The 72,089-nt window shown below is 43.7% G+C and overlaps 1 long non-coding RNA gene across 1 annotated transcript; it reads right to left on the bottom strand.

The window, feature by feature from the left end:
* Positions 1-31,840: 31,840 nt before the first annotated feature.
* LOC147601318 (uncharacterized) lies at positions 31,841-68,072 on the bottom strand. Its single transcript, XR_015258254.1, has 5 exons — positions 67,393-68,072; positions 43,289-43,382; positions 38,532-38,627; positions 31,992-32,084; positions 31,841-31,892 (listed from the first exon to the last, which is right to left on the bottom strand). It is a non-coding gene; the product is annotated as an uncharacterized LOC147601318 (long non-coding RNA).
* Between the last annotated feature and the right edge of the window lie 4,017 nt (positions 68,073-72,089).

Below are 72,089 nucleotides of genomic sequence, written 5' to 3'. Positions count from 1 at the left end.
AATTTCATTAGTTTCTTGGCTCTCTTTGAGAGCTCCTGGTCCTTCTCCGTATCCACAACCCCACTGCATTGCAGAACCTCCTCTTTACTGGCAAGAGCAGCCCTAAACCAGAGATCAGTTTGGGAATGACTTAGGTTCCAATTGACTTCCAAAGATCCCATCCTTGACTTGCTCAAACGGGAGGCAAGTGTCATAAAAAAACAGGGCAAAGGCTTGCCAGGGCCTCAGTGGTGTACTGAGCTAGCATGGGCACAGCACACGCATTCCAGCAGCCACCCAGATGCAGGAGAGCGATACATTTAACGTCACACACCAGCCCAAAAGACTCATACCTGTTGTAAGTAACTGACATGAGTGAACAAGTTTTTGTGACCACAGCAAAGATCCTTAACTCCTTTATCACCACATGTCCACAGACATGAGGAGGAAAGCCACAGGGGGGGATGGCCCTTAGCCCAAGCAGTAACTTCTTGTCACTGCAGTTTCTAAACCTGTATTCAAGCGAATATGTGGCAATGGTATTAATGGGGCTCCTGGGCATACGTTGTTTCAGAATTAGATATTCATCATTGGGATGGCAACATTAAGTTCCCAGGCACGTGGTGGTTTGTTAAGGATGGTAAGTCGATGTCCTTCAGATTTGGAGATGTCCTCTTCCCACTGGAGAAGCAGTGGTGGCTGGCGTGCATGCAGACCCAAAAAGCCTTTCTGGGGTCTCCAAAGGGAAGGCAGAGGCACCTGGGGCTTCCCATGCCTAATATTCGGCAATTGGTGAACATGCTTACACATCAGATGCTAAATATTCATCGTCTCTTAGTTTTAATAATAATTTCCACTGAAGAAATCAAACATCTCATGGGGAAGAGCTGCACTGGAACATCAGATATGGAAAATTTGGTGTGAGGTTTTCTTAAAGATAAAATTATCTTCATTACTTCAATAACCACAGAAATATTTACAATGTGGTCACATCCATTCTTTTTCTTTTCAAATATTATTTTTAAGGGCTTCTTGGCATCGAAGAGCCTCTTCCTTTGAAAATCCTGACCCAGTGTCAGGAAGAGAACAGACCTAAGTCTCTTAATCTAATGGCTGTTAGCGGGGGTGACTACTTTAGCAATGCTCGGCTGAAAAAATGAACTTTGCAATAAGTGACCTTCAGAGAAGAAGACTATTCATGTTAATTAGTAGCTCTTTTCAAACAGGATTCATATATGCATTAGGCTATGTCATTTTGAACAATGCCATCATTGTAGTAAACATCAAGACAAGACTCAAGCACAGTTATGAAAATTTTAGAAGACTCCAGTTAGGTTTTTTTCCCCTTAAGATTATGAGTTACGATTACTGATGTGTTGCACAATAGGATCTCTCCTAATGGCTTTTAGCTTTTGCACTGCCAACTTTTGTATTTAAAATCCATACAATTATGGACAATTTATAAGCATTATGAGGCTCTCCATCCTCCTCACTCCGTTTTTTTGCACTGATTCTCACTGATTCAAAGCAGCTTTGAACTCGGCAAATCAAATGCATTTTGCTTAGAATATAGCATTCATTCTTACAGAGCCCACTTTATTCTTATTACTACTTATTACTTATTATGCATATTTAATTTAAGAATGCATATTCTCCATTAAAAAATTAGAATATTTTGAAGTACTAGAAAGTGATTATTTTGGTTAGTTCCCCTTGATTAACCACTCAAATGTGGATGCATTCTTTCTGAAGCACGTACATAACAAGAATTGAAAATGGCAAAAGGAGGCTACCAAAAGGAAAAAAAAATAACAAAATAAATTGATGCATGAAATAAGAGATGTGATTTTTATGCAGTTTATGTCAAAATACAACTTAAAAATAGTTACAGCATATAAAAAATTGTTATCTGGGAAGAAATAAACTTAGTATAACAAATCTGATTCAGAAATGTTATTAGAAGATAAAGTAGGCAAAAGGTAATGTGCAAGCAAATTGCATAATTCTGACTCCACATGAATTTTGAGCGATATTTATTAATTGATGATTTAAAAATCCATTTAAGGAGTATCTTCCTTGCTGCTGACCATTCAAACTCAAACACAAAGTTAATTTTAAAAGCTAACCTGTCAGACGCTGTGCACAGTTGCTTCACTATCCAAAAAACATACATTCCTAACTAATTAGAGAATTAACAATAAATGCATTGTGGAATAGCATTTTAGCAATCTGTTTAATGAAGAAAGTTGCTAAACAATTAGCTAACAAAAGGGAAATTAATAAATATTTATAAGACCAATGTATATGGTTTGTTTGGGGCCTTGCAAGATTCAGAAAAGGCAAACAATTCAGTTGAGAAAACAAAATGCAAGATTGGGCTCATCCTAAGTATCTGGCACATGCCAGTGTTCATTATTCATGATTGGAGGGGCTGCTGTACACCATATCTGCTCTCTGGCCTGAGCAGGGCAACTGAGCAGCTTTCAGAGATGGGATGACAGGCAAATCTGTCTCTCCACTGGTCACCACTGGCTTGGTCAGGCAGGTCCTTGATCAGCACTCTGGCTTCTGTGAGTCATCTTCACCAGGGGTAAAACCTCCTTTGCACACTGCGTAGGGAGTCCCGCCAGCTACTTTCATATCACAAATTCCCATAAGCCAAAAAGATTTCTCAGCCCTCTTTCCTGTGAGGACAGCCCTTTCTGGCTGCTGCCAACTCCTTTCCCCTTTCAGATTTTTGGTTTTGTAACACTCAGCACAGGGACTGCAATGGTTTAGATGTAGCTTTTATTAAAGCATGTGGGGCATGCAGATTTTTTTTTGTTTTAATCTTTTGCCATTTCAAAAAGAGACAGAAAGTAAAACCTGAGGCACTCTTGACTTGATTTTCCCTGCTTGGTTTTTGCGTGTGCATATGGCATTATTATATCTGTTCTTTAAAGAAATGAAAAAGAAGAATGGACCAGATGTGGGATTCATTTTATTCACATTCAGTCTGTGCAGAATTCAAAGAAATGGTTCCTTTATTTGCTCTCTTCTGGGAAAACATCTTGAGTTCATTTTGTTCCGCTCACAGACTTGTAGAAATAGGTCTGGAAAGGTACTTCAAGAGCTCATCTTGTCCATCTTATTGCCTCAAGGCTGACTCACGCCCAGTGCTCTCCAACAGCATGATAAATTCAAGTATAACAATAACCTTTTTTTTCACAGAAACACTGTGATAGAAAGTAAAAGGTTAAGAATTAAGCTAGCAACATGTCATGACTCTGCCACAGGATTTAACATTGTTCTCCTCCAGGAATCCACAGTTGCCGTCTGCTAGAGGCAGGACACTGGCCCTCTAGCTGCTGCTATGTCCTCAGGGCACAGCTGTGAGGGTAGCCACACTGGCTCCTGCAGATCTTCCCGGCTTCAAATAAGGCAGCTCAGGTAGCACAGCAACCCCACTGCATCCGCTCAATGACTTCCCTAAGGGCACTCAGGTTTTCTCCAAGACCTGCACAACTACAGCAGGGCTGAGAAGGCATGATGGTATCATGTATCCCTGAGGGCATGTGTTGAAAGTTGACCAGCTCAAGACAGTTTCAAAGGGCTGTTTTACAGTGCAGAAATTCAGGCCTATAGAAGCTAAGTTGGGCTCCCAGAAGAGGAGGTACGAGTCATTGGTGGCCATCTTGCACCACAGGCCTAAGGGCTGCTGGAGTACAACATAACATTTTACAAGGAGGGCAAGTGCGCCAGAGAAGGTACAATTGTTTCTGGTTGCAAATAAAATGAATATATCATAGGCAGGACACCTAAATAAGATGTTGCATAGTCTGTCCCTGGACATGAAGTTGCACTTTATACCTCTACATCAGTATTATTTACCAGCTCAGAGAACACATGGAGGATTAACCCTTAACCAGAAAGCTCATATCATCCTTTCCCAACCATTTCATAGATGCTGTTTCCAATCCTGCATCTTCTGTCTCATCTCCTTCCCCTCCTCCTGTCCCTCCTTTTCTGCACCCTCTTGCTTGTCCCTGCACACACTCTGCCTGACCCACGGCTTGGTCTCCACACCATGAGCTTGCAATGCTCATTGTCTTGGGAGGGGGAAGCATGGGGTGAGGAGAAACAACTGAACTGTGACCCAGCTGCTAAACCAATGTCTCCCAACCCATGAAGACCCACAGGACAATCCTGCAGTGCTGCTGCAGTTTGCTTCTTCTTGCCTCAACCCAGCAGGAGATGTGGGGATCGCACGTTCCAGGAGCAGGGATGCTGTCCTGGCTTGGGAAAGCAGTGATGAGAGATGGTCTGTGGCTCAAAGAAAGGGGAGGAAAATGTGCAGATGGCTTAATCCCTCTCACAGCACTGTCTCTCCCACCCTCAGCCTGTGTGTTTGCAGTGTTGCTGGTTACAGGAAAGGCACTGCAAGGGGTTGCTGCCCAGCCATGCCTCCCCTTCCCCAGCTAGCCCTTCGGTGCTGGACACTTACAAACCTTACCCTCCTACCACTGTTCTCCTCAGGGACATTTATGCTATGTCTATGTCCCAAATAAAATGGGACTTTGTTTTGGGCTCAGGCACTGGCAAACAATCCTTGGCAGCATTTAGCTGTTAGTACCCTCCCTGGCATGGCTGTGCTCTGAGCCAGCTAGTGTAGGTCCCAAAATAACCTGCTGGGCAGCAGCCAGGCAAGGAACGAGGAAGAAATGCTGACTCCGTAATAAAGAATGTGGGACTTCTATTCAGTCTAATCCAATACTGGCACAGCCCAGCACAAGGCAGCCTGGAAACAGCAAGGGAAGCAGGGAGAAGGAGCAGAGCAAGGGGCACCTAGAGCCCAGAGGGCCAAGGAGGAAGGGGTGGAGCCATGGCGGGAGTGATAACAGCCTTGACTGCATGAAGGAGGTTGGTTCTTCATGGCAATTAGGAGCCTAAAAAGAGAGAACAATAAAAGTGTAGAAGATAGCAAAAGGAAGATTGTGGTCCAACAACACCGAATAATGACACCCAGGTTCCCTGCAGTGATGCATCAGACCTACTCACTCTCACTTAAGCATAGCTTTGCTTTTCTGCAGTAGAGGTTAGATGAGTTTAGCGCATGTAATAATTTCTACAATAAAACCCCACACTGGGTGACTGCTGTTTTGCCCTCTTCACTCTCCAAAGTCTCAGACTGAGCTGTAATAGTTGCTGACCATCATTTTGGATGTCCCTTCTCTCGTCCCTGTACGAAGCAGTTGGCAAGAGACCCAAAAGCCTTGATCTGCTGGCCTGGCCGGGGAGTGGCAGTGTCTCACAGTTAGGACATGCCGCTAGCTCACTTTCAGGCATTGCTCAGGCAGAGAGCAGGGAAAGAGCTTCATTCCCAGGCACGGTTCCCAGTAGGCAGCTTGGACACAACCACCCCATGTATAGAAGATTCAGGTCTGACCCAAGTCACAATACTCCACTTTAGTGTGAGAAGATGGGCCCTCGTCTAGCTTATTTCCAAATTTGACACAGCCTTATATACTAACTAACTATGGACCTATGTTTCTGGATCTGAACACTCCAGGCTGAATTTCAAAGGGACTCCTCTGTCCTTCTTCAGAGAGAACCAAAGATAGGCACGAGCGAAGCTGTTTGAGGATGGTGAGGACAGAGGAGGCTACAGATGTATTTATCCAGTAGGTAGAAGGCTCTTATACATTTTATTCAGCCTTTTGGATTTGAATCTACGTGTCTGTCACTCAAGAGAATGTCCTAGCACAGTTGAAATCTTGAACGTGTGTTTTCTCATAGACTTCTTATGGCCAGAATTTCACTTATAGGGAAATACATTGGTCTGTGAGCAGTAGTGTCAGAGAGATCCTCTGAAACTGGAAACAGGCAGGTAGCACTTGATGGGATAACAAGGTGGTACAAAAATAACTCCTGTTTGTCGCTCTCGGTGTACATAAAGAGTGGGGACTCACTCCTATTATCTCTATGCAAGTGATGGGATTATTGTGTATCGCTGGACCAGACCTAGATCTTGGAAATTCAGATAATGTCTTAAATTGGAGTCTACCTCTTTTTACTTCAGAAAAACTAAATCAGCGTCTAATTCAAACATGTGCACATCTGTGTAAAGCCCTTCGTTCTCACGCTTCACATCTCATGTTAGGTGCGCTGTCCACTGTGGGAAAAGAAGGCATATTTTCCGTGAGTTGCTTTTTTTTTGCAGTATTTCAAAGTCTAGTCATCCTGCACAGTGTCAAAGAGGCTATAATTTTTGATATTCCATTGGATACAATACATTTTATAGTTACCATTTTTAAACAAAACACATTTACCTTCTATTTCTAGCAGTCAGCAAGATTATAAAAATATATTTTAAGAACCTTTGGCACCATTTAGAAAACTGATTGCATTTATGATGAACTGAAGCATCACATTAGGTATGAAACAAAGTAAAAGCAGAGGGTCCATACTCAGAGCACAAACTGTTGCCTTTCAATAACATGAGTGAGGATACAAGAAATTTCTCAAATAGATTTTTCCGCTTCGTAAAAGATCTGAGTGAGCTATTTGCTATTAAAATGCCTCTTCAGAAGAACTAATGTTGTCTAGTATTTATAAAATACATTTAGCTTCTGCAGTTTACATGAAACAAAACTATGTTACCAACTGCTGGCTGTTTAGCATGTAAATTAGCTGGTTTACTAGAATTGAATTTATATGCGAAACTTTATACAAAATCCTCTTGTTTCTCTAACCCACTAATAAGATCAGGAGAACAACACAAAAATAGATTAAGTCTGTCTTTCAGATATAGACTCAATCTTGTCAGCATAGGGTACAATAATATTCCTTATAACAGAGTGAAAAGTCGTGAAAAACCGAGAGACCTTTTTATGGAGCCTACCAGGACTCTTCGTATATTCTCAGGGTATAATTTACCTTCAAACTTTTAAGTAATTATGTGTGAATTTGTGTTTTTATTGCATCAATCATTTACATGAAAAGGTGAGCCCTTGCCTAACATAAATTCCTGTGGAAGCTATATATCATTTCTATTACAAGTGTGCTTGTGCACTGTACTTTGCTCATCCTTAGTAATAGAGGTATCTGTGAGCTAAAGATTTCTTTAATGTTTTTATATTCCATAAAAGAATGTACAGGGGTCAAAGCAGGATTGATTTGAAGGAGGTAGATTTTAAAATCCCTTTAAAAATCAGGACAAAGGATACCACACTATTAAAATAAAATGCTTAAAAATGAAAAGTATTATGCATGCCACACAGTAGAAGATCAGATTTTTATTAATGCAAGTTTTAAATGCTGATTAATCCTCTTGAGAATCAGTTTCCCAAAGCTTTGGCCTGCATTCAAGTCTTTTTCAAAGGGGCACATCACTTCCATTATTCTGAATATTAATTGAACAACATTATAACTAAGGATACAAAGCAAGATTTAAAACATGATTACAGCTGTCATTGCTTACATCTAAATAAGTCGTTGGAAATTGAAGCTCAGGGAAAAAAAAAAAAAAAAACCAACCAAAAAAAACAAACCCTGCTGTAAACCTCCCTTGTCAGGATGGTGAAGCTGCTGCCTCCCGTGGCCCCCCCACGCTCAGCCAGGATGGATTGCCTGTGCGCTGTGCGCTGACGGCTCGGCTGGAGCCTTGCGCTTAATGCATTTGCACAAACTCCCCCCACCACCTTGCAAACTGTGGATATGTTTTGTCTTGCAAAATAATAAACGCCCTAGAAAAACACTGTCATTTTTAGATGTTAACAGGAAGAGGGATGATCATTGGTCAAAAGACTGAGCTGCCCGTACACTTGCTTACTTCCAGAAAGTGTTTATTTATTTTATTTGTTTGGCATAAACCATTTTCTGATCCAGATTCAGCACATGCCTCTATACAAGCACTCATGTGCTTAACACTGAGCATGTGCTTAAGTGCATGCCTGAACTGGGCCAAAAGGTACCTCCTTTGAAATTTTTGTCCATAGCTGCTGTTCTTGGAATGATGCCTTTTTTTGGTGAAAACTGATGTGGGGTTACAGTAACCATCTAATTCTGATTAGACAAATGGTATTATGGAAGAAGTATTAAAAATTTATAGTCCTATTTACTAAGTTTATTCATTGCCCGTAAAAAGCTGAATCTTACATAACATAAAAAGCATCCAGTCCTAATGATGAAAAAGATATAAAAAGATAATGGTGCAATCATAACATGTCTCTGAGAGTTTGTACATCTCAGTTGCAGTTTGGCACATCGCATAATTTTGTTGTGCCAAACTGGCACCAAACCACAATATGTTAGTGAAAAGGGCCCACAGTTTAGGAGGAAAATCTAGAAGTGTTAACTATACACTGTCTAATTATACAACCTTACTGTCCCAGAATGTGATTTCTGAAACCATTTCTGACATATGGGAAGAGGGTAGAACAGCTGGTCATTAAGGTTTTCTCAAGACTATTTAGTAACACACTTGAATGTAATTAAAGTGCTACATTAAATACTGCACTTGTGTACAATGTATTTTTAATCTTTATGGTGTGCTGTAAAAGTAAATAAATGCAAAGCATTAACATTTCTCCCCTTCATCTCCTAAATTGTTAAGATGTAATGACATCCCTGTCTACGCTGCGTGTACTGCCTGAAGAATACTCGGGTGCTTCGTGCACATCCTGTGCTGCAGGTAGGAAGCAAACCAAGCTGAATTGTGCAAAATGGAGATAAGTTTACTTGGTTTCATTTGCCCAAGTTAAGCCATGCTGAATTACCTGGATGCATTTCAACAGACAATGTTGCAACAATCCTGGTTTATTTGAAGGTTTCCTTTGGAATCAGTCAAGGTGATGTAAAGCAACTTTGACCCATGCTGGATCTAACGCAAGAAGCAAAACTTTGTACACAAAACACGCAAACATCTTTGCAGCAAACTTTACTCTCGGGTTTCCCAATGGGACTCCTGCCTTGAAATACAGAGTCAGAATTCATTTCCATACAGAGGCAGATTACAGATGAGTTAAATTACAGAATTGCATTTGTACCCCATAATCCTCATTGCCATAGAAGTATCTGGAGCATCAAGACATTTGAACTCTGCAGGATCAGGGCCCCAGTTATTTATGGGGTCCCTTCCTCTATTGTCTGTGATTCTCTGTGACCTGTATTTCTATTTATACAGACAATAATCAGGGCATCTATATAAACCTAAGGCCACTGTAAAGGAACTGGAATCAGCCAAAAACTGTGGAAAAACTCATGTTCTGAAAAATTGCCTTGAGATTGGCGCCAGTACTCCATTCACGATAGCCTGGGGATTCTGTAGTCCCAATACTGCAGAGATGTTGACTGCGAAAAAGATGTATTTTTGATGCACTTTTTTTTGGTTTGATACACAAATGGGTAAGAAAAAAAATGTTTTAAAATATTTGTTTTGGCAGAAAGTGTTTCTCTGCATTAGACTTGTGATTTCCGATATTGGTATTTTGTTTTATATTCTTTAATAATATTTTTGCTTTGAAAAGAAAGGCCAGAAATTCTTGCAAAGTTGAAACTTTTCTTAACTTCTTCTAAATTCCAGAAAATACATGTTTTAATTGACTATTCATGGAATATGATCAAAAGCTGTTGTCAGTTCCTTCAGTTCCCTGAATCAACTCTTTTTATGCTTTCAGCACTTCCCCAAAAACCACTTTGTCCTGCACTATGGTGGTTTCCTTTGAGCATGAAGGATAGCTTTACAGAGCCTTTTTCAACACCAAATCAAAAAAAGAAGGACAGAGAAGAAGCTTATAAGAAGACAGGTTTAACAAAGCACTCAGACTGTAGCTTCCAAGGCAGTAAAATGGCAGTCATCAGGAGCACTACAATGAAGATCATAGAAGTGAAAACATGTGTGTACCACATTCACAAGAGCTATCTGGTGATAGTGATGAGTTCTACCTGTGACTGCACATGTGGTCAAATCAAGCTTTACATTCTTTTCAAAGGTAGGCATAAGTTTTTATTTTCTCTGAAATATAATGTTGGGGTTTTATTTGTGAACGGCTGCTATTCGCAAAGGAGCAAATGAGTATGACAAGATGTTTTACCTTTTGCTGGGCATTTTCTAAATCAGTCAGAATCCTTCTGTTCAAATAAATGAAGCTTTTCCTCTCTGCTAATGGTGCATCTGCAGCATTTTTTTTTTAAAGGGGCAGTGGCATGAGTAGTCAATCATCCAGTCTTCCTGACTCTCAGTTCATGGATGGATTTTGCATTGTGCTACATCTTGCAGCTGGTATGTGCTATCAAAACCAAGAAATGCCAGCCAATGTAGAGAAACCTATGAAGGCAGGAGACACAGCTCTCCTATGGTAAGGTAATTGATTTTCATAAGAGATGAGAACAACTATAGATCTCACCACATTCAGCATTAATTGCAAAACTCATCTCTCTGACTTAACTTTGCCTCATTAATTTCTTCACACACAGTTGCCAGATACAACCATATCTAAGCACAAACACAAGCAAACAAAAACATGCTAATCAAGCTACTTCTCCTGAAAGCTAAAAAAAGAAAGAAAAATGAAAGTCACTGGCATATTTAGGTATTTGGAAGACAGTCAGATGTTGTGCTGGTAGAGGCTACGTCAATACTGTGAGAAGCAAATATAACTCCTTCATAAAAAACTTCTGCAAAACGTACTGTCATCTCACTTTTTCAGAAGAGTAAATTTCTTCAAGATTAACTCCAACATGTTCACTTTTAGTTTTCTATGCTTAGAAACCAATATTAAGAAACAAGGTGGGCATGACTTCTTTCAAACCATACCAGTCTTAGATCCTTTCAAAAGCACCCAAAGAGAGGCAGCTGCCATTGACCTGGACAGGGCATGAATATTGACAGAAAGAGTTCATTTTCCTTCTTCTCAAATAATTTTAATCCCAAATAAAGATGCAGGGCATGCACTGATTATGTGAGGAAGATGTGGGGAAAAATTTTGTTCCTGGATACTTGTGCGTCACTGAGCGGAAAAGAAACTGGATGTCTCTGCAAGAGGAGATTATGTCCTGGGTGATTCACTTGAGTCAATCCCCTTCTGAACCACAGGAAGGAGTTGTGTGGAGCCACATGAGAAGATGTAAATTGATGGCGAGCAGAGTGTGCATAACTTGCTCATTTAAGCAAATGATATTATGCTTTTTCCTTTTTCTGCTTGTTTTCCCAACAGTACTGTTGATTTAACCCCGCATAGTCATATCATGAGCACTGAAACATCCAAACAATATCCATAATCATTACAGAGCAGTTTGCGTGCATCACAGAGGTCTCTTCACTAATTTGTCTGAAAAATGTCTGCATCTGCTGTGCACAGACTAGAGCGCTCGGCAGTCAGACCTCCAACTCTATTCCACTCAGCTGAACCCAAAATTAGATCTTAGAAAATAACCATCTCTAAGACAATCAACCTCAATTCAGGCATTTCTAGTGAATGGGCATTAATTGTCCTCGCACAAAACACGAGCAATGCACCAGTACAACGTTTAGTTGTCTGACCCTGACCAAAAGAACTGTATGGACAGCAAAGACAGGGGACTAGGGATGAGGCCATGGCTCCCACTCCTGGCCCTATTGGCTCTGCCTGCCTTTCTCCTCCTCCTGTCCCAGACTGGCAGCACCATCAGCCACTTTGTGAAGGTCTTCTTTGGGTTTTTTTTTTAGCCCTAAAATTAGCCATGGCAGTGATTATTATCAGATTCTCGCTCTAGGTTTGTTGGCTCATTTCTTGAGCTGAACTACCTGTTGAATGACAGACACTAAGCTGAATAATCCTTCACTCATCTGAATTAACTTGCATACTTTTTATTTTGTCTAAGAGAAGGAACTTCACATCAAATACTTTATCTTCGACTGTTGTGTATTCTCCTGTCACTGAAGAAACAACAGTTTTTGTTTCTTTGATTTAATCTATCACACTCTATTTCCCTTTCTAGTCACAATTTCTAATTATTTCAGCCTACTGACTCAGTTAGATATTAAATTGGGTCAAGACCAATATGCATAATCTATTGATTTAAATAATATGCACTCATGAAATCTGCATTTTCCAGGTGAGACTTTCTTCCCTTAGAAAATACGCAGCGCTCCCGTTACCACGATTTGCAGCCAGATATAGGCAACTCAGTCTCTACGAATCTATTCACCAGGGTTTACTTGGGCAGCAGTCTGGCACAGCCTGGCTTTGGCTGTCCATCATACTGTAATAAGTGTGGTAAAATAAACTGAATACCCAGAATTTACCTATAGCTCTCTACATTTACTGTCTAAAGGTAGAAAGAAATGTGTACCTGGGATTATGAAAACTAAACCAAATAGGTGAATTTTACCCAGCTGAAAAATGTCTTTTACACCAATGGCTGCATATGAAAACCATGCACCTAGATTGGGAAGGATTTTTGTATTTCAGCAGTGAGACTGCTTTTTAATTATTTTTCTAAATTTGTTTTCGCAGTAGTGCAATTTTGAAGGAAGAACAATCAGAATGTTGTAAAGTAGGTAAAACAAAGTTTCATGAGGATTAAAAGGAAAGAAAACCTTCAGCAATTTTCACCTCTAATGATGAGAGCACTACAGGACACAACATTTCAGGCACAGGACACTAACACCTCTGGTTCTGACCCTGCTAATCTTGCCTGCCGCTTGCTGTCTGTCAGAGGTGCTCAATTGCTTAAAGCCCCATTCAAAAAAGTGCTCGAAGAGAATTTTTGAAAACTTTCAAAATTAAAAGAAATTTATTTTGATGCACAAGTTATGAGAAACTGCATCCCCATAAATATTTTTTTCTCCTTTCAGAACCCTAGAAGGTTTAAAAATTGAAATCCGTTTAACTTCAATTATCAGTTAAATAATTTTTGAGGAAGACTTTTTTTTTAACAAAAAGAAGATCTTTTGTGGGAAATGTGGATTTTTAACGGAGAATTTTCCAAATTTATTGAAAAAATGAACAAAGCTTCTGAGACATTAAAGTTCATTTTCTTTTTTTTTTTTCCTTTGGATGAAAGTAATTTCCTGACCACTCCCAACTCCTGTCGTAGGAAAATAATGCAAAATTGTAAACATTGTGCAGGTGACAGTGCACAGCCAGCACATGCGTCTACGTAAGACCATACATGGTCAGTTTGGTAAAGTGCCGCCCGGTACTATTTACAACCGATCAGTCATAAGATAAGATAACATGCTTACACTGGACAAAGTCTTGAGGTTACATGTTGCTGCCGTGCTTTCCACAGTTTGTCATTAACCAGCTATTGCAAGATGTTTTTTAAGTACCTTCATCCTGTCTCCAGCTCAGCACTGTCTCTCTCCCTTAATAACCAGGCTAAATCAGCAGCAATAATTAGGGAATCAGACACAACTTAGTGTCAGCGCAGGCAGCCAAATAACTTCTTTATCTCTTCCTATTCTATAGGGTCGCCCCCCTTCTTAGGACACTCAGTCTTTTCCTTACAGGAAGGCATCATATGATAACTCGTAATGATAAGATTTTTGGATCGTGTGATTCTTCTATTTTGCAATTGGTGTTAGGAAACACTACATACAAAATGTACTTTCTCTCTCCTCTTTCTAGCAAATTGTCACTCCTCCAGCACATACTGGCCTCCAGCACATACTTTTTTTCTTGAAAACCCAAGGGAATGAAACACTCATGTCAATTCTGTATGATGTAAGTAGCTAGCCCCCTAAGGATCTCTTGACAAGGCAAGCATTTGTTTTGGATTGTTTTCTGAATACTTCCTTAGCTAAAATTACTGCAATTCATGCTCAGGAATTCTCTAGAGACAAATGTATTGTCATGCTTGGATAGCGAAATACAGATATTGCACTTCACAAGAGATTTTTTAAAAAGAGTATTCAAGGTTCATCTCCACCAAATAATTTTAAAAGCTGATTTTTGCATCAGTGTGCTTCCTAGAAAGATGCAATTAGAAGCAATGAAGAACCCTGTGATGTGTGTGTATCCACAGAGTTAGATTCTCACTCAAAGTCTTAGGTTCTCATAACAACCCGCGCACTAGACTTGAAGTACGCATCTCTTAATATACTCTATTACCTCATTGTCATTTACTTGTTGGTAATGAATGCATGTGTTAATAGAACAGCATGCTGATGCATTTTTTCTGCCATTGTATGTAACATATTTTCTAATTCTTCTGCTCTATTCAGCATTTGACCCTAACGATAGGGGATTATGGTATTAACTCTCTACACAGCACACATTCTTTACAGACTTTCACTAAATACTGTAAGCCTGCTGCAGAGCGGAATAAAAGTGAAAGCATACCGTCTGGTCTTAAGCTGTGCACACAGAGGGTCGTGATCCAATTGGAAGGGAAGCAGAATTTTAAAAAGAAAGAGGTTTGACAAAATTTTAATCCTTGTCATTTTCATTTCTCTTACCCTGTGGATTTGGGTGATTTTATTTACACTGTCAGCTTGAGCCTAGGGATTGAAAATCAGGCTTTTATGGAGATTATTAAAAGTACATACAGTACACTAAAGGCTGGACCACTGCTATATGCTACTAAAAATATGAATGTGGCTGTTCTATATTATACATTTAAGGAGGTAAGTGCCATCCTCCCTGTAAGGCTGGACTTAGCAGTTAGGCTCATTGTGATTATGCTGAAGAGCATGTTTTAACAAGGGTATTTATAAGTGGTTCCAGAGTGCCGAAGGTGTACTGAAGAATTGAGAGGTACCTTCAGGTACCTTCCAAAGGGACAAGGCAGCAGCATTTTAGGAGCAGCTGTGCAAGTTGTTCATATTGAAGGTGCACCTGAACATTGAAGAAGCTCCTTCTGGAAGAGCTTCTGCTCTCCCCACCCTACAGCCAGGGAAGGGCAACCTGAGACTGTCTGCGGGGGCTGGAGTGAAGACCCCTACTCCAACAGCAGCTTTCACGGCACAGCCAGAGGGAAGGAGCACATTAGACACCTGAGTTCACTTCCACCAGCCAAAAACTGTAGGCTTGGCAATGGGGTTGGTCCTGCACCCCCAAACTCAACAACACTTAGTAACCCTCCCACTGATTTCAGGAAGACCAGGCTCATAGCCTCTACTCCTGCAAACACTTCACACACACCCCTTCACTCCATAGTAATAAACAGTCATCTTAAAACTGCAGGACTGAGGTCATAGTCACTAATATTTCACATAGACCTTGCTAATAAGGTTATTAAAACAATCCTGCTTGGACTCTGGAAAACAGAGAGATAGTTTTTCCAGGTTTTTTTCCGCTCAGGGAATCAAAAATGTTATTTTTTCATCCAAGGAAACTGTTTGCTTGAAATCAAGATACGTGACTCTCACTGTCCTTACAGCTCTGTAACCTTGGCTATCTGAGGGGATAAAACGGGAAGAAGCGCTTGCCCAATTTGGCCATTGCACAATTGAAAATGGAGTTAAGCTGGCTCCACCTAGCCAGAGTGCCAGCAGCACAGGATTTTTGAGATGTGCTGCTTCCATACCTCCCTCAGCCAATTTTCAATGCACTTAGGGTGCCTCCTGGTAACAGGGCCAGAAAAAAACCCCATGGAGGGCGATGGGGATCTGTCCTTCAATATAAGTGGCAGGTGGATCAGGCCCACTTGGAAAATTTGGCTGGTGTTCTGAGTAGTTCTCAGTGTGCCAGGGTCCAGCTAAGACATCCAAATTGGCATCTCATAAAAATCAAATTGGCATCTCATAAAAATCCAGGCTAAAAATGACAGCCTTAGATTGGAAGTCTCTGACTTGGGCTTCATCCTGCAGAGGTGTTCAGTGCCCTCAGCTCCCACTGACTTCACCGTGAGCTGCACAAGCTCAGCACTTCTCAGGATTGCTCATGCTCTGCAGGATTGGACTTATTGTCCTTAATACTATCTCATTCTGGTTATTCCCTATTGCCCAAGGATAATCCCACGGCATTATTCCCATTATGCCACTTGCCATTCCCATTATAGTCTTTAACAATGTTTTAAACCTATCTTTCATTTTTAATTTCCTTAGCAAAATATCTGTATTTTAGTAGTATGCATTTATGTAGTCTTCAAAAAATGTGCTTTTATTATACATATGGCATTATCATGTAGCTTCACTACTTTATGAGTCTGGTAGATGAAAACAATTCTGGATACAAGGGGAATCCATATGTCTAAATATTTTTAGCATGAATGCTGTTACCTGTTCACAGTCATAAAAGTATAATTAAACAGCACGTATTGAAACAGTGTACCACAGGGATCATTGCAGCTTACTTGTCTGTTTCATGCAAGGGGGGAATTGTTTTTATTATCTTTAGGCTGGAGAGGAAGGAAGAAGCCATCCTAACCATTTTATGTCTTTAGCATGTGCAAGTTACAAAGCAGAGTACCGGGATCTTACAGACCGTTGTGGTTTCGATTCATCTTTCTCTTGATTAATTGCTAAGCTGCCGTGTAATAATAGCTTCAAGATAATTCATCAGCAAGACTTCTCCAGCAGCTCTGTGATGCTTTCTTGTGTCAGAGGCACCTGGTGCAGCAAGTGGCTCCACAAGTGAGAGCTGATCAGAAAAGCAAGAGCTGAAACCCCTCCTGCCTGCCCACCTCCTAAATTGCCATGTTGTCCCCTTCCCAAAGCACTGCCCCCATTCCTTAGGTGAGCAGGAGGTCTGAGTCCTCCCCTGAGCATTGCTTTAGGGCTTACAGTGATTTCCACCTGAGCCCAAACCAGCAGCAATGCCTGACCTACATCATCTTCAAAAGTGTTCCCCTGAAATACAGCTGCTCCCGTACATCCCTGGCCCAATTCAAGACAGTTATTTTCTGATTCATAGCAGACACATTTTGGAAAACCCAGATACCTGATCCACTGGGCTGCCCAGTCTAATGTGAGGCAGATTAGAAGTAGGGCTCCAGCCTGTTCTCCAGTCTGTTTTCTGGCTGCTGGCTCCAGAAGGATTGCTGTGTGCGCACTGTCCACAGGCTTCTACATTTGACTTGAGGCTATGGAGGAACCCGGGGCCTGAGGGGGCTTCTGTGTGACCAGGTTGGTTTTTCAATAATGTTTTAGTCATTGGACAGTTTGACACACCATGAAAGACAAATCATTTCAGATTGAATTATAATTGGCATTTGGAAGCACTTTTTTGGAAAAAAAAAAAAAAAAAAAGAATAAGGAATGTAGGAAATAAGGCAAGAAAAGGTCAACTGGGTGAGCCAGTGCAGACTTTCACAGATGATTAGACTGGAGGGTCCACAGGCATCCTGCCCGATGTGTCCCTGCACACCACTGGCCCCAGGATGCTCCCTAGCAGTCTGTAACAAACTTTACACTTCATCATAAAGCAGCTGCAAACTTAATGAGACCCAGGAAGCAAAAAGGCAAGATCCAGTGCATTGTCAATAACTCAAATCCTTGTAATAGAAGGAAACTGTTAGGTGAAATCTCCTGCAAATCCTAATAAATTAATACAGATGAAGGCAATCCTCTCTTCTGCACTAGCTCCTGACATTCTGCTCAACAGGGAAATTCCTTCCTTATCCCAAATCTGGTGATCACTTTAAACTTGAGCTTATGAGTGAGATACATGCAGATATTAGGGGCCCTAGCCTACCTCCTGCTCTGTCATGGTTCAGAGGTGAAAAAGAGATCAGTCTAGCAAGTCTAGCAATGCATAAATGAAAAGTAAAAATGACCCTTACTGACCTCCGCAGACTGCAAACAAAAGTCCTGAAGCATGTGATTAATAGAATAAAGCAATGGTGCAAATAAACAACCAAGTCTCTTTTCAAACTCAGCTGCTGACACCTAAACATGAGATACCAACTGATCCACATCACAAGCCTCATTTTCTGTCCCTAAGAATTCTGCGATACAATCGTTTTCATTAGCACACCCAGCTGTAGCCTAAAACAGTGAATTTCTCTGTTCCTATTACCAGAATATCACTTCTTGGATGGATGGATGGATGGATGGAAATCTCTCTCTACATTTCCAGTCTGAATGTATTAATAATCGGCTTTTATCCACTTGATCTCATGCCAGTATTATTCTTTAACTAATTCTTTTTGTCTTTGAAATTTACCTCCTAAATATCTTTACGAAAACTCATCATATCCCCTTTCCATCTTAGTTTTTCTAAATTAAGCAATTCAAGAGTGTTCAATGTTTCCTCATATAACAAAGCAAAGTTTTAGTACAGATTACCTTGAAAAAATTCAACTATTTAATGTCATCTTAAAATTAATTTTAGGTCCACAATGCAATATACATATTATTTTGAAGCAAAATAAGCAGTTTTCTAACTATTTTTAAATACATTGTCCTCTCATGGCCACAAAAGAAGGTAGATTGGAAGTAGTTTATGAATTGATGGAAGAAATTATTTTGCCCAGCTCCAAATAGAAACCACTAGAAACTGAGAGTTACCAAACAGATATTTAGCGATGGAATTAAAGAGAACAAGAAAACAAAACCTTGGCAAGTAAGCCAAAAATTTGAACCTGGATGCACTGGCAATTTTGAGTCCCAGAGTCCTGAATGAAGCATGTGGAAGATTATAGGAAAATTGGAGAAGGAAATTCTTTTAACTTTTGCAATTTGGAATATTTCTAAACCTCACATAAATGGCATCTATTTCCTTCTTCTCAGTCCTAATTAACTTGTTTTTAAGTTCATGTTCCTTGAGTGTTTTTTCATTATCATTTGGGAATTCAGAGTCCTCTGCTGATGTTTATACCTCAAATAGAGTTGATTCAGGTTCTAGGGGATGCAATGACTCACCTTTTCTCGTATTTTTAGTCCATCTTCTCTGACCTTTCCCTCCTCTTTCCATCTCTTCTTATTTTAGGGCCTGTATTCTCATAACTATACTTCTTTCTAAAGTCATCTGTATGAACAAGATCGCTTGCATATTATCCCAGCATTTTTTGCTTCTATTCAGGATCTTCTTACTAGAGCTGTCCTATTGCTCTTCCCCGTTCCCTGCTCCTCCCATCTGGTCACCACATGGCTTTTACATCTCCACGTGCTCCAATGTGAAGAATGGACTAAAACGAAATAATGACTCCATTACATGTCCTATCTCCTTCTCATAAATTTCAAAGCCAGATGAGACCATTATCACCTGCTCTGATCTCCAGCACAACACAGGACTTCCTGAGAGAGATTCCTCACTTCAGGATAGGAAACAGCAGCCCGGACTCATAGCTCTGGCCCAGTGTAATGATGGCCATCTCCCAAGAAATAAAAAAAGAGCAATCCTGTTTCATGTACTCTTGCATGAGACTTTTGATTACTTGCTGCAGAAAATAAATGAACATAAATTTTAGGATGAGAAAATTCCATACATAGTCCCATTGCTCTTAGAAGTTTATTTCATACCAACATCTTTTAAAAAATACCTTCTGGAGAAAATTATTATTATTGCCAAAATTGCATGCTTAAAACAGTACATCTTGTCTTTCACTCTAAGATTTGATAACAAGAGCATAATTATATCTCAACCCTGCAAAATCATAGTAACTGACATTTGTTGTCCTCTCAGGACAGCACAGCACTGGTTGCTCCCTTGGCAGGGAGAAGTGACTGCCCTGTTGACAATGACACATTCAGGGCCTTCTACTGTATTCAGTAGAAGCTTAAATGTAATTCATACTAAAAGAAATGGACTTTATCACTTCTCCCAGCAACTGCTCTTGGGAATTCCTCCACCAACCTCAAAGGGACAACACCAGAGATAGAAACTACCCCCTACTGAAAGTAGAAAACTGCACCCTGAGGCACCTGGCATAAGCTACTTCTCAGAACCACCTCATTCAAGTACCAGCTTGCTATGTCTCACCTTTACCTATGGTGTTTTGGTACAACTGTTGGGCCAGAAAACAATTTTTTCCCAAACCAGGTCTTTTTCTCTTGCCTGCTCTCAGGTCCCCAAGGAGCTGCTCTGCCCCTCTGTCTCTGGGCACAAGCGTCCCCGCGGCCATGTAAGGCAGCTGGGAGAAGGAGCAGCTGGACCCACCAGCAGCCATGCATGCGTACAAATCAAGCAAGTGTTTGGTCCGGAGGCCATTCGCAGCCCCATCCTCCCAGCAGCAGTTGGCTCACTCCTGGTGGAGACAGAACATATGCTCCGCTCCATACATCCTCTCTGTGATTTCATTACCCCAATTCACTTTGCCTATAGCTGCAAGTACAGGTACTCAAATAGGCATTCTTTACCTCTTTTTTTTTTGTCATATTGAGTCCACAAAAATGTTCAGAAAGGTTGAGCATCTGTACTGCTTTAAACCTCTGCCAGAGAGCATGTAGTGTACCAGCCAGAGAAGGGGAGAGCTCTGAGCTAGCCAATGGCTAAAATATTGCAGGGATTATCCCTGGAGAAATATAAAGTACTCTCCAGATGCTCTGCCGTGGAGAAATAGAAGAGCATGGAAAATACAGGAGACCCTTGTACCAAGGGGGCAGGGAACACAGAAATGGATGGCCCTGTGAGGTCTTAGACAACACCCACAAGTCCATCATCTGTGGGTGGCATTCTCCAGTACTTGAATGAGATGCCTAGATTATTAGTCTTGTCACACTAAAATGCACATTTCTGCTGAAAGCCAACTGACACGGATGGGACTAACTCTTGCCTTGCTTTGCCACACAGAAAATTATTGAACAAAGACCTCTGCTTCACTGCTCCAGACAGATAGACAGACAATCCTGTGAGATATAGGTGAAGAGCACCTATATATCTCCGGGCAGCACTAGCATTCTTCAGAAACTTGATTTCAGTATTAATTATTTCTGAACACCATGAGCGTGCAGGATGGCTCCCATCCGACAGGACAGGACTGGAGTTGCTGTAGCCACACTGCCATGGTGTCCATGCCAAAGAGCCATGCTCCTCCCAGAGCATTGACTGGATGGAGCCAGCATTAGAGGTCCACACTCCTACTTCCTCTGCATAGAAAGCCCTGCAGGAGCAAATCAAGGAGACTTTGCTGCCTTCCCTCTGTGGGGAGGGGGCATTCTGACTTGAAAACATTTGCTTGTTATCAGTGGCAATTTATCTTGCTTTCTCTCCCCAGACTGGGTTTGCAGGACAAGTGTCCTGACTCCAGCTCCAATCAGCCACAGTCTGTATCTCCCTTTACATGTTCATGTGCGTAACCTGCCATTCTTTTGCAGATCTCCATGCTCAGGCCCAATCTCTGTTCTGCAAGTTGGCATGACGGCAGCATACCAAGTAGGAGGTTTTGGCTTGTGTGTAGAATTTGGAGAGTGGTTTTGTAGTAAGTTGCTGTACTTTTTGGCTTGCAAGCCCTGGGAGCATATGGCCCATTGCTTGCAAAATGCTGATATTTTAAAATTGGGGGAGGAATAGAGCATGGCACATTTATTTTACTTCTTCAGTGCCACTATTTTTGCCAAAACCTTCCCCACCACACCATCCTGGATCATGCTGTTCTATCCATCTTTAAAGTGAACCCTCCACTAACTAAGAAGTGGATGATGTAAGATAGCCCCCTAACAAGCCTGAGAAAAATACCCTTCCTCTACCCAATCTCCAATATGAAATGCTGTCAATTAATAGCTAAAGTGAGTGAGCAGCCAATGCAGGACTACTTCTGCTCACTCCTCAACTCTTTGCAGCTGGCCTTGCTCATACTTTCAACAAATATCTCTTCTTTTCCAAGCAATCAAAACTTTATGGACTGTTATTTCCTTCCTCTTGACTCCCAAGAGCTAACACCAGCACACTTGAGATGCTGCAGACTTATCAATTCCACCTTGAACTAGTGGTTGACCTGAAGAGAGAGATGCCAGGAAATGAAATAAAATTCTTTGGTACAGACAGAAGAACAGTGCTAACCAAAGCACAGCTCTGCTACTACAGTAGCTGTCAAAATAACATCTGAATTTTTTTCTTGTGCCTTCCCAAGCCATTTAATAATATTGAAAAGCACAATATTTTGGTTTTGGAAAAAGTTAATAAACAAGTAGATAAAGGTGATCTGCAACATATTAATTAGATGTTCATTTTCAAAATGCTTTTGATAAGGTCCCTCATAAAAGACTATTAAGGGAAATAAATAATCACAGGGCTAGGGATGAAGTCTTTGTTAAGGATTAGAAATTAGTTAAGTGACAGAAAACAAATGGGTCATAATAAAGAGCTGCCTCTGAGAAAGGAAAGAGGTTAATGGTAGGGTACCATTATCATCTGTATTGGGACCAATTTTATTGACTATGCATGTGAATGACTCAAAGAAGACAATGTAGAGGGATTTGGGATACTTGGGTGATGTCACCATGTTTTGCTGGGCCTACCTTTCTAATCTTTACCCACACAAATAAAACCACCGTGTTTGCAGGGATTGACTTGGTTAATAATAATTATAAGACACTGTGAAGAACTCAGATGTATTGCTGGTAAATTTAGAAGCATGATGGCAAGTTAGCTGAGTTAAGGATTACTTGAGCACTGCATATTATCAAAGCTCTCTAAATCTTTCCATATACACACATAATCACTCACCTGTGGAGTCTTTTAGGAAGAGAAAATGAGAATTCACAGAAGGTAAATCATGATGGGCCCAGTTCTCACCTACCTTAACTACTGTGAACGGTTGTTTGACATGCAAAGATCTGTTTATTTCAGTGGATTATGTAAGGGTGCAGGAATGAAAGATTCATCACTTAATGTGTGTCACCTCATAGAGCAGAAGTTGAAAGCTAAAAAATAGGATGGCTGTACTGAAAAATAGAACATGCAAAACTAGACTGTGCTGTAATGACATGATATATTAAAAAATCCTTCCTCTATTTTTCTCTTTAACTTTGTTCCCTGAAACACAACTAAGAGATGTTTCATGTTGGAGATGTCCAGAAAAATAACTCAGTGTTCAGATATAACAATGACACATGATCTCTCATCTTTGTGGAATAATCTCTCTGTCATAGCGGCAGAAGCCTTATCCTTAGAGAAGATGTAGCAAGAACTTGACTGAGGAATTTAACATGATGGACAGGGAAACCCATTCACTGAACAGTTAGCATATGCCATATCCTGCAGGAATGCAGCCCTTCTATTATCTGATGGCTCTTGCTGCAGCAGAAACTCACCAAGTCAAAGATGTCTTGGATTATCCAGGGAGAAAAAAGAGAGAGATGCTTTGTCATTAAGCAGATGAGGATGGGTATATTCCCATAACCTGATTTGCAGATGGTCTACACCCAATACATTAAGGAATGAGCTCAAAGAGCTGGGAGTCATAATGGGTGAACTGAGTGCCTCCTTGCCTGTGTCACCAGCTCATGGGGTAGCCTTCGACAGGTCACTTCAGTGCTCGCAGCCTCCATGTCCTCCTAACACACTCACCAAGCTGTTATGAGGCCTAATTAATTGTTTTATAGTAGTGGCTCATTTACCAAACCTGGAGATTCCTGAATGAAGAGTACCAGAAAAGTTCAAACTACTATGTTATTTCCAAGTGTAAAATACTAATGACTTCAGCAGCTTTTTTTCTGCTCACTGGGCAGCCAGTGAGTGGCTGGAATTGACAGCTCCTGGCTGCCTTATTACCATCCACATATCCATGGAAATGGATGACAGATCTGCAGAAACAACAGAAAAGTTTTTAAAATATTACTTTTCTCCATAATAGCAAAAAAAAAAAAAAATCACACTAGAAGACATAAATTTCAAGAGAGGAATTCAAAGCACTTTCCATCATTTGCTTCCTTTCCATGCAACTGCTGCGAGCGAAGCAAAGAGCAAGGAGGAGACACTGCAGGTCCACTGTGACATGCAGCCAGGCCTGCGGAGGAGGAAATCAGCAGCTGCTCAGTAGCACAGCACTGCAGTATGAGACAGGAAGTGAAGATAAGGATGCCCAATTGAAACCATTGCCTCAATGGAATTATCTGGTGTGGAATTTGGCCCAGGCAGTGCACTTCGCACCCCTGCTCTTAGCAAAAGCCTTACTGCTGGTGGTTTTGCTGATCCATTTAGAAAAGTGAGTTTTAAACCAGCAGCACTTGGCTACATGACCAGAGCTACTCGCTTGTGCATCTACAACCGAGTAGCTCTGGTCATGTAGCCAAGTGCTGACTTTCAAACTTCAGGCCTGAAAATCATGCCGTAATTTGTTTTTGACTATGTAGACATAGTGTTTGTGGAGCAAATGGAACTAAGAACCTTAAAAACACAGAATCATTCAAATTATCCCTGGCATTAGGCTATACAAACTCTCCAACCTCCACTCCCTCTGTGCACTATTTTGGACCAACTGTGGCAATAAGAGAATAATTGAGTTTCCATGCTTTCTTATCCCTTCTGCAATGCTGTACTTCCTATAAGCCCTTGACAGTGCAGGACTGTGCAAAAGATATCATCTTGTGTGCATCTTGTAGTATAATTGAATCAAGGTTGTTTAGCACTAATAAGGTATCTCTGGAGTCCAGATGTTTGATTCATGCAGTGATATACAGGAGAAGGGCAGCCCACATTTGCACAACAGCAGACACTATCAGCCACTGCCTTGGCCAGCATACAGAGAGCCTACGGGTGTTGCAGGTGCAGCTGCTACTGACCCAGGAGCTACAAGGGATCAAACAACTTCCCTTCATTTTTGTATCTCATCCACCAACACCCCTTCCTCAGCCCTATCTCTCCGTGTACACCACCAGCCTCTTTCATGACTGCCTTTGTAGTTTTGCTTTACTAGTGTTACCTCATGTTCAGCTTCTATCACACTCCTGTTATTCTCCTCCTTGCTGAAAAATTGCTAACACTTCCTTTTCATTTATTTACCTCTCCATGTGATCACAGGCAATACAAAGGTCATTACACCTTCAGGCCACAGAGGGTTAAATTAATTTGCCCTGCACATGGACAATTCACTACTTTTTATTCATGCAATGCAAACTAGAGACTTAACTTACAGAGGAGATCCTAAGGCTGCATCTAAGCTAAAGGACCCAGAATATACCTTCAGGTCTTGGTACCCTCTGAGGCTACACCCAGGTCACTGCAGAAAAGGAAAGGGAGTTTAAATACTCAGCAGGACTGGAGAGCCAGAACTCTCTGAACAAGGAGGGACTGTGACCCTGCAGCCTGCCACGGCGTGGGCCCATCAGCTTAGACGTGACCCACAGGACTACCCCTGAGCAGGGGAAAGAAGAGGGATATCAGAGGAGTGGTCTAAGCATGCATTACAGTAACAATTAAAGGTAGGATATCCACAGCATCTGATTTTGGTGAGCAAACCCTCTGGATTTCCAAACTTGCCTCCCCTGTAGCCTTCGATACTGTTACTGTCAGCCTCTTAATGCTGGTGGATGGCACTGATACCTCAGTGGGGCTACTCAGGTGGAGAAAGATGTGTCTCGGACTGTATTTGCCAAATCAGAGCCTAGTTAGTGAAAAATAGGGAGTTCTTGTGTTGGAACTGGGAGTAAGAAGTTCTTACTCCTTATGTAACTGGGAGTAAGAAGTTCTCAATGGTCATCTTCAGCTTCCTAACACAATAGTTTAGTTATAATAGTCCTTGGCTCCTTTTCACATTTATCTTTGGATCTCAGAGACAATTGTCACAATACATTTTGCCTGCTGGACTACCAATGCAATGAAAGAAAAAACAAAACCAGATTGTTACAACAGTTCGAACTAACACTATATGTGTGACTGATCGCTACTGGAAAATCTAAAACTAAGATAAAAATCACTGGGCTTTTTTTAACACTTGAAATGAGCCATGTTGTAAAGGAAACCTGCAATAATGAGATAATACAAATTAAAAATAAATACTTCACATGTTTTCAAGCAAGCAAAGCAGCATGAAAGCACTGCTGAAACAGGTATTTAAGTCTTATTATTTGAAGGTTAGAATTTTCTTGTTCCTAATTTGTGGTTTATTTGGAGTAATACTAGACTTTTTGGTAATATATTAATTTTAAATGCAGTGTATTTAGATCCAGAATCCTTGAATATCACAAGAATACAAGACATCAATTGTTACATAAAATAAAATTCAGTGTTGATAGCTATTTTCCAAAACACTTACCAAGCAGCCACAAAAGAAGCAGATCAGTTTCTGATATATATCAAGAAAAACAAGACTCATACTTTGAGAAGGAATTTTTGAATGCTGATGTCCAATACTAGTTTATAACATCAAGTATAAGGGGATTAGTGATACAATTGTTTCTAAGGCTAAAAATCATCCTAGATATAATGGACAATGAGAGGAAAAGTGACTTAGTAACATTCGTGCTTGATGTGTCTTCCTTTTCCTCCTCCAACTGAAGCTTGGGACAGCTGTTTGTCTTTAAATGCTAGAATACAAGGATGCAAAAAGGTCACAGGAAAACATCTCCTGTGCAAACTAGAAATAGGGCTGTCCTTTCCCAGTTAAAAAATGTTTATGTGAATGTCAGTCTTATGAAGGAGACAGGACTAACTGAAGTGGAAACAGAAGTCTTCTCCTCAGGCATAGATTAGGTGGTAGCTTCTTGCCAAGGTGACACTAGCAGTGGCTGAGATGAAGCATCTGCCTATTCTGTACTGGTGTCCTTGCCCACTCTCAGACCCCTCTTCCCTGCCAGGGAACTGCATCTCACTGCATACTACAGAGATGTGCCCTTTGGGAACTATTTCCCATCAGCTACCACCAGCCTGAGCTGCATTTTAGTATATAGCACATTCACAGCATAGCAGGATTGCTGAGATGGGAAAGGACATCTTGAGATGACCTAGTCCAACTCCCTGCTCAAAGCACGGTCAGCTAGAGTAGGTTGACCAGGACCATGTCCATTTGAGTTTTGAATATGTCCACAGACAGACATTTCAAAACCCTGCTGGGCAACCTGTGCCAGTGTTTCACAGCCCTCACAGTAAACAATTTTTTTCTTATGTTTGAATTTCTTGTATTTCAATGTGTGACCATTGCTTCTTGTCCTGTTACTGGGCAGCACAGAGAAGCATCTGTCTAAATCTTCTTTATTCCCCTCCATCAGGTGTTTATACACATTGATATGAACTCCCTCAGCCTTCCCTGGACTGCACAGTCCCAGCTCTCAGCCTCTCCTCTCTGTGATAGATACTCCAGTCCCTTAATCATCTTCTTGGGTGTTCGTTGCACTTGTTCCAATATGTTTGTCTCCCTTGTACTGGAGAGCCCAGAACTGCAGCCTTTGTTACTTTTCACATGCCTCACCAAATTCAACTCTGTATGTGCTTTGATTTTCCTAACCTCAACCCTGCATTCTTGGACAGGGTCTCTATGTTTTTCATAGGTTACCTCTCCCTGCTTCCATCGCTTGTATGCTTCCTTTCTATGTTTTACCAGGAGCTCATCCTTCCAGACCTCGTACCACCATTGTTTGATTTTCTGCACATCAGGATAAACTGGTTTTGAACAGGTGGCCCATTAATGTTACCAGGTCTCCTGGACCTCTCTTGTCTCCAGAGCTGTATCTCACAGGATTTTTCACATCAGGTCCCTGAACACCAAGTTCTGCTTTCCTGAGGCCCAGAGTTTTAATGTCACTTTTTGCTGTTGGTCCCTTCCCTCAGGATCCTGAACTTTACCTTCTTACAGTCACTGCACCAAGTCTGTTCCAGTTCTTCCTTGTTTTTAAGTCTGAGGTTCAGTAGAGTGCTTTCCCTCATCAGCTCCTCAATCACCTGTGTCAGGAAGTTGTCATTAATGCACTTCAGAAACCTCCTGAATTGCTGGTACCCTGCTGTGTTGTCCCTCCAGCAGATATCAGGGTGGTCAAGTCTCCCATGAGGACTGGGAAACAATGCCAGACTTCTTGCAGCTATCTGAAGAAGACCTCATCGACTTTTTGATCATGCACTCTGTAGCAGACATCCATCACAATGTTGCCCATGCCTGCTAATCCTGTTCCATCAGCCCTCAGCCTGTTCATCACCCATGCCCAGGCAGAGCTCAATGCATTCCCACTGCTCTCTCACATAAAGGGCAACTCCCCTTCCTCATCATGCCAGCCTGTCCTTCCTTCAGGGCCTGTATCCTTCCAAGGCAGCACTCCAGTTGTTAGAGCTATCCTGCCGTATCTCTGTCACCTAAATGAGGCTGCAGTCCTGTAACTGCACATGCACCTCCAGTTCCTCCTGTTGGGTCACTATGCTGCGTGTTGTAGTCTACATTAATTCAGAGAGCCCCCCTGTCACACTGTTTTCCCAGAAAAAGTGTGAGAGTCTGCCCCACTATTCTGTCCTCTCAGCACTTCCTCACCTCTGTCCATATGCTTGAGGTGGGCCCCCTTTAGCCCTGTTTCACTGAATACAAGATCTATCCTGTCTACCTCACCCTGCACCTTTGTGCCTGTGCTTCACTTCCCACTCTCATTGGTGCCATATCTTTGCTGTTGTTATGACTTCAGTTTTCCTTAGACAGACATGGACGAAACTTTTGCTCCAAAACATCATTCCCCCATCACCGACCATGCCAGTCTTTGTTCTTTTTGCTTCAGCACTTCCCCTTATGTCCCACATTGAGACAAAGCTGTGGTTCCTTGTGTTTAGAGCTCTTCTCTTGCTTGCATCTCCAACCATCTCTTTCTAGCAACCCTCCTTTCTGTCTTGGCTGTGCACCAGACTTGCTGCCCAGTTCCTGCCTTTATCTCCACAAGCGTCTGTTTCTGGTTTCTTTCCCAGTGCTCTTTAGACTCCAGGACAACCTTCCAAGTTGGCCATTCTCTGCAAATTCAAATGTCTCCTTAAAACACAATTCTGCAAGGCTTTTCTGAAATGAGCCTTCCTACCATACTAACACCAGCCTGCTGCGATGAGTCCTTATCCACATCCTTATCACAGGCCAATTCCAACAAACACCAGTTTCTGAGATATTAAAGATATGTCATTTCCTTGCCAGGCAACGCAGACTTCATTTCAAGCACTCCTTTGCCCCTGACCTCACTCACATTTGTTTTATAACAGCTTATACCCCTTTAACAACAGTGAAGTTATTTCTGGTTTGCGCTATTGTGACTTGTGATCAAAACCAGGCCTACTGCCTATCTCTAGATATAAAAACAGTGGCCCACTAAAATATTGCACAATCCCTTATTCTTAAATATCTACCATGAAAGCATGCAGTTCACTTTTAGAAATTATTAAAGCCAGGCTATGGCAGCATCCTGAAGGGCTAAGCAGGTCAATTAGATTGGTCCTTGTAAGCCCAAGAGTGATTACCAACAGCCATCAGCACACTGTAACCGCTTGTTGAGCAAGTGAGTCAGACAGCAATAAGGACTTTTAAGCAGCCAGCAAAAGCACTCAGATTCTTCTATGGGAGAAGTTTATTACAGAGCTCAGCATCTGTGTCTTGCAGCTGCCAAGTGTCCTCCATGTGTTGTTACAGCTGCTGATTCTGCTGTTAAGGAAGGGAGAGCAGAAGGATGAAAAGAGGCAGCGTCAGGAATGTTCAGTTGCTGTAAAACACTGCCAAGCAGATATTCACGTTATCTGCGTGCACAAACTAAGCCACCTAAACATGTGAGCTCACGGCTCTTTGCCGGCTGGTCTCACACTACAGAGAAATCATGTGACAAAGCCACTAGACACTTTTCAAACTACTCCAAATACAGGATCTGCTGAAACCCTGAAGTAGCATACCCAGCTATATCAGTTTTGTGACGTGACATGCTTTGACTTGTGAGGACAGACAAGAAAAGAAGCAGGAGGCTTTGGGGAGCGCCAAACCGAGGGGAAGCAAACTCACTGCTTCATAGGCAAGACAGTGAGGGGCTCCTCAGTGTCAACACACCACTGTGTTTTTAGGTACTGACACACCACAATTCCACTTAATTCTGCAAAAATAATTCTGAAGTATGCCATGATACAGGAGCTTGGCCACTACCTGGTGCACTAAGCACACAGCTAAATTCCTAGAGGCCAAAACTAGGCCCTTTCTGTCTCAGTGGCCATGGCTTATGCCGTAAGTTCCTCCCAGAGAAACTGCCCTCCAGCAGTGAATGATCAGCTAATTACTGCTAATTTTGGAATGCAAAAGACCCCCAACATGACCTTGAGGCAGGATATTGTGCTAGTCCTGCTATGGAGCAGCCACACTTTCATTGCCAGACCAAAAATACATTCCAAAGGCTTCAAACATAGTTTTCTTCAGTCTGACTCTGCCAAACTTGTATTGATCCAAGGTACCATCAAACATAGGATGATTCAAGTTGAGCGGGACCTCAGGACAACATTGAGTCCAACCTCTTGCTCTCACTTAACTGTTGTCAAATGTAGCTCTTCTTCCTGTGTTCCCACTGATTTCAATCAGCTCACAGTAAGCAGCTCACCAGGCATTTCTTGCCCTACTGGGAGCTGAAAAGCAAGACGATTTATTTCTATGTGAGCCAGGTTTTCTCACTAGGACCAGCACACATTGAGCACAGCTTTGTTACAGAGTTCTGAGAAGACAGTCCTCTTTTCCTGTTGCCGTCCAAAGCCAAGCAGAGTCCATTTAACTTAAAAACACCTAAAGGCCCTCTGTGAGCCATGACCTAGAAAACCCAAAGAAAGATTAAAAACAAAGAACACAGGCCGGGTTGTAGCCTGGCCTTGAAGGCAACTGAAAAGCAAAGAGAGTCCTTGGAGGAACATCTGTAGAAATACAGTGAACAAAAGTAAGGGCTAGCAATTTTCTTAGCATCTTTTCCAGATTCTGGACCATCTCTTTTTGTTAAAAGTGTACATTGCCCCAGTTTTTAAAAGAACACGAGAGAAAAAGTAGTCCCATGGTCTTAAATCACACAGCTGCCCTGCTCTGCTAGGCAAATCTGCCCACCATCCTTAACCATTCCAGTGTCAGGCACAGCATGTACCTCTGGCTATGGGTGCTGACAGCCAATGTTTAGGCTGTGTAGGTTGCCTCCATGGGCCCATATAGTCTGTACATACTGGGCCCAGGGAGCTCCTCAGCTGAGCAGCCTCTGGGGATCTTTCTCAAGGACTTAGAAATGGGGTTGTCCTTCCCGGGGTTGTCCCTCCCAGGGTTTATGGGTTGGGTGCTCAGAGTACTTCTTCTGAGGCTGGTTGCCCTTGCTTCTTACCTCCCTCAATGGGAGCTCTGGCACCACTAGCCTTCTGACAGCAGAGACACTGTAGTCAGGACATAATGGTGGCATACAACTTCACTCTCTTGCCCTTCTACTGCCTTTGATCCCTGCCCTCAATCTTTATGGATGCCATGGAGAAAGCACAGGATAAGGCTGTCGGTTCTTCCTGAGCAAGATGATGAGGTGCACTGTCCTCTGACTTGTGGAGTCAAACCTGTGGAGCAGACTTGTGGCAGATGTTGCTTCCATGTGGGCTCCCATTGTCACATGTGAACAGCAAGTTGTAAGCCGTGTCATGCTCCAGAGCCAGTTATCCTTTTAGGAATTCAGAGCTATGTCTAAGCCCAGGAATGTATCCAATAATTCCTCTGCCTCCTCTGCCTGTAGCTATTGTCTTTAAGGTATGTCCCATTGCCCTCATGGGAACTTTTACTGCCCTTGTTTGCCAAGGAATTAGCCAACCTGTGAAAAGGATCAAACAGCACGCTACTTCTGGTTCTCAGGTGATATTAGAGGAACTATTCTGTCCAGGATCAGTTTAAGGAGAAAATCACTGTGGAAGGACAGACCTCACCTTCACTGGGAGCAGAAGAGGTGATGGACTTAGGGGGTTACCTGCACTCCAGGGACTCTGCAGGAAGAGGGCACAGAACTGCTGAGCTGCAATGTGAGGGTGTGGCACTGTGGACAGTGCCAGGTGGTCAACTGGGACACGTGTTAGCAGCCCTGGTGTGTGCACACACGAGTGCCCAGTGCTTTGGGTGTGCCTTGGGGATGTTGTGGTGCCTGGTCACTCCCCGGTTCTTTCCTTGCACCCTTGTCTGTGGGTACCTGAGGAGTGCTGCAAGGACCACACAGGAGGATCACGTCTCCTGTGAGCAACTGTGACACTACCATGACCAGACAGAATAGACAAGAGCCACGTAGACTGCTCACGTACCATGGGTGAGGAAACCCCAAAGGAAGTAGCATTAGGCATCCAGTGACTCCATCTCTTCCTTCATGGCATTATTAACTCCAAAAAGCAGCACATCTGGGAGAAGGAGAAACCATTTTTAAGAGGAGATATGAAACTGAGGTCAATATAAAGTCCATGGCACTTTTCAAAGGAGCGAATGAATTGGCATATTTGGGTAACTAGATGTTGTTTGTCCAAGGGTTATTTAAAGTAAAGGAGGAGGCATAAAGGCACTTTAATGGCTGTGCATAAACTTGAGGTGTGTTTGTCTGTGTCTCTGTGTATGTGTGTGTAGCCTCAAGAAAAGCTGAAGTACGAAAATACTTTTTTTACACTACTGATGCAAGAAGAAACTTCCAATTTGTCTCTAAAGACTCAAAGTCATATCCCTATAGCTAGTTTTTGAAGCAAAGGAATTTGTATATTGCATCAGGCGGTGTTGTATTAGGAAATGTTTTTAACAGTGTTTAGTGATTGAAAGTAAGATACAATAGCTTTATGACAAAGAAGCTTATGATGAAGGTCCTTTGTAATAGCTTTTATATTACTGTAAATCATGATGCTTATGGTTTACTTTTTATTAATTCAAATGAAGTGCAAATCAAATGACAGCTGACAGCCTATCAACAGGTTAGTTTAAACAGCTGAATATTATTTTACTTTATATATATTTCTGCTTTTAACAGGATTTTTAATTTTAAATAGTTTTGAGGTTTTTATCCACGTAATATGGCTGGAAGGCTGCAAGATGAGAGCAATATTTAATTCATGCTTGTAAGAATGGGTATTTGGAACCCATTAGAAATTGACTTTTTGTTCTCCCTTTTAATTTTGATTCTTTCATCAGAGATGCCAAGACTAATGCTGTCATGACAGATGGGGAGAGCTCATAGAGACACTGTACAAAAATTACTGAAGCAATGTGTCATTACCATGTAGTACCTTCAAAATGTCACAATGAAAGTAAAATTCATTGTGGAACAGGGCTCTGCCTGCAGGGACAAGGTCTTGATTCCTCTCCTAGGTGCTGGACAATGTCACACCACTTTCATTTGCACCATAGAAAAAAGAAATATAAGTATGCTACACACCTATTCAAAATCACACAGCCACCCACTGAGAGAAAGAGAATCTGCTCCCGCTTGTCACCTACTTATTCTGGAAGTCATTTACCTACTTCAGTCATTCCAGATTGTTTCAACTCTTTTGTGTTTTATTTGGTAATATAGTTGAGCACAATAATGCCAATTACGTCAGTCTCATATTAGTTATTTACTTTAATAATCACACACTGTCAGTGGTGGTAATCTATGTTAAGTAGTTAATTTCTGCAAAAGGCATAGGGATGTAGCAAAACTCTACAGTGTGCAGAAAAGCTCCTAATTAATCCTAGCAGAAGAAATTAGGGACTCTTTAAAAAGTGTGTAGGTCAACAATTTTGGCTAGAGGAGTTAGCCATCACAGTAGAGTCCTGTAATGGCACAGCATAAAAACACATGCAGAGGTTATGCAAGCTGTGTTAAAACATTGCCTTCAGTTTCAAAGTAAAGCACCAGAAGTGACATCATTTTAAAGACGATACAATTCCACTCACAAACCAGAAGGTTACATTTCTTGTTCTACCTTTATCTTTTTCATTAATGGATTTCTGTAATGGTTTTGCTGTTGATGAATATTAAAATGTGTTTCTATGAGAAAGGACTATTTTGTTATGTTTGGCTCTCCAGCTATTCAGAACTTTGTTAACTGTGAGTAACCCACTAGAAAATGAATTTCCAGTAACTACTGATATGTTTAAAAATGAACAGGAGGGCCAAATTAAAAACCCCTGAGGTTGTTACCCAGACAGACAGGAGCAGTGCAATGTTTTGTGGCACGCATTGCCGCTAACCCTAGAGGTTCCTCCCTGGCTCTTGGGAAGTTCAGGCTCCCTGTCTACTTGGGCATGACCCAGAGCCACTGAATGGCAGAACTCTTGCTAACTACCAAAAGCTGGGTAAGAATTTGTCTGTCTTTTTGTTGAAATTGTGTGTGGGAATGAACACAGTGATGCTGAACGCAGTGGCGGTGCTGCTTTTCACAAGAAACTGGATGGAAACCACAAGCTTGTTTCACACAGCCCAGCAACAACCTTCCAATGTAAATAGCTATCAGTTGTTACTACTGCCAACTTAGAGCTAAATGACTTTGTATTCCATTACTAATCAACTGCCTTCCACCTCCCTCTCCATTGATGAATGATAGTGTACTTTATTCCTCAAAGACTGAGATACCCAAGAAATTCAGCCTTGGTGTGTTCACAGCCTCCACATCCAGACCTCAAGCCACCACTCTTGGTTAGGTGATGTGCAACATGCAAAAGACTTCTTATCTGCCAAAAAAGACATGGGAAAGGGTGTGTGGGGGAAGCAAAAACAGAAGAAAAAGGAGATCTAGATGACAGAAATAGAGTCCAAGAATCCTTCTTCCATATTTACAGTTGCTGAAGAAAAAAAAAAGTGTGAGAATGCCGATGTTGCCAAAAAAAAAAAAAAGGAAATAGCAAATAAATAGTACAGTCATCAAGTCCTTTGTAAACAAACTAATCGTCTGGAAGAACCAGAGACTTTTCTCCACATCAGCTGGTGCAAAGGAGCCAAAATGTGTCCCTAAGATATTTACTGTCCAATTTCTTTCCCCCATAGACTTCCATAAACACAATGACAACTCCAGAAGAACAATACAGCATCAAGATATTTCAATGACTGTGGAATAAAATCAATGTGAGGTGGTCAGTGGAATATTGTGTGGAGGCACTACGAAGATTACAGTGTTAAACTATAAAGGCTCAGTATTTCGTGGTGCTGAAGACTTTCTGAAAGCTGCAGTGTTTCAATTCCTAATGAAAACACATAGCATTACTGAGAACACCAAGTTCTCCTGGTGTAGTTGGTCACTCAAGGGAAAATAGAAGAAGTATCTGCTCCCTGATTATTCAGAAATTCTGCATTCTTTATTTTAGACACCAGAAAAGCTCTTTAGAGATAAGTAAGCTCTTGCACTCTGCCTGCTGTTGAAAGGCACACACATACCCTTGCATATCTCTACCATATTATTTGGTCATGGGAGAAAATGACCCCTCTTTGGAAATCTATTCAGCTGTCAAATCAACCCCTTTATCTGGTTTCATACTGTTAGCTGAGAAGACAAGGATCCCCCTATCAACCCAATTTGGTGTTAACTGATTTAGCTTTCATCAGAAGTTTTTTCCGAAGTCAGAAGAGACCCAAAAGCCAGATCTATGCGGGCTTTCCAAATGAGGTCCAAAAAACCTCACTTGGCAAAACACTTTTTGTAGGGATGTATTCAATGTGCAAAAATGTCCCCATAAGTGAAATGATACCATGAAGTGAAATGGTGGGTGCCAAATGAGTGGCCTGGACTATGTACACAAGGCAGGACAATTACAACTGTCTGTTCTGGATTTAAAACCTGCATTCCAGCCTTAACAGGATTTTTGGTGAAAGCAATAAAAAGAGCTATTAGCACATTCGTATTTATTTATCTGAGCCCTCAAAGTACTAATAGCCATAGGAAGAGTCACCTAGGTAAAAAGTACAATTTTCTTTTACTGAATTTGATTCCTAAATTAATTAAAAATACAGTACAGTGCTGCCTTAAATGTAGCTAAGGAATTGCTGCAGCTTTGACACTTAGATTCCAGTTGCAGATTTCAATAGCTGCTTCTTCCAGGAGCTGCCCTGGAGAAGTCACTAGCACCACTTGTGCAGTAAGGCATTACTAACCATGACTAAAGGTGCAAGGATCTGGGCTTAAGCTAACAGAAGTGATGATGTGTGAAAGGTTTCTGCTTCAGTTTGACATGGCGATACAAGGGACAGGCAGATTTGGGGACAGACCATCTTTATCTGTCTGGCAGTCTAGGGATTTAAGCTGTGTTTGTCACTCTGGCATTTCTGTGTGCTCAGACAGCTTCTGTAGGAAACATTCCCAATTATTTTCTTAAAGTGAGTTGGTCAGGGCTGGTTATTGCAGGCGGGACCCTTGGAAGAGCTTCATTTCTTTTCATTTATAGAGGAGAGACTTGAGGGGATCACAGAAAAGGGGATAAGAGAAAAGCGCAATTCTGATGTAGAAGCTAGTGCAGCTTCTCTGCTCTGGTGATCCCTAAAAGGAGCTGCACTCATTAGCCCCTGGACCCTCAAATGGAGCCACCCTGCCCATGAAGCTAAAAATGGTGTTCTATGAGGAACACCATTTAAAGAGATTTCCTTGGGTGCACAGCAACACCTTGCACCACCTTGTACATACAAAGGCAGGCTGCACCCCTCTCCTCCCAAGACATCCCTACCTCTCAGGCTGCCCCAGCTGCTAAGAGCCAGAGGGACTTGGCCCCTCACTGCCAAAACCCCGGTCTGATCCACAAGGAAAGGATTCCCATGTCTGCTTGACAAAGCAAATGCATGCCAGACATGTTGGAGCCACCTGGTTGGTCAGCACTCAGTTCAGCCGTACTGCTAGTGTGAAATCCTGATTTTTCACAATAAGAAAGAAATTTTACAATGCAAGTTTTATGTCAGGTTAAGGTTTGAACCTCTCAACCTTGACAGAGTCTCCGTAACATCCAATTTTTATGGGTACCTAAAGAGTCCTTCTGGAATATTAATGTTCTCTGTTTCTTTAGGTCTATGTTGCAGGTATCACAAACATATTTTTCTTGGTATTTGATGGCTGCTGCGTTTGCCAAGTACTCACATCAAATTTATGGAAAGCTCTTTCTGAGCAATATAAATGTGGGAAATCCCTTTTGATGAGACATGGTACTAATTGTGTTAGTGTCTAGATCTCCCTGCCCTTACACCAACAAGATATACTGCTTCAGTGTCTACAGTCTTATTACCATTTTCTTATTACCAGTCTTCTTAGGACTGAACAGGCAATTATTTCCTTGAGACCGCTTCTGTGTACTAAATTACATGGACTATCTCCAAAGAGGAATGACAACTCAGTAAGCTGGATGTAAGCTGGGTTACTTCTGTCCCCGACCCACAAACTGCTCTCACTAAACTTGCAGTAGTGTTGACAGACTCCAGAAATAGCCATGGACAGTGTTTTCTTACTAGAAGTCAGATCTGGGTCATATCAGTGGGGGAGGTGAATTAAAAATGACAAGGGGAGTTGTGCAGAGGGGTCCCATCTCTCGCTATGCACAGTTCTCAAAGGTGGTACTGCTCAGCATGCAGCCCCTCACAAACACATGATTGATCCCTTTTAAAGCTGGAACTAGGGGTGCCTGTTACCTTTTGTGCTTCCTGCCTCTCTAGTATTCCTCCTCACATTCCTTTGCTGCTAAATTACTTTCTCAATGTTTTCTTTTTCCCAACTCTTTCTTACGGCATTTATTTCATTTTAATGCAAGGGCACCGATCCTAGTTTATGTCATAATAGATGGACAACAATAATGCAATTTAACTAAAATAACATGCTAAACACTGGTACATGTTGACGGAGTCATGACGGATAAAATTTGGAGTGTTTTGGTGGTTTATATCTTCAAAGAAGAGCTGGCGAGTGTACAGAGTGACAAATGTATTTAAGAATCTATGCCATTCAAATGATACTACCACATGTCTGTTTGGGATTTTTCCCATCTAAATGTGGGAATATGGGCACAGATTCATTTGCATACTGTGTTCTTCTAACATAAAGTGTCAGCATCTCGGAGGGTGTGTCAGTGGCACCCGATGTCACCAGATACACATTGCAAAGGAGACAGCCGAAATAAGTGTACATTTTGTGTGCCAGGCAATCTTTATTTATTTATTTTATGCAAAAAGGAAGGGATCGTGCTCCAAACAGTCTCACTGGAAATTTATATCAGCATGAGAAAGAGAAAAATGTATCATTTGCATTTCAAGGCATTGCAAGTCCCTATCCTAGCTGAAGTCGTCGGCAATTACGATACAAAGAGACGAGATACTTATGTGAGCGACAATGATGTAAAAAACCACTAATTTACGTCATTTTAACTGCATTATTCTGCATTTACATCAGTTTCACTAGGACGGAAGCTGGCTCAGGGTCTTTACATAATCTATACATTTTGTGCCTTTTTCTCCTTTTATTTGTCACAATACACCACCTCCTTTGCTGATTATTTTTTATTTGTGGAATGTGTTCATATTCTCAAAGTCCATCTGCTAAAAGTATCCTATTTAAAAGAAGATGGCATCATTAGCTACCCTCTCTCGCTATAAAGAAAGGAGAGGTTCCCATATTTTTCCCCAGTTCAGTGGCTCAGTGGATGCACTAATCTTGCTGAACACTTCAGTTTAGATGGTATATCAATGAGGCATTCAAACAGAGCAGTTTATACACAAAAATTCTGTCTGCTTTGTAAAAGATTATCCTTTTATAAACACTCTGCGGAAAACATAAAAGCAAATAGGGGACAGCACATAGGACAGGAAAGATGTTAGAAGGGAGATTAATACTGAATGGGTCGAAATGAATGGTGCTTACCAAAACGAGGTCCAGATACTTTGGCTGCAGTGAAACATAAATAATGGGAATGACACATCGTTTATTCGGGATAATGAGTTGATCCGAAGTAGGGGCCTAGAACAAGAGATTAAAGATTAAATATCCATCTCCTGATGAATATCAGTAGCAAACTTTAACCTTTTCCTTCCAAAAGCACAATTTCTTTGAACAATGATGTCAGCACAACACAGTGAAGAAATGGGCTAAAGCAAACTTAAATCACGTTCTTATCTTATCCTGTAAGAAAGCACTGCTTCATATTTTAAGATAGAGGACTGCATTTTTATGTCCAAGCTTGTAACTCTTTCAGAATAATTACATGGGAACACAAAGATTTTGCTTGATGTTTTGTATTAGAAAAATCTAGCTTTAGCGTTTATTGCTTGCATTTTAGTTCTCTGCAATAATTGAAGAAAGAACATCCCCACCCTGAACATTCACTTGGGTGGAGAGATAATGACGAAAAGCAGCCTGCTGGAAAAGCACAGCATACCACATGCCGAATTAGAGTCTTGAATGCAAGGAGGACTTGGAAGACATCACAAGCTTTGGATCAGAAAGGGCTGGAAGTGTAGCGAAGGGGGGAAAGGCACAGAGAACTGGGGACAGCAGGCTGACTGTGCTGCAGTGCTGGCAACCCGTCCAAGCTGGTCAATTAGTGGTCCTTCTAGCTCAAGATGCTGTACTGCAACTGAGGCAGAAGACATAGGACAAGTGGGAATCTGGATAGCTGTGGCTTGCCCAGAACTTGGAACACAGCAGCTGCTGAATGCATGCAGCCAGCCAAGCCCCGCATTGTGGTTTTTGTTGCTGATGGCTGCCTCCTGAAAGAGGGATAAAACTGGGGACAGGGGGAGGAGGGAGGAGGGGCTGAGACTTTCAAATGACATTTAGAAAACTGCCAGGCTAGGAGGCAAGGGTGAGTTCAGCACGCTTTCACCTGCTCCGTGGAAAGGGTTCACAAGTGAAAGGAGTCTATGGTTTCGTTCTACTCTCTAGGGAATGTGCTGTCCCGGTGCCAAACCAGCATGCATGTATGGTTGGCAGTCTCTCCGCAGAAGAAGCCTAGGACTAGGAGCTGTGGAAAAGTATCCATTTTTACTTGGTAAATATTTGCATGCAAAACCAGATATTCCCATAGGTTTTTGTGAGGCTCTGTGAATTTGTTAAAAGGAAGGATTTTTGATTTGTGCTGGGGGAATGTGCATGCATGGGTGCACCGTTCCAGTGAGAACATGGTCCTGGGGGGTGAGCTCACTGAAATGGTGTCTTGAAGGACACTGAACACCTTTCTAGAGGGCAGGCCCCACATTTTTCAAAAATCTACATGTTGGCAACAGAATAAAAATATTACCATTTCAGATTGTCCCTTTTCACCATGAAAACAGACAAGACTTGCTGTGTTTCACTCTCCTCTTGGGTCAGAGACCTGAGTTCTCTCAGGCACCTTTCCTCTCGGGCTGTCCTGCAACAGCATCACTCCACTGCCCTCATTCTAAAATCTCTTGAAAACCTTCTGAAAAACCTCCTGAAACCTCCTGCTGCTGTATCACAGGTAATATGCAGAGAACAGCATCACAAGTTTCAGGAAGGCCAAATAAATGCAGGTGAAGGAAGAGGACTTGGGGTGCTGGACCAGCTGAGGAGGCAGAGCTGACAAATCAATCAGTAAGGGCATGAAAACAAGATATACGGCTGGTTATCATCATGGTCAGCCAGGAGCAGGCTCTGCAGCGTTTGGCTAGCCTAGGCGGTCCCATGTGGGAAAGCGGCTCAGTTTTTCCACCGCTGCTTGCAATGGCGAGGGGAAGGGGAGGTCCACCTCACTTGGTGCCAAAGCAGCAGCCTCTGCTCTGGGGAACCGAAGCGCTGCTCTCCAGGGACACAGACTGCTGTGCTTGGCTCAGCTGTCCTGCCCCTTTTCAGCACCCTGCACTGATTTCCAGCCAGACAGGCTTTTATCCTTGAGATATGAGCAGTGACTTTCCTTTTATTCAGAAAGAAGGAGCCATTTTCGAGCATTGTCGCAGCAATGATAATACAAATTACAAACAGCAGAACTGTGAAGGGATGCCAGAGCCCTGCTGCTGACTGATGCCTGACCTTAGGAAAGCCCACGTAACTGTGCCACACCACAGCGTGCTTGCCTGGGCAACAGGAATTGTCTTGCTGTAGGGCACACGGCATTACAGGAGTCACTGCCAGGGCCCCTGCTGCCATGTGTGCTCCTCCTCTCAGGGGCTCAACGAGCTCCGCACACAGCAAAAGACACTTCCTGTAAGGTCTGCAGGGGATATTTCAGGGACCCTGCAATGAAAGTTGTTGTAGATATACACACAACAACCTAAGCATGTTGTAGAGGAGAGTGCATGGCCTCAAAGACTCCCATCATGGCACAAAATGGCAGCCCCAAGGCTCCTGGTGGCCTGCGCTGCCCTCCCTTGGGGAGGGAAATGGTGGTCCTGGGCCTCCCTGCCCCACCTCACCTCACTGCTGAGGAGGAGGAGGAGCAGCTATTGACTGATGCCAGCACACAGGAATAGGCTCTTATATTTTGAAAATATTTGTGACTCAATTTAAAATTAGCCCTTGGTAACATGAAGGAGCAGGACAAGACAGAGAAAAGACTATTCCAGGAGTATTTGTCTGAATTCAGCGGGCAGAAGGGTGCTTTCCAGGGTTGCTTACAGTATGTACCTGTGAGCTAAAATCATAACAGTTTTTATTCACGGAGAACTCTCCATTTGAACATCTGAGTATGCAGAGGAATGAGGGGTTTGGGTTGTAAAATTACATTGGGCGTTTCCCTAGGCAAAATGTCCACTCAGGAAAGAAAGCACAAGTTCCCTGTGAAACTACTGTGGGAGGAACCAAAACTCAGGTGTTCACAGCCTGACCTGTGCAAGGGAACTACATTTTAAAACATCTGTGAATAAACCTGCGCAAACAGATATGAGTTTTCTCAGCAAACAGCCCCAGTGCCCGCATCCACTGTGTGGTTTGTCAGTCCAGTGCTCTCCTCCTCGCAGGAGGGGTTGACAGGTCAAGGCGCCGGTAACCACCCACCCACTCCCCTATAGCTGCCGTAAAGTACCCCAAGTACAGCACTTCCTGCCCTGGGTTCGCTGTGTAATCCATGGAGAAAAAATGGGGCACCATTCGCCTCATCCTAACAGCTGAGATGAATCCCACCAAAAAATGCCTGTCTCTCTTCTTTGGTTAGCTGGATCTCACCCATACAATATTTTATTAGTAGCATGTCATTAATGATGCAGGTATTGATATTGAACCTGTGTTTTTACAGGTGTAGCTGTTTTGCCAGATCCTCACATATTCTGATTCAAATTATTGTCTTTTTTTTTTATAGTGCAAGCCTTTGAGGAAACAGAAGTGTCTTTACATTGCCGATATGAGTTTATTAGATGTATGTTACCCCTTTAGCATCCATTAGGCTTGAATTGGGCAAAACTATCAGAAATGTAATTCTCTTCCATCATAGGGTGGAAAGCTTAGAGTCTCTCAGAGACCTTTGGACACTGAACCTGAACTGAAGTGTTACCCCAAGCAGTCACAGAACATGGGGACATTTACACTTGTACCTGGTTACAGATCTGAAATCTGGATTTAGGTCCGTTAACTAGAAGTACATCAGCAAACCTTACCTAGGCCATTCTAGGATGGAAATGTCCTGTCTGCATCTGGTCCAGTTCAGGGAGCAGGACTGAAGAGCACCTTGTGGCAACTTGATACTGGGGCAGCTTGCAAGGTCCTGAGGCGGGGTGGAGGGTTTGGTAGCCAGCAGCAGAGCACACCGGGCTGTAAAGGCAGGCTGCCCCTCTTTCTGCTCCAAGTAACAACCTGCCTGGCAAGTCCCTCCACATCAAAGGATTCTCCCAGAGGCCCTATGATGGTCATGGGGGGCCACAAGAGCAGCGTAAAGCTGCTTGAGGAGGGTTAGCACTGTGCTCCCATATGGTCTTGGATTGTACCTTTCCACAAACCAGCTGTACCTCTCAAATAAATACGTACCGGGCACAGCTCAGAAATGCATCTTTCTGGAGATTATTTCCATCTGCACATCACAAAGGATATGTTGATTTAGCTACACTCCTGAGATCAGAGTGGAAACACTGTATAGCCGGGAAGCAGACACATATGCTGCTTATCAATGCTATACATACGGTACAAAAGATACCAGTGTGGAGAGCAACCGGCTATATTTGCACCAGCACATGACCTGTTCTATAAGTCTCTAAAACAAAGGAAAAGGAAGTGCTGAATGCTACCGTTCCCGGGCAGTGGAAATGGCACGTCAGAAGCACACCGATCCCGGCTGAACTCACGGACATGCGGAATCTAAGTAGTTGACAATTGCTGTAGCTGTCAGGGATCGCCCCCCAAAGCCCATTTATTTCATTTATTTATTTGTATTCCTTGGAGTTGCAGAGAAATGCAGTAACTGACACAATGGGAAAGGATATGCCAGAAAATGTATCAAAGGGAGAAGTTGTGTCTCTTTCAGAGATCAGGGCAAAGTGGAATATGTCACCAGAACAAGGCGGTATTCTCCCTGCAAGGCTCTTTCACCCATCCGCAAGGAAGATGAGTTACCTGTTCCCCAAAATTCGTGACATCTGGGTTTGTAGAGAGTGACATAATTAAGCCTAAAAATTACAAAGCAAGAAAGTCAGTTTCCTAGATCATGCAGTGCCACTATATGACAGAAATGTACGTACCTCAAACTGGTTCAGGAACTATCAGTATAATGGTCATCTGTGGAGGCAGAGAGGTCACTCAGGCCTCTTGTAGCATTAATCCTTCCTGGTGTCTCTGGGAGAATCGAGAAAAGGGAACGTTACTAGAGGAAAATAAGCATGTACAGGAAAACCCTTGCACTTATTTCAGAGTTTTTATGGCTTTTTGTAGTTCTGCAGTTTACCACAAATTAGGCCACAATCAGCAGAAATGTCTCTGGGGGTGGGAGTAAAGGATTACCAAGCTCTGCTCTTTCCTTGCGTCCAATGACTTTTGTACCTCTCCTGAAGCTCCAGATCCCCTACCCTCACCACTGAGTCAGCAGGACTCATCACATGAGCAATCCTCAGCCACTTCAGTGCAAATCCTTGGGCTGAGTTTAAATGGTTGCTGAATAGTTTATGAAGTAAACTGTCCTTGCTGCAGAGCCCTTGCATTGAAGTCATCACACAATATGTACTACTGCTGTTATATGCATATCCACAGCAGATTTCTTTCCCTATACAAAATGATCAGAAGGTTGCAGCACCTCTCCTGTGAAGACAGGCTGAGAGATTTGGGGCTGTTCAGAGAAGAGAAGGTTCCAGGGAGACCTTATTGCAGCCTTTCAATACTTAAAGGGAGCTTATAAGAAAGATGGGGACAAACTTTTTGTCTGGGATTGTTGCAATAGGACAAGGGGTGATGGTTTTAAACTAAAAGATGGTAGATATGGACTAGATATAAAAAAGAAACTTTTTGTGATGAGGGTAGTGAAACACTGGAACAGGTTGCCCAGAGAGGTGGTAGATGCCCCATCCCTGGAAACATTGAAGGTCAAGTTGGATGAGGCTCTGAGCAACCTGATCTGGTTGGAGATGTCACTGCTCCTTGCAGGGGGGTTGGACTAGATAAGCCTCATTTTGATGGTATTTGGACAGGAGGTCAGTCAGCACACTCTCAAGAAATGAAGGCCAGGAATCACTGGCTCTGTCAAAAAAGATGGTGAAGTACCCTGAGCACCAAGATAGAACTTTGATCAAGGCACTCTTGTGTCTCCTTTACCAGTCTAATACCCTATGTAAATCAGAGAAGCATAAAAAAGAAATCTTTGATGGCTGCAAAATACAGTACCCTTCAAGTAAATTATCACCTGGCAATGCTCAGGTGAAGAAAGAAACAGACACTCCAAAACACACAGCCATCCTCTACAGTCAAAATGAGACTCCTTGCAAGTCCAAGATGGCTGAAATGAGACACAGTATATTGCCTGCTCACAGCAGAGAGATGACTGTGGATGCTTGACCTCAAAACTTCCACCTAACCCAGGTACAGATTAAGCTAACCTGGAAGAAAGGGATTAGTGAATCCCAAACCCACTGATGTTTCCTCAGCAGGGGGTTTGCTTGCTGTGCGGTAACTTGCCCTCCAGCAAGAGAGACTTCCTCCTGAGCAAGAGATGCAGAATCAGGCACAAAAAATAGCATAACTGCTTTTCCCTGGAAAATTCCACCCAACATCTGCATAGCAGCTGGATTTCCTGAGTCTATTATCTCATTTCATTGATCTGAATGGATTTTCTCTCAGAACAGTTGCAGATCTGTATATATCACTCACGGCTTGATTCACCATGATTTACCTGAATGAAATAATAATTAGCTAAACCGTCTTCCCTCCTCCCACCCCCAAATACTAATTGTAATTCATGACTGAAAAAAAGTGACACATGAATGGTTACTTTGGTCCAAAATGTTAAACAGTTCTAAAAATCCAAACCAACCCTAGTCACTTCACAGTTCAGAACACTACTAGGGAATAAGTTCTTCTTCAGTCTCCTGTTTATATAAGCAAAAATACAGGTGGGGCAGGGAATGGACTGAGAGCAGTCTGAGGAGAAGGACTTGGGAGGGCTGATGAATGAGAAGCTCAACATGAGCCAATAATATGTGCTTGCAATCGAGAAAGCCAACCGCATCCTGGGCTTTATCAAAAGAAGCATGGCCAGTAAGTCAAGGGAGGTGATTCTCCCCCTTTACTCTGCTCTGGTGAGACCCCACCTGCAGCACTGTGTCCAGCTCTGAAGCCCCCAACAGAAGAAAGACATGGACCTGTTGGAGTGAGTCTAGAGGAGGGCCACAAAGATGAACAGAGGGCTGGAGCACCTCTCCTACAAGGACAGGCTGAGATAGTTGGGGCTGTTCAGCCTGGAGAAGAGAAGGCTCCAGGGAGACCTTATTGCAGCCTTTCAGAATATAAAGGGGGCTTATAAGAAAGATGAGGACAAACTTTTTGTCTGGGCTTGTTGCGATAGGACAAGGGGTAATGGTTTTAAACTAAAAAAGGGCAGATCCAGGCTAGGTATAAGGAAGAAATTTTTTTACAATTAAGGTGGTGGAACACTGGAACAGGTTGCCCAGAGAGGTGGTGGATGCCCCATCCCTGGAAACATTCAAGGTCAGGTCGGACAGAGCTCTGAGCAACCTGATCTGGTTGGAGGTGTCCCTGCTGCTTGCAGGAGGGTTGAATTAGATGACCTTTAATGGTGCCTTCCAACCCAAACTATTCTATGATTCTTTCCATTACCAGAGCCTTAAATACATCTTTTTTTTTTTTCTACAGATTCAGCCAGAGAGATGTATCACTAAAACACTGGCCAAGCATGGACACTTTTACTCATCTTGGGCAGTTCCTTAATCCGAGAAAGGTCCCACAGCAGAAAGTATGACTTAGGTGTTTAGCATGAAGTAAAGACACCAGGCAGGCTCTGGCACCGTAAGTTTGCAGATTTTGATCTAAGATCCAGAGCGCCTTACAACAGGTTTTCCATCTCTGTAATTCAAAGGTCATAAATCGTTTTACCACAAAACACTTATGCCTCCTACTGAAATGCAAGTTCTCAGCAATGAAGTATTTTATATGAAGATTCAGAAGTACGAAGAACACATTCAAAGCATGTATATTTCCAAGAGGTAATTTTACAGGGTGTACCTCCTTACATGCTTAACGGTCACAGCTAGGTTTAGAATGAAACATCACATAATTTTTCTCTTCTTTTTTTTTTTTAACTTATTGCTGTTTATAACCCTGACACTCAGCAAACAAATTGAGCCATTCAATTCTGCATTTTCTAATGACGGCATCCTTTCTTCTTTCTTCCTATAACAAAAATGCTTTGAAGTCCTGTGCTGCTAGTTACAAGTATTCTGATATTTCCCCAGCAAGGATGTAATAGGAGCCAAAACAAGCCTCCAGGTGCCAATATTGCACCTGACAAATTAGGCACACGACTGGAAAAGGGTGGGCCCATCCTTCTGCTTAACATTCATTTCCTCTCATTTCCACATTAACAGGAAGTAGTTGAAATGGAAAAAAGGCTTTCCTTAAAGACCTGAGCTATCAAAAGGCCTGGAGCTGTTTCTCCTTGCAAACAAAAAACTTGGAAGCCAGCTACGTCCTATGATTTGGAGCTCATTTACAGTGACTTATTTAACCCCTACTGACGGCACGATGAACAGGATGTTATGATTTATTTAACACTAAAAGCGGGTGTGAGAACAAGGTGGATGGTGCCCTTAGACGTAGTCTTTTCATAATTTATTGCTCTAAGTGCTTAATTTTTCCTCAGGGAAGTCTTTGATAGTCGGCTGTTGCAGTGTGGTTAAGTGTGTGCATTAAGTTGTAAAGCTAAAATATTAATAATAAGACTAAAAATAATAACCGTAACAGAAGTTATTATTTCACATAATAATAACTTACAGATAATGCTCAGCTGGAACTCTGAAGTGATATCCCCACACCAACTGAACAGACTTGAGGACATTTAATGGGGCAACATAAAGAGCGTTGAATTTACCTTGTGAAGCCTTTAGCTGCACAATCTAGCCACAAACACAAAGCAAACTGACTCAAAAAAAAACCCTGCATGGCTCCTAGAAGGCCACTGGAGAACTGTAACAAAGCTGGCAAAAAAAAAAAACCAAAAAACCAACAACAACAAAAAACCAAACAACAAACTAAAATGACTAATATCTCCTACACTGGTACCACAGGGGACTGACCAAGAACAGACTCACAAAAAATGTTGTGTCTGACTGGCTTTAAAGTTGAACTGCTGCTTAATAATGTTGTAGCATGCCTCAGAGGGTTTATCTAAAAGCACCTTCCTTTGAATGGTCTGTAATCTTTATCTGGAATACAGCACCATCCCTTAGAAACCATTTTTATGTCAAAGTTACTCAGTGAAATAATGCATAGATCTTCTACCCTCTGGAGATCTGTGCTCAGCTCTGCTTCATGTCATTACATTGAAGGCCCTTGGTGACTCCAGCAAGCAAGATCTGTAGGAACGCTTGCACCTGTGGATAAAGGACTTCAACCTTGAATGATAAATACATATTTCTGGTTTGGTTTTGTTGTTTTTTTTTTCTCTTGGGCTTGCATGTGTGAGCGTAAGTTGTATTTTAATGTAGACAGGCAGGTAACACATTTCACTTTTAGGAGATGAAGTAACGATTTTAGCAAATTACATTCGTCTCTTTAATCTTATATTTCCATGCACACTGAGTTAAATGTTGTAAAACTATCAATTCTGTCAAAACCTAACAGAAAGAAAACAAGAAACCCTGCAATCTTAATGTCCAAACTGACTGGTGATTATCAGGAATTAAATGTGCAGGAATTCCAAATCTTTTCTGATCGGAGATGTCTAGATGACTTTTGTTTTTCCATAATTGTATGAGGTTCCTACATAGTATTTAAGAATCAATTATATTGCAATTGATGTAATTAACTCTAATAATCCAGTAAAAGTCAGTAGGAGGGCTATTCAACTCAATAGAAAAGAGGGACTATATTATGAAGGTGTTATTAGCCTATACAGATTTTTACTAGACATTTCCTTTTCTTACATAATAAATATACAGTGATGAGGAAGGCTGTCATTATAATTTAATGGGAACAATGGCTCATCACTTCCTTTCCTGTACAAGCCTTAACTAATTCTACATACGGTGTATAAGTAAAGTGAAGTTAAACGAATCTCACAAATCAGCTATTAATCATCCATCAATCATCTGTTGCTCCATGATTAAAATCTGTGTTGCTTTCAGAGCTGGGAAAGGTATTTGGAGAGTAGCAGGAGCTGCATGTACATCTTCCAATCCATTTATTCATGCACTGCCATTTTGCATTGCCAAGGGTACCTAATGAAACCAGTCCTGAAGTCAGAGAAAGTCTCCTGAGGAAAGTTCCAGCCCTTCCCAGGATAAAACAAAACTCTAATTTACATATTTATAGGCATTGCTCTGGCTTTAAGCATTGTCGCATATGAGAACCTCATTCATGCTTCTGAATTCAGTCAGACAACTCTTTTTGGGGAAAGAAAGCAACACTAGGAAGTCAGGGAAACTGAGGCAGTGCTCTGCCATATGCCACCCGAAGTGATGAAGAAAATTCCTCTGTCCAAGATCCTAATCTCTTCTCTTATGCTCTAAGCCTTTTACACTGCCCAGTGAGGCAAAAGGGAATTCTGCTTGAACATTGCTATTAAAATCGAGCTTTTTAGGAATTTCTGTCCTCACCTTCATCAAGCTGAGCATAAGCGTTATTAGATATAGAAGACTGCATTGATCTCATTAGCAGAAGTGCTTGTCTTGGCAGTAGATAAAGATCAGTTGTCTGTGTTACTGTTACTCGATGCAGCAGTTGCCTTCTGCGTGGTTGGCTATAGGAGATCCTCTTGTCTTGCACCTCAGCAGCCTCCATCCAGGTGGGTCCCCATGGCATCATTCAGGTCTCCCTCAAACACTGCAATGGACCTTTGTGGGGAGTTCTAAAACATACCCACATACACAGTGACTTGGTGATATACTGGCACCACTTTCCTCCGTAGAGCGAGGTGATCAAAATAGGAGAAGGCAAGGATTGATAGTGGTTTGGTTTTTTTTTTTTTTCTGGAGTTATTTAAAATAAAAAATAAATATTGAATGATCTGGATCCTCAGTGCAGTGTCACTGAATTTGTACAAAGAATGAGGCTGAGACTGAGGAGAGGGGATTTGTTTGTCTGCTGTTAAAATACTTTTAAATAGATCTTGGGAAGAGGGAACAATTTTTGAAAGCTCTTCCTATACACACCCCTCTCCATCTTTGTTCACATGTTCACACCGCTTCAGGTAAGACCTAGTGTGTGTACTCAAATAAAGAAAGAGAGAACTGCGACGTTGCAATAAATACAACATAGAGGAGTCCAGTAATCCTTTGTAACAATAGCGTTGATTTTTTTTTTTTTTTTTGTAAATCACAGCAGTAGGGCAAGTGCTCTACAGATATCAATAGTTGCACCAGAGCTGACCTATGTTGCACAGAATGAATGAGCTTTGACTATAGGAACACAGATAGGCAACCCTGCTGACTCCTGCTGAATAAACCTATTGTAAAGCTGGCAAGCAACATCCTTCCAGGGCTCTTGGACTTGTGGCTTCATCTAGTCTGGGACTCCCGAGAGCATTTTTTTCTTTAGAACAGCGTCACACTTTCCTATACTGCTAAACACAGACGACATTTCTGATGTTGGTATTGCAAGCTTCACTCACAGCATACGTGATTCAGTGGTGTTTGACAAAGCCTTTGCTCTAATTCAGAAGCCAATTCTATGATAACAAGGACATAGAGGGAAAAATCAGTGCTCCATGAGGCATTAAACCTCTTTTTTTCTTGTTGTGGGCCAAAGCAAAATGGCCACAGGTGACACACAGACCCACACACCAGTAATTAGTTCACCGCAGCAGGTATATCTCTCCACAAAAGTTGTATTTTGAAAATTAGATCTTCTCTTTTGGGAGAATCGCAATGCCTAACTTCTGGGCATGGGAAGTTAGGTTACGATGTGGTGTAAGCAGAATGCAAGGCTGCCTGCTGCAAACGCCTCCTGGGTCTGAGCTTTGCCACCCTACGCCATGCCAGCGCTACCTGAGAAGCACACGGGAGTTTTTCAGGTGTCTTTGGAACGACGAGCCCACGCAAGCAAGCTGTGCCAAAAATGATAGACTGAGAATTGTTAAAGTGCAGCAATTCAGCAGTCAAAACTTCCTTTATTTAAATCCCCAAACACCACTTAGTTCTATAATAATCTCAGTTCCTTCACGCTCCACGAGCTTGCCTTAAATTGTCTGGAGCAGCTCCTCAGCCAACATAGATAGTCCCAGCTCGCAGAAGGCAGTGGAACTGGGACGGTTCCTACCAGCTGCCGCTCTGCCCTGACTGCAATTGCATTTCACACACAAAAGATGACAATAATCTAAAAAACAAACAAAACAAAAAAACCCCACCCTCCTCTCAGTTTGAATTATCATCTGCAAGAAAAGATTCCAGTGTTCGGGCTTCCATGGAAAATCAATACAGTCTTATCTTTATTTTTTTACTTAAAATACTTGGGATGACAGTATTAGGTAGCACTGTGAAAAACAACTAAATATAGCAGTAGATCATGGTGGGTGTGAATGGAAAACAAAGGAGTCAGGAGCCGAGCTCCTGCTGCTGTTACGTCACTATAACACCCATAATTATGTTATTATGTACACTGCCCACTTCAACTATATCTGGACACCACTTAGGATGATAAAAATCTGATTAATAACACGATTTATAATCTTGGTTTCTTTGATGAGCATTAACTTCTATCTTTTATATTCTTTTTCAAACAGACAGGATATTTGTTTTGCCTCCCTTCTACAGGGAGTTTGGAAGAGTGGACATGTAAAAAAAAAATTTAAAAGGCTGATTTAAAATCTCGTCATTGCTGGACTAATCTTATCTTGTGTAAAATCATGCAAAGCACTTTTATAAGACTGCTGTGCATAAATTCTCCTTCTCACAAACATCCAAATTTATAAACACTGTAACCTCCACAGAGAAGTTCATCTGGACTTAGGGTATGCTTAGCTATACAACTGCTACTCCTTTTTGTTGTAAGCACCACAGATTTCAGACTTAAAATGTTCTTGTATGATGTCCCTTGGGGTAGGGTGGCTCAGGTGAGCGGTGCTTAACTGGGCTTGGCGAGACTTGGACCTCATGGATTTTGTGCTGGAGAAGGCAGGCAAGGATGCCTAGTGTCAGCGGTGGGGCGGCTGTCGCTGCTTCCCAGCACCAGACAGTATTGTGTAGCACCTCAGGTGCTTCTTGCGACAGCCCCATCACACCCTCTTTCGCTGTTTGTGCCCAAAAAAAAGCAGTACTGCAAATTTCTACAAATACAATAATGTTTGGACAAAGTGAAGTAGTTTAAAGGTCCTGAGCATTAAAAAAAATAATAATGTAGAAAGTGCATGGGGAAAAAAAAAATCTAGAAAGTGCATGGGGAAAAAAACAGAACTGGCAAAAAAAAAATGTATGAAAAACAGTGTTGTCCAATGAAAGAAGTTTTTTTTTTTTCCTTTAGTTAAATGAATATTGAAAAAACATATATCTTATTATGTCTTCAGCCCCCGAGGTTATCCTAGCTGTTTTGTTTCACAATTCACCAGGAAAAACCCTCAAGATATTTCTAAGATAACTGTTAAACGCCTGACTTCCATCTACAATAGAGGAAATCTGTATTGCCAACAGCTTGTTCTCAGAATTCCACCTTAAAACAGTTTTAGTACCACCAGACCAGAAGGGTTTGATGCCAAAGAGCTGTTCTGTCCTATTGAAAGCAGAGAATGGCTTCCTCTGCAATATGTACAAAGAGCAAGGAAATTTACTCAATTAATGTGAAACACAAAATGGCATCTGCCATCTGGAGATGCACACAAAAGCCATGGGCAGTCAAACACTTCTTAAGACTTTGGCATGTAAAATTAACATATTTTAAGACTTAAAGGGACATGTGAACTCCTAGTATGTGACGATTTCATTTTTCTCACGGCAAAATAAAATACATAATAGAATATTTCCAGTATAATGTCCCAGAATCAGTAGTGCTAACCACCTACAAAAATTCACCTGTGACATCAAGACTACCATTTATATACCGTCAGATGGGAATTGAGTGGTTATTTATTTAAATATGCATTTTCAAACAATGGACAGAAATACGCTCTTACTAAACTTTACAACTACATTGAAGTGTGCTTTCCTACTGAGACTGGTGTAAAAATCTTGTTGTTTCTTCTTGTGTGTGACACTGTGCAACCACTCAGGATTTCTTTTTCATTGCAAAAACAGAGTGATGCTGACTAGTCAAGTTTAGTGCAGATTCAAAGCGTATAGAAAGGGCTCCCTTTACTCCCAGTATTTAAAATTATTATTTTCTTGCATAAAATGAAGAAAGTTCAACTCCAGTGTCTGTTCCCTTTTGTGTATTAAAAAACCCATACTGCTTTAAAAAAACCATGACATATGGTATCTAAGTGGTCACCCCCATAAATTATTCAACCTCTGCTCACTCCACAAACGTAAATCTAACAAAATGCAAAACCTGAGGCCTCACTGCCAAACCCATAGTCACATATCCTCAGCGATGTCTTCGGCACACATTCAGCCACACAGATCCGGTGACTGCATCCAAAATTTTCATCCAGACATCCCCTGTGATACACACATTTACCTGCTTTTCACTCTACCTGCATCCTCCACTTTGACACTCCCCAGGATCACCTGAGCTGAGCCCCTCAATGTTTTACGGTGAGTCCCTCTTTCACCCTGCCTGTTAGGTGAGAACACAGCACTGGTTTCACAAACCCTGCCTTGTGCATTGTGCTGGAGAAAGTGACAAAAGCAGAGGAGAGAGGGGAAATCAAATCCGTTCTCGCTTAAGACAGCGTGTGTGGTTCAGCAGCGAGCCCCTGCGCGATGCTGCTCAGGACGATTGGGATGCATGCACAAATCTGCCACATTTGTTTTGCAAAAGCAACCTTAACTCAGGCACCCCACAACTTGGTGGTGATTGTCCTAACTTTCTTTTAGTGGATGCTCTTTTTTTTTTTTCAGGCACTGAAGTGAACATTTGAGGGTACAGGAGAAAGTTGCTTCACAGAGGAATTCAGAGCCAGGGACACCAAATCTGCAAGTACTTACTCCTGTGAATTACGATAATGTAGCCAGTACAATACAATGAGCCTATACACATTGCATGCATTTATTCAGATGTGTAGGAAAAAGGCAGCAATAAGCTTAGCAGAGTTGGAGTATTAAGGAAGGACTTAGATGAAACAACTTCTTAAACAGTGACCCAGTCACCTGCTTTGCAAGTTTCCAGTTTGATTATATTGATAAATTTTGGTTTTTAAGAATTAGTTTTACTGATTAATTCTTTAATTAAAGCACTCTTAAAGGTAAAAATCCATAGTAGGAAGCAAAAGATGCAAAAGTCATCATTCCAGTATCAACATTCACATAGCTTATACATTTTGTCCTGCATTTTATAGCAAAAAAAAAAAAAAAGTACAGCAAACTCTACACTCATCCAGAAGAAAGGGGCTGAAAAATGCACTCAAGCATCATTTAAATTTTATTTACCCGTTTGTCGATTTGTGCTTTCATTTGTGAGTGTGTGTGCGAGAGGAGAAACAGAGACAGACAGAGGGAAGAAAATGACTCATGCCTGACAACGTTACCATGTAAATGGTCATAGTTGTGGGCTTCCCTGGGGGAATTTGTAATACCACAGCAAAAATCTAGCTAGCCTGCAATTACCGTGCCGGCAGCGAGTCCCTCCAGCACGAGCCATAATGTCTGGCTACGGCTGGTGGGATTGCTTTGGCTGTGCCCTGCACTGGGAGCGTCCCAGGCTCCAGGGACCGGGTGGCTAGCAGGGGGCAAAGCTGATGGGACAGCCCCACACCTTCAGGCAAGCAGAGCTCTCCCAAAAACTGCTTCCCACAGAGCGATGTGAAAGAGAATGTGCAGAGACCAGAGCTGGTGTCCAAAGCCATCAGCCCAGAATCTTTCAAAAATCACTGAAAAAATAAGTACCTTTAAAATACTGTCTATGAGGCTATCATGCACATACGTGTACTCTTGCTGTATGATCCCCAGCTGTCCCCTCCTATGGCAGAATCCTATCTTGCAAAAGAAGCCATCACCCTCACTGATGTGAAGGACTCTGTGTTAAAAATAAAAATATGGGCCTCAGCAAAAAAGAGAAGGGTTCCCGGGTGAGGAGCGTGAACCCATGCCAGTGACAGACTTGAAGTGCAACATGACGGAGATGCTGCTGTAACCGGACAGTTGAGGGATGAGCTGGGGTTTCCAGGCATGTCACGAAGATGACATCCCACAGCTTCAGGGGCCAGGGCCGCTGAACCTGCTGCCGGCCAATCCTTGGAGTGTCACTTACATGAGCTCCAAAGTAATCTTCTGGCCCACCCTTCAGGAAAAAGATAAGATGTCATGATCAGCTAATAGGAAGTGACAAGAAGAGATAAAATGGATGGGGAGGGAAGGTTTTGGATTGAAAAGGCATTATTCTTTCCTCTGGTGCCAACCCTGCTAACTATAGGGCTGAGTTAATTAAGGGGCTATTTGAGCACTTTCATCCATTTTAGCATATAGTATTAATTTTTCTACAGATACATATAACACAATTAACCTGTAGCTTTTTAAACAATCATACATGGCAATCTCTTCAATCTGGTGGGGAAAACATTGCAGTTTTACAGAAAAAAAAAAAAAGGATTTAATTAGGGAAAAAGATTGTGAAGAGTCTTTGTTCATCTACTCTTCCAGCCATTGCCTTCCATATGGCACGGGAACCCATTACCAAGACATCTGAGCATCTTCACAAAAAAAAAAAAAAACAAAAAAAAACCACACCACAAAAAACCCCAAACCAACAGGAAGATATCAAGTTTCTGGCTTTCCTCCCTCCTCAGGGTAGAAAATCCTATCTGTCAGACTTCGCTCGCTTGCAATTAAGAAATCTGCTTCAGTCCCTAATGAAATGCTAGCATGTCCCACTGAGCACAGAGTGAGAGGTTCAGGCTGGAAAACGCTTGGGAAGTTTCTCCCTAAGTGCCGTCCCAATGGCACCTCTAACTGGGGGGGAGGACTGTGCCCCCTGCAACCAGCCCGCTGCACACGCACAAAGCCCCGGGTGCTCGGTCGGCTCCGCAAACTTCAACAAAAACCTAATCAGAAGTGCCAGGCTTTTAAGATCATAGCCCTGCCGTGATGCTAATCAGTTCGGTGGGGGAAGAAGCGTCTCTGGTGGGTACAAAGCCCAGGACAAGGGGTTGCAATCTCTGCGCGGCAGCCGTACGAATGACAAATAACAGCAGCGAACCGCTGCCTTTGGTGGAGAGCTGAGCGTGTACTACGGACACAAAAAGGCTCCCTTTACATTGTAAAGAATTTGGAGCTTAACTGAGCCACAACACGTTTTGAAGCTTTTGCCAAAAAGTACAAAAACCTGTAGTCAGTGTAGCTAAGCATTTGATAACAAGCGTGGTTTCTTATGCTCGACATATTTTCCTGGTATATTTGTTTGTAAAGGTAGAGATAAGTATAGTAACACAATCTGTTCTTTAATATCATAGGCAAAGAAAAACCACTAGTCACTAGCTACAACAGTTTACAATCTTTGTGAGCAGCTGCAAGTATATGTTTATTTTTTTTATTCTAAATACCTCAAACAGACCCTGCTCCTGAAAACCCTTCTTCCCTCCGACGATGCTTGTCTGCAATACTAATACTAACGAAAAGCAACTGCTGATGTAACGAAAGAAAAGAAGATGAGGCTCAGATTCCCTATACAATGCTCATAATGGTTATTTTCACTAAAGATAAGAAAGCAGACTTGTATGTGCAATATCACAGACACAAGCCATTCTGCCCCTATCTACAATTTTGACAGTTATCTATGGAAAACGCGGACTTAAAAATCTCTTAAGAATAATTATTAGAAATCATAGCCAAAATAACATACATCAGCCTTGATTAGTTACATGAAAAAGCAGCCTTAAATTGATAGTTTAAAAACAGGAAAATTAGCAGTGTGATTAAGTATGAAAGGCTAATAAAAAGAATTTTGCTAAAACAGATTAAGGTTCAGATCAAGGTCACAAAAGGAACTGATTGAGGAAAACTGTCATTTTTGCTGGGACTCGGTAGCTGTTTTAGCAGCGCTGTTTCCTCTGAATCACAGTCTTGTAATGAGAAATTACACTGCTGGCGTTAATAAAGACTTGGCACATTTGTTTACCCCAAAATTTCAGTTAAAACATTGTGATTAAAGAAAAAGGCAAATTCCTTATGTGCAAGTAGACAGAAAGGGATATAACTAAGCTAAGGAACCTCTGGTAAAATATAAAGTGAATTTACACTGTAGTTCCAGTTCTCGTGTTTGCTGTAAATTCAGCTCAGGGAAAAAAAAAAACCTGCGAGTGACCCAAAGCCCTCTTTGTCCCCCTGTTTCTTTCAAAACAAACAGCTTCTAGTCACAGAATCACAGAGCCCTGTTAGCAGAGGCCAGGCAGAGAAGTGCTCTCTCTATTAATGGGGTCTGAGATTTTGCCTTTCCGCCATCTTCACCCCTGCTTGGCTGCAGGTAACCTCCAGGAGGGTATAGCTCTGCCCCTCTTTTTGTCCTGACGGGTCAAGAGCTGAGCAAAGGCCTTGGATCCATAGGTTTGGTCTATAATTCAGCGTTCCTAAGGGAAAGATTTAGAGGGAGACTTTTCCCTGGCAAAGCCCATCTTCCTGCATGCAGGCACCAGTGGTCCTCTGCTGCAAATGGGATAGTGCTGGTGCCTAGAAGCTATGGGCACAGCTGACCTCAGGAATTTCAGACCAGAAGCAATCTTTTGAATGCAATTCCCCTCTGAAAATGACTCTATTTTCTGTTACCCCACTTGCAGGGAGCTGGGGTAATTCCTGAAGAAACCAAAGAGCTGATGTATGAGTGCAACCATTGCCTCACATTTTCATCTTGTCCCAACACTGCATAAGAGAAAGAGCGAGGGACCACAAGTGTTCAGGTCGTTATCCGCCTCCTCATGCTCTTAGTCCCACAGGATCTCGGTGCTGTGCACCAATGAAATAAATTGTCACATCTATAAATTGGGGGCTACAGGGGGCTAGGATTTTTACTCTTTTTTTTTTTTCCCCTCCTGGGCTGATACTTTACACAAGAGGGGAGCTGGCACGTCTGGCCTGCGATGGGAGCTCTCGCAGCTCTCCTGAGCATTGAGTTGCTGTTCGATGGCATAAGTTATTGTTGGCATTACTATTATCGCCAGGCCTGATCGGGGTCAGCAAGCCAACGCGAGAGCTGTTGTATAACCCCCGTAATAAAAAGCCAGTCCTTGTCCCAGAACACACTCGGGCTGGTTTTCTGACAAGCTGTAACAGGTTCTGCGGCGGCACCTTTTCTGTTGCTAAATAAAGAACTTCTGTCTTGCAGAGCCTAAACCCATTGCTGAAAGATTGAAAGGAAAATGAACTAATAGGACAAAGGGGCTGTGTGCAGGGGTTTTTCAACGTTTGCTTGTTTTGATCTTAGTTGCAAGTAATTCACACGGAGCAAAGTGCATTGACACTCAGAAGAAAGTAAGTACTCTGTTCTAGAAAGGACAACTGCTTCCGACCAAGCCGAATGCAAAAAGTCAGAATCGTCCAGATAAGATTACTGAGTCAGAAATCACATTTTTATTAGTTCATAAAACATATGTCACTTGACGACGAGTGTGTGCAGCATGAAGTGAAATAACCCTCCAGCAGCGACATCAATATTTAAATCAATATCTCTGGTAAGGAAAATCTCTTACTCATTGATATAGATTGGGTTTTTTTTCCTTATGAATCTCTCAGGAGGTAAACAGCGTATTTCTGTTGTAAAAGCAACTAAACAGTATTGCCAAACAGGTCTAAACATTCCTAGAATTCAATAGCACAACACTCTGAATTTATTAATGTTGTTATAAATGCCATTTAACCTGTATGTCAGGGACCTATTTCCTTTCCAGAAAAAGGCACCTACAGTATTTTGGTCCTGATGCTGCTGAGCATGAGCCCAGTAACTTCAGTGGGAGCTTACGGCACTCCAGGATTAATTTTTTACATTACGTAGGTACCTAATGGTTCAGCTACTCAAGGCTAAAATCCATAAGATATGTTAGTGCCTTCACGTTAATTGTTGCAACACTCTGTCCGCTCCAGTGAAGCTGTGCAGCACTGCAGAAAGCCTCACAGACCACCGAGGCCAGGAAGAGGGCCAGCAAGCAGAGCACGCCACCGTGGCATGCACCATCACCAGGCTAAGGGGCTACCGGGCCCTCCTCCCCGGACGAGGGATGTATTTTGCGTTACAGAGCCATTATAGATAGGTAAAGTAGATAATCCTGGAAGCAGAGCACTGCCCCCTCTCAGTTCATTGTTTTAAGCACATTTCATGAAGTCAAGCTCACTCATTTTTTCTCCTTTTGACCTTGTGATAGTTTGGTTTCTTTCTGCAAGGGGATAAAACCCCCAAAGGAGGGGTAAGGATGATCCCATCCCACAGCGTGGTGGCCAGGGCACTTTTCAGAGAGAAGAGAGCCGTGACTTTGCACAGCTTTGGGACAAGGAAAGTGTTAAACGCAAATTTCCCACCTCTAGGAGAGACACCCTAACTTGTGGGCTATCCTATGAAAGATGGGAACTGACACCACCATGAGGACGTCTTGCAAAGAAAGCAGAGCAGAGTGCGGTTTTGCTGAAGCAAAGCCTGCATGCGGGCTTCTGAAGGATCCCTGCGCACCCCTGTAGGTAGCTGCTCACCAAGAGACGGCTCTGGCAAGCACAGAAACAGCACCGCGGCACCTCGGGAGCGCGTCTCCTGAGCTGGATGGGCTACGATGGCAGCTTTGTATACAGACACCTAAAGTCAGCCTATGCTCTGCTTTATGCTCCTAAATCCATTGGCTTATTCAGGACCTTAAAGAACACCTAGGCATCTGTGTGTCCTATTAAAATTAACAGTATAGTGCTTGCAATTGTTTTGAAATGTTATTAGCTGCCTCTCTGCCCCTGAAAAAATTGTCCCTCAATGCCTTGCAGGACCAACTCTGTAGAGGTAACAGATCATATGCATGCTTCAGATAATGGGAATGATTTTTTATTAGAAAAGATGGGTTCTTAAAACTGTTGCTATATAACATAAAAAATAAATTAATTCAGCACACAACAACAAAAAAAAAAAAAACAAAATTGTTTTCCCCAGGTTGTAATCTCTCTACGGAAATATCTTCCTCTTTCTTAAAAACACCAACCAACCAAATAAATGCAAGTCTGTAAAATTAAACTACATTTACCTGTTCAATACCAGCTTTCATTATTCAGCAGGGTAGGATAGTTTTAAACGATCAAATGTGCTTCCTTTGCTTCCACTTTATGATTTTGAACTTCTTAAGACTTTTAATGCAAGTACTAGGACAGGGCAACACAAAGTATTTTTTAACGTGCTTTTAACCCCTCCACATGGAGATTGCTGAAACAGTTCAGATCTTTGAACCACGGTAGGGTGGTGCTGGCTAAGAGCTGTCCCTCTCTGGCAGCTCTTCCGATATGATTAATAGAAAGAAAGTGGCGTTGGGATTAGTTTTTGTACAAGACAACAGTGTGCATCCCCAAAAAGGACAACCTGGAGAGCTTCCCAAGCTTTGTTTTTAAACACTTGCCCAGCATCGCTTCAGCCGACGCTGCAGGTAAGACATGCTTTGGTCAAAAGAGACGGAAAACTATTCAGCGAGGTAAGCAGTGACGGATTTAACCAAACCCATTCTGAGCATAAACTCGTATCAGAGGAATGGCTCAGAGCTGAAGCTAAAATCAACTTCCATCTTGCCGCCTTTTGTGTAACACAGTGTGAATCAGAAGCTGCATTTGCCAGAGTTTCACATTTGACTCCTAAACAGACTTGGCGATCTCAGCTCCCGGAGGTGCAACTGCGTGGGACACCGGGAGAATTCAATGCCGACGGAGAGCAACGGGTTTTCTGACTCGCGAGAGACGGATTCCTTCTCAGCAGGGTTGATTTGACAAATGATCACAAGGCCAGGGCTTCCAGAGTCTGCGGTTTGCTGTGAATTAACGTACCGAGGGAATTCCCGTCCCAGCGGTGTTGATCCAGCAGCATGCACAAACATGGGGCCAGATCACCAGCTGATGTCGACTGGGATGGCTCTGCTGGAGCTGGCTGACATACGACATTCACTGACAGTTTGTGAATGGAGAATTAAGAGGAAGAGTGGGATAGCATACCCACAGTGTTGCTAGTTCAGAGAGGGACGAAAGGAAAATGTCCACTACCAGAGAAACACCAACGCTACCTCTATCGCCACAGAAGGATTCTTCTAGGAGTCTGGGAGAGTGGCATAGACTCAGAGCTTTGCAATGTTTCTGGAAATGCATTTGACCTGACAACCCTGGTGAAGCCAAGTACCCATGGCCAAGTCAGGTTGGAAGTGACAAGAGGTTGGACCTGCCGGGATGAGAATTTCCTTGTGGGATAAAGCAAGTGGAAATATCTTCCCTTTTAACTTTCCCACCAACCGAGTAGAAGGGGCAGGCTGGGGAAGAGGAAGGGCCCGTATGAGACAGTAACACGTCACACCAGCTTACACTGGAGTGTAAGCTGTGACTATGTAACTCCATCTGTTCCCATGGCTCTGCAGGCCTTTAGGGGGGCTCTTCTCAATTTCTTTAAATTCAACCTACAGCCTCATTTACGTCAGGGTGCTCCTTCAAGGCTGCCCGACAGCCAGGAAACCCTGCTCAATCAATCAGGGATCGCTTTCTTATTCATCTTACACAGCAAACCCCGTCCTGCATTGTTTAGCTTGAGAAGGCACAAACAGTTAATCTTAAAAGCAATCTGGCAGAAATAGGGTTTGGGAACCCATTCACCAAATTTACACAGTGATGTTTAAACTGAGCAGGACATTAGCTGATACTCAATGGGCAAACTTGATGGCCAAGTCACTCTATCAGCCTTTTCCCATGAAAAACCTGCACCCTAGGTGCTACCAAGTGCTAATTTGTTAAGAAAGCCTTAATTGAGTGACAGTTAATTATTGACAGATTTGAACTACTTTATCTCTCAATCAAAACCTGGCTCTGTCCCAGGCAGCAAGCAATTTACAGCCGCAAAGGTAAATCTGGCCACGTGCAAGCTTTTTATGCTGAAGCCTGATGGCTCTCCCTCCCCCCTCCCAACTTTCTGCTAAAATTTCTCTCTGAAGGAGCCGATGATCCCCTGGTGATCAGCAGCCCACGTCAAGGTGGTTACCCTGCTTAACCCCACTTGGCACGGAGTGGGAATTACCAAGGGGACATCCATCTGGAGCTGCCTGAGATAAGAGGTGTCCAGTGTTAATAAACAGGCTTCCTCTACACCTCAGCAGGGCCTTCCTTTTCTAAACAGTCTTCCTTTAATGTTGTAAAATGTTTTTTTCCATTTACTCAGCCATCATGCCTTTGCCTGTGGGGGAGGGCCAAGGGAAAGAGAGAAGGGTGGGAGGAGAGAAGGGTGGGAGGAGAGGAGATGGAGAGGAGAGGAGATGGAGAGGAGGGGAGATGGAGAGGAGGGGAGATGGAGAGGAGAGGAGAGGAGAGGAGATGGAGAGGAGATGGAGAGGAGGGGAGATGAAGAGGAGAGGAGATGGAGAGGAGAGGAGAGGAGAGGAGAGGAGATGGAGAGGAGAGGAGAGGAGATGGAGAGGAGAGGAGAGGAGAGGAGAGGAGAGGAGAGGAGAGGAGAGGAGAGGAGAGGAGAGGAGAGGAGAGGAGAGGAGAGGAGATGGAGAGGAGGGGAGATGGAGAGGAGAGGAGAGGAGAGGAGGGGAGATGGAGAGGAGGGGAGATGGAGAGGAGAGGAGAGGAGATGGAGAGGAGAGGAGAGGAGAGGAGAGGAGAGGAGAGGAGAGGAGAGGAGAGGAGAGGAGAGGAGAGGAGAGGAGATGGAGAGGAGGGGAGATGGAGAGGAGAGGAGATAGAGAGGAGGGGAGATGGAGAGGAGGGGAGATGGAGAGGAGAGGAGAGGAGATGGAGAGGAGAGGAGATGGAGAGGAGGGGAGATGGAGAGGAGAGGAGAGGAGAGGAGAGGAGATGGAGAGGAGATGGAGAGGAGATGGAGAGGAGAGGAGAGGAGAGGAAATGGAGAGGAGAGGAGAGGAGAGGAGAGGAGAGGAGAGGAGAGGAGAGGAGAGGAGAGGAGAGGAGAGGAGAGGAGAGGAGAGGAGAGGAGAGGAGAGGATTTAAGACTCAGCGTATGTTTCTAAAGAATCTAGACACCTGCTTTTGACATGACATTACTAATGCTAAAAGTTCTGCCAGACTGGCTATTCTGCTTGCCTTCTGCACACAAGCAACATGTGAAGTAAGAAAAAGAGAGAGGGGAAAGAAAGAAGAAAGAAAGAGAAGAAAAAAATAAAGAAAGGAAAAGAAAGAAAAAGCAAGAAAAAGGAAGAAGAAACAGAGAACAAGAAAAGAAAGAAAGGAAAGAAAGAGGAAGAAAGAGGAAGAAAGATAAAGAAAGAGAAAAATAGAAAGAAAGAGAAAAGACAGAAGAAAGAAAAAGAGAGAGAGAAAGGAAGAAACGAAGGAAGAAAGAAAGAGCAAGACGAAAGGAAAACGAATATATTAGTAGCAGTACTAGTAACCCCAGTCGTATCACTGCCATTCACTACAATATGTCTAAACAGTCATAAATGTTTTATGCATCCTAAAATGCCATGTACAAGGAATATGGCATCCCACTGAGGTTAATGAATGAATGAGGTGCCCTTGAAGGTTAATTTGCACAAACAAAAGGTCAAGGGACATCTTCAAAACAAAATATTGATTAAAGCAAGTTAAATGTTTTGACTTGAAGGAGACATGAAGGATTAAAAAGCAAAATAAAGCAGTATGGATAAGAAAGGAACAGGAAAGAAAAAACACCACCCCCAGACACAAAGGAAATGGTAGAAAACATATCTGAATCAGCTAGTCATCTGCTAACAAGCTGTAAAGATTTCCAATGACAAGTTGTCACATTAGTTTAGTGAAACTGAAGCAGCACTTATCCCTTTTCCTGTGCTTAATCTCTCAGCGAGCTGCACAGAAACATGCTACCACGTTTAATAGGATTAGTTTAGTTCACTTTCTCCTCTCTGGAGGTTGTGAGGGTTTTTTTTGTGGGGTTTTTAAAGACTATTATTATTTTTATTTTTTTTTAACAATTCTATTTCCATCAATACCAGGTTCCTGAATTAAATGGCACTCTGCTGAACCACCTAGGCTGCGTTCACTTTCCAGGTTAAAGGTATTTTCTTCCGAAGGTTTCCTTTTTGAAAGAAGGAGCCAGGGCAAAGGGGAGCAAGGAAAGGCTCTAAATTCAGCAATTACACACACCAGGCGCCCCGTCCTCCTCTTTCTCACACACACACACTGGTGATGCTTTATTGGTATCAGTAGAGTTATTTTTAATTCACATCAGCATAAGAGCAGCATCGGGCCTTTGTGGTTGCAGGGTGTTCTTTTTATGCATAAGAGTACTTGGACCTTCCCCATCCCTGGGAAAAAAAAAAAAAAAGAAAAAAAAAAAAGAAAAAAAAAGAAAAGAAAACCTGCTATGTATTTGTGTATTTGCAGCTCCATTCTCTCATTTAGTTGGAACAGACACAGCAAGAAAAATGATCAAAGAAAAGGCAGTTTCAACAATATACCCCTGTCACTTTCAATTTTGTTGTCAGACTCCAAAGGGACAGAGGAATAACCCAGGGTCCTGGGCACACTGCAAAAGTTTTCCTAAGTTTCTTGCATCAAGGTTTGGTGGGGTTTTTTTTTGCCCCTTAAAGAAAGAAATGCAAGCACAGAAAGCCATCAGCTTGCCACAAACCTTTTCTCTTCAGAAGCATCAAAATTTGGAGGAGGATTTATTTCTGATGGGACAAACCCTGCAGTTGAACACAGACCTGAGAACCCCCGTATCTGAAGGAAATGCTGTATTTTGACTTGAAGTTTGTGACATGCACCAAGCGTGAGGCAGAGACGGGGGGAGAGGAGAACCCACAGAGCAGAACACACCCAGGCTTTGAATCCAAACTTGGTGAATGCAGATTACTTTTTGTTGGTATCCAAAACACCCATAACTCAGAAAATAAACACCGTGACTACCTCATTAATGACCAAGAAAAGGGCTTGGTGATTACCTTATGATCTATTAATTACCAGGAAAAGGACCTGGGACTTCTACAGGCATTTGAAGACAGACTGGAATCTATGACAGCTCACTAGCGGGGACCATGCTGGCAGTTGGTCAAGGAACTGGGGGCAGCGAGGGAGAGAAGTGGCCATGCACCCACCCACAGCAGCGAGAGGCTGCCCAAGCCACCAGGCCCTGGAGAAGGCATCAGGGATTACTTTGCTCACTACAAATCCTGAAGATGAGCTGCTGGCACGGGGGTCTCCTGGACCCCTTCTGAGGCATTAAATTCTGAAGGAAGAAGAGCTTTTCGTCCACCGCTAAAATGTGAGTGATGGGTGGGGGGTTACTTCTGCTGCTGAGCTTTGAAACGTCAACTTGCATCCCTTGAGAGCCTGCCTATCCTCCAGGAGCAAAAGAGGGAAAGGATCTGGGGCATTCAGTGCCAGAGAGGATGGGTGAGTGCAAAGCATGCTCATTTCAGGCCAGACGGGCTTACTGGTGGGGCACGTCGCAGAAAAAGTTGCACAACACGGGGCTGGAGGGAGAGAAGCAGCGGGGCCGGACGGTAGGCGGAAGCCTGCACACATGGTACCCACGGCTGGGGCCAGGCTGGCTGCCGAGTGACCCATGGGACACGGCTGCGCTCCCTGCGCCTCAGTTTCTCTTCTGGGGTAAACCAACAGAGGTTGAAGTTACGCTGAGCCCCGGTGGTGACAAACTCAGTGTCAGCAGCGGCTATTTATTTACTTATTGGCGTTTGTACCATTCGGCTTCACCTCTACGCGTATCCCGGTGTCCTTTAAAAGGAAGGGGGAAAAAAAAAAAAAAAAAAAGGAAAGAATTCAAGCGAGGCATTCACCCGCCAAATTTAGCCTATCTCCCCCTGCGTCCAGGCACACTTCTGCACCCTTGTTCCGCAGCCCCTGCAGCACTTTCAGCTACAATGGGAGGCCGAACGTGTCACCCCCGCAAGCCAGCCCGGTGCCCCGAATTCTGGAGGTGTCACGTTAAAATGATGCGGGACGATGGAGTGCGGCGGGTGCAGCGGGGGAGCGCTGGGACCCGGGCACGGTTTGCCAGGGGGGCTTGGCCGTGCGGGGCTGCCCGACCCGGGGAGGAGCGGGGTTGTTCCGCCGTCGAGGGGGAGCCGGGGAGGGCAGCGGTAAGCGCGGCCCCGCGGCCCCCGAGCCCCGCACCACGGCGGCCTCCCCACGCTGGGGTTCTGCCGCCCGCGCCCCGACGGGCCGGGCGCTGCCTTCCCGCTGCCGGCGGCCCCCGAAGGCTTCGCCCCCCCGCACTGGTGCCGGGTTCTCGGGCGGGTGTTACCGGCTGCATCGCTCCGTGATCCGCCGGCTGGGGCAGCGGCAGGGAGATTTTTGTATCAATAAATATAAATATTTTTTGTTTGTTTGTTCAAGTCGGGGGCAGCTTCCCAGCGGCAACTCCGGCAGCGCCACGGGGCCGCTTCGGTCCCTACCGATGTCTTCATGACCCGCGCCGGGTGGTTTGCCACGTTACCCACCCACCCGCGTTAGCGACCCCGCTGCCCAGCGCGAGGCGGGTTTCTCGCCCGCGCCGGCTCCCAAACTTTGGGCGCGGAGGGCAAACCTCGCAGCGCGCCCGGCCGGCGGGGTTGCCCGCACTCACGCGTGGGGCTGGGCGCCGCGGGTCCCCTCTAGTGAGACAAGAGCCTTGAAGTGGAAGGGGCGGGGGGGGAGTGGAGCGGGTCCAGCGGCAGGGCGGGCAGCCCCGTCCTTACCTGCCGCCGGGCGCCCCGCAGCGCTGACTCCCGCCGCAGGACGGGATTCCCACTCCTTCATTTATTTATTGCCCAGCGGCCCGCAAGCCCAGGGGTCTTTTCCTGCGGGAAGCCTCGTCGCAGCGGCAAGCGGGCCCTGGGGTTCCAGGCGCTCCCTGCCCCACGCCGCTGAAACCCGCGCCCACGGGGGGACGAAGCGCGCGCGGTAGGCTTTGCTCCGGACCTGCTAGGAACATCCTCTTTTGGGTTTTTTCCCCTCTGTAAAAAAAAAAAAAAAAAATTTTTTTTTTCCCCGGAGCGGCCCGGGAGCGGGCTGTGCTGAGCCGGGGACGGGTTTAAGTTGACCCAAAGTTTGTGCGCGCTGCTCGGAGGAACACGCGGGTTTCGGCCCCGCCGATGGCTCCGCGGCCCGCAACCTGCCGCTTGTCGCCGCGCTCATTTGCTGCCTCGCACGCGGCCGCGGGCTCGTTTCTCTTAAAGTTTGTGACCGGCGTGGGGGGGTTTCGCTGCACCCTCCCTCCCCACCTAGATGCTTAACGCGGGAAAGACGCGCACCTTGGGGCCGCAGCCCCTGCGGCCCGGCACTCCTCTGCGCAAGCTTTCCCGCGTGGAAAAAAAAAACAAAAAAACTTTCCCGCGTGGGGCACCGCAGAGCATCCCCCCCGCCAGGGTGACTTTCCTAAAGTTTCTCTCTTCTCAAATCATGCGGGGCGGCTTTGTGCGCGGCTGAGAGGGGGGGAGGAGGGGGGCGCCCCGTCGGGCTGCCGGCGCTCCCCCCCAGTGTCCGTCCGTGTCCCCCCCGCCCCGCAGGTGCGCGGCGGTCGTCACCTTCCCGCGGGGGCGGGGCGTCCCCATGCCGTGTCCCCCCCCCCAGTCCACCGTCCCCCGCTCCTGCCCAACTTCTCCTCGTCCCCCCCGTCCGCCCCAAGGAGCCTCCCGATTGGGCGCCGGGCCGGGCTCACGTCACTCCGAGTGTGACGTCTAGTCTTCCTGTTTCCTTCAGCTGTGTCTTAAAGTAAATCTTGTGGCGGTGCGGAGCGTTCGCTCGGCTCGGCCAGCCCAGCCCTAGCCCCAGCCCAGCCCAGTCCAGCCCAGCCCCGCTCCGCGCCCCGCTCCGCGCGCCCCTCCGCCCCCGCTCCGCTCCGCTCCGCGCCGCTCCGCGCCCGCGGCCGCTCGCCCTCCCTCCCTCGCCCCTATTACCATATTCATCGGCGGCGGCGGCGGCGGGGCTCGCCGGCCGCGGCGCGCGCGTCCGTCTGTCCGTCCGTCCGTCCGTCCGTGCGCGCGTGCGGTGCGGCGTGCGTGCATGTGCCTGTGCGCCTCTGCCTCTCTCGCTTTCCACCGGCAAAAAAAAAAGAGGCTCGGTTTCGTCGCCTTCGCACGGAGTAAGTACCCGCTCCCTCTCCGCCGTCCCCTCCCGGCTTTTTCGGGTCTTTTTTTTCTTTTTCTTTTTCTTTTTTTTTTAATTTGAAATTCGCACTCGCTTGCGCTGCTTTAAATGGTCTGGGGGGCGGGGAATGAAATCCCCAGCAAAAATACCGATCGCCTTTATCCAACCTGTGCTGCTTTTTTTTTTTTTTTTTTTTTTTTTTTTTTTCCGGGGGGTTAGGGGGGAAAAGCAAAATTGCGGTGACTTTCCCAGCCGAACGGTTCTCCGTCGCCGGTCACTGGGGCGGTGCGGGGCGGTGAGCGCCGAGCCCGGCGGAGCGCTCCCCGCACGCTGCCTGGGACTGAGGGGTGCCTGACCTGCTCGCCGTTGGGTGACCCCCCCCCACCCTCCCCACCTTTCCCCTTCCCTTTCGCTCTCTGCCACCTTTTGTGGACTGGTCTTTATTTTATTCCGGGGATTGGAGGGCAGTTTTGCGGGTACGGGAAAGGTGGCCAGGATTTGACTTCTTTTTGTTGTTCCGAGCTTCCTCCTCCCCCCCGCCCCGTCCCCGGCGAAGTTCCCCATCCCCAGCTTTAAACTCCTGCTCCGGTCCTCTCAGCCTCCTCTTTGTCTTGTTTATTCTCGCTGCCTCTCTTTTTGTCTCTCCCAATTTGCTTGTCATTTGCATGCGCCTGGTTCTCCTTTTTTTTTTTTTTTTTTAACCCGCACCGGGAAGGGCAGGGACTTTCTCTTCTCATTCTCCTTACCCTTGCCATTACTTTTTTTCCTTTCCACGGGTGGGACGAGCCGCAAATTGTGGAAATGTAGAGAAAATGGGATTTGTGGGGTAGGTAGCGAGCACATGAGAAGAGATCAAATGCGAGTCGCGGGATAAGAGCCTTGATCTGGGAAAAGATTAGGATTATCGGTACTTTCTGTTTGTTTGGTGGTTGTTTGTTTTTTTTTTTCTTGGGAGAGGGGGATTTATTTTTTTTCCTAGCCTTTGATGGAGATCGTGTGTGGCTCTTTTTTCATTCGCTGTTTGTTGGAGCACTTTGCCGTCTGTTTAAATGGAGTTAAAGCGCGGGAGGGAAGGGGGGCGTGGGGGTTGGGCGGAGGGGGCGCGCCGGGCCGTGTTTGGGATGAGCGGCCCGGGATGGGGCGGGGGGGCTGAGGGGCGGAGGGGGAGCACCGAAAATGCAGGAGCGGACGGCCCGACAGGCTGCCGGGGCACGGTTTCTGTGCCCTGGGCACTCCGCGGGGGCGGAGCGGGGCCGCGCATCTTCGGCGGGGTGAAAGTTGCGCGTATCCCCCCGCGGTCTCTTTGCAGGGCAGAGCCGCCGGGGCGCGGGCAGGTGCGGGGCGAGGCGGGGGGAGTGGTGGTGGGGGGGTCCCGGCCGTCGCCGGCCGCCTGTGGCCCTGGGACGAGTGGCGAGGTCAGCGGCGGGGAGCGCCGTCGAGAAATAGGAGTGTCTGCGGCCGCGGCGGGATGGAGCTCTCGGAGGGGTGAATGTCACCGACGTGTGCTCCCCCGCCCCCCGCACCCCGAAATAATAGGTACGGAGGAGATGAACTTAATATCTGCGACGTGGCCGGAGATGTCAATCAGGGCTGGCAGGGGCAACGGCGGCGGACCAGAGGTGCCCTCCAATATCGGGGAGAAGTTGCCCGGGGGAGAGGGTTTGGAAGCTCCCTAGTTTCCCACAGGTCCCAAGTGCTGTCGGGGAACGCCGTGGGGTTTCTGGCTGCGCGGCGAGTGTCGCCCCACAACCCCCACCCGGGTGTGGGGACGGGCGGGGGGGGCACGTGGGAGCGCACCTCTGCGCGTCCGCGGCCAGGGCTGGGTGGCGGAAGGGGCCGGTGCGGTCTAAGGCGGGGTACAGGCGTAGGGCCGTGTCGGGGCGAGGTGTGCCAGCTCGGGGTATCTGTCACCTCCATCCGCTGTCGAGGTTTGGCAGGGCGCGGGATGAGTTACACGGAGGCAGTCCTCGCCCATAGATTTGCGTGTGGCACATACCCTCTATGTTTTCTGCTCGCAGTTTTTCTGTGAGTTGTCATCAATCACGTAAAGTTTATGCCCACTGCAGCTCATTTTGCATTTATTTTATCGGCTTTTTGCTGTTACCTTTAAGAGCAGCATCCCATGCAGCGAAATGTTTATTAATACTCAAGGGTAGACAGAGTATCGACATTTCATGAGTTGATCTGTGATAAAAAGTACAGTGTATATACTTTTTGCTAACAGCTCCCTATTAAATTATTCTGTCAAGTATCTTATGTTAGCTGAATGGCACTGTCAGTGTATACATTTAACTTTCCTGCCAGCTGACCTCTGAGGCCTCTCGGTTTATATGCCTTGTCTTTTTTATGATCGGTTGATAAATTAAGATAGTCGTGAGAATGGACACATTTTGAAATTGAAGTTTAATTTGATTCAGGGCAGAATTGTAAATACTGCAGTTTGTAGTCTGTCTCTAAATCATGATTTATTCTGTCTCAAAGTGCAGCCTAACTGCTAGATTAACTAATTCAAGAATTGTGATTTAACGACATTGTGTAGTGTGGAAGAAAAATATCTTGGACAACTTGAGCTGAGTTCGTAGTAGGAGTCTTGCAGACGTTTCCGTATATCTCTGTGCAGAGACCATGTGAGTTATTTTCTTCACGATCAGTGAAAAACAAAGGACCAAACTGGCTCGAGAAGAGGAAAATGTTTTAAATTTTCTGCCTTGAGCAGCTCGATTTCTTTTTCTCATTCAAAGAACCCGTTTCCTCAAGCAGTGCTGAGCACAGCTACGTGATGGAGGGCTCTGCATCTCCCCAAAATAAAGGCCTGAACTAATGAGATGCTGAATCTCTCCGGTTAGTGAGCTCTGTCGATTCACACTGTAGTCGATGGGCACTGAGGATACTTGGCATTCACGGGAATTGCTGAATACCTTGCTGGATGGGGCCCTGGGTATCACCAGCTTCATAAAAGCAGGGTGGCTTTTTTCTTTAAGGCTAAAGAGCAGGTAGCATAATTTTGAAGTAAGTCAGGCTCTAATTTTTACTTTTTACGGAGAAATCCTAACAAAGTAGTTGTTGCTGCACAGGTAGTTGCTTCTCATTTCTGCCTCGTTTCAAATTCTGTGATTATGTGTCTCAGCTAAGGGAGTTAGATAACCCTTCTCCCAAGAAAACTTGTGTCAGAGCCGTACAAAAAGCTAGTACTTTCTCATCAGTAGCTGACGTGATTTTAGTGCTGAACAGATCTATGGAGAATAAATGTAATCTGTTCTTCTGATTTTAGCAGTGGTTTTGTGCATGAAATGCTGTTGACTGGAATAATTTTCATCCTGTGCTTCCTGGCTAATTCTGGCAAAGCCATACCCCATGTAGCACTTCAGAGTGAAAGATCTAAATATTTCTATTAGCAGAAGCATGTTAAATTTCTTGTGTGGTATTGGCAGAACAGGCTGACATGAAGCAGGCAGACGCTGGACCAAAGAAAGTAGTCGGCTTGTGAAGAGACAGGAACAATTTCAGCTCTATAAACTGATAGCCCCTTGAATTCATCCATGAGCACTCATCAAACTTAGCACTTTGCTGCTGCGTGAATAGTGGCTGTTTAGGTTAGGCTAAGGTCCTTCCGGGTGCCTGAGTAGGGTGAGTTTGAATTTACACCTCTTTTGCATCTCATAGGTGTACGAATTGATCCGGGAGAAAATGATCAGCATCTCTGTAGATCAAGAGGAGTTAACAAAATTGATTACAGAAATTGATTTATTTGTCATGAGTGCGGTTAAATACCTGACACCATATTCCTTTCTAAAGACCGCTCTAGCCAAAGGTCTGGGAACTGTAACTCTTGGATATCTAGAAATTAATCTGTTTCCAGTTAAAATATCAATGTGTATCAAATGGATGTGAAATAAATCCATGTCTGTAGCTGCCACGGTATTAAGAGGTTATTCGTAGCTACATTTTAATCAAATCTCCTTAAAGGAAAGTTTTGAAAGTAAATTTGTAAATGAAATACTGCAAGCTGTGTTTGTGGGTGGACTTAGAAAGAGCTGAGGCCCTTGGTGTGATTTTTCATTGCATGGGCATGGAAAATGTTTGATTTCTGAGAAAGCCGCATCGTGCGAGTTGAGGCTCGAGATGTGGTGGGTAAATTTAATGTAAACTACACTTGGCACACGAGGAGTATCAAAAGCAACATGTAAAGCAAATTTAGCCTTCACAAATTTAAAATCCCGTACCTCAGAAAGAAACGGCGCTTCTGAAGATTTCTACATAGATCTTCACAAACTAAGCTATCTTTCTAACTATACGTTTCTGGATCACTGTACAGAGACATTAGATGCATGAAATAGTTCTGAGATGGTGTGCAGCCCGATTACTGGTACTATGTGAAGGACACAAACTTCCTAATTGTTTTTTTCCCCCCAAGAGTTCCCTATTTATCCAGTTCTAATCTAATCAGTGTCGAAGCCTGCCTGTCATGGCTGGGATTTTGCATCCCGCTGTACACACCATTCCACTT

This window comes from Chlamydotis macqueenii, chromosome 3 (assembly GCF_036417535.1).
Source record: "Chlamydotis macqueenii isolate bChlMac1 chromosome 3, bChlMac1.mat, whole genome shotgun sequence".
Lineage (NCBI taxonomy): Eukaryota > Metazoa > Chordata > Aves > Otidiformes > Otididae > Chlamydotis > Chlamydotis macqueenii.
This window is presented reverse-complemented; position numbering and strand designations above follow the sequence as displayed.